Source organism: Malaclemys terrapin, chromosome 1 (genome assembly GCF_027887155.1).
Source record: "Malaclemys terrapin pileata isolate rMalTer1 chromosome 1, rMalTer1.hap1, whole genome shotgun sequence".
Lineage (NCBI taxonomy): Eukaryota > Metazoa > Chordata > Testudines > Emydidae > Malaclemys > Malaclemys terrapin.
The window spans coordinates 287,140,946-287,213,034 of NC_071505.1; positions in this window are offsets into that span (position 1 = coordinate 287,140,946).

Consider the following 72,089-nt stretch of genomic DNA (forward strand, 5'->3'; position numbering starts at 1 on the left):
ACCACAAAGACTTCGGTGCTAGTTTTGCCTAAGGGTTTAACAAGATCTTCAGAATTTGTTCAAGTTCATCAAAGGGATCATGGGCCAAACAGAAAACATTTCAAACAGAAAACCTGGTGTTTGACCATTGTTGAAATTTGTGAATATTTACAAATAATTGCAATGAACAGAGGCAATGCTTATTATGGTGAGGTGATCTGTCCCATCGCTTTCTACATAAAATTCTCTCCCGGTCTTAGTCTATCCCATAGCCATGCACCCTATTTCCCTCTCCACTCCCCGAATTTTGAATCAGGCTGCCTCCTATGCAGAGATCTTCCCCATCCAAAGCATTCCAGGGGCAGCAGCCAGCACAGGTGACCTAGCAGTGCATGTGTTTATGCTTAAATTTGTCTCCCACCGCCGTAAGCACCTCATTATACTGACATAGTAACACCACCTCCCCAACAGCATTGAGCCATGGTCGAGATACTGAGATTGACACAGCATGAGTGTAGACATTTTGTTACTGATGTCAACCATAAGAGTCCTCCATCAGCTGTCCCACAATGCCCGACTATGAGTGTTCTGGTCACAAGTGTGAACTCCGCAGCCCAGGGGTCACATAAATTGGAAGGCCCCCTACGTTTTAAAGCCATGGATATTTTTGAAATGCCTTTATTTGATTGCCCAGCTTGACAAGGACACATAGCAGCTCTCCATGGTTGTGTGCAACTGCCCAGCTGACCATGCCAGCTATACTCTCCAGACGTGCTCCAGCTTGAAGTAGACACAAGCTATTGGATCTCCTAGGCCTGTGAGGAGAAGAGGCTGTGCAAGCACAGGTACAGACCAGCCATAGAAAAATTAACACCTATGAACAGATTTCCTGGGGAATGCAGGAGAAGGGGTATGACCGGGACCAGCACACGTGAAAGTGAAGAAACTGCAGCAGGCATACCAGAAGGCCAGGGATGCCAACAGTCAAGCTGGTGCCAAGGTGCAAACTTACCACTTTTGCAAAAAGCTGCATGCCATACTTAATGGAGATGCCATCACCACTCCACAGACCACTGTTGATACCATTTAGAAGCCCGAGCCACAGGCCCCTGGCTTGAACAGCAAGGACAAGAAGGAGGTGAAGGAGGAAGAGAAGTATGGGGGACATTTGACAAGTCCAGCTATGCTGCGAACTAGGACCTGCTTGAAACTCCACCACAATCTAGTCATTCCCAGCAGACAAGCATGGATGAGCCTGATGCAGGCGAAGGATCCTTAGATAAGTGTGTACATTTATTTCCCATTACAATGATGGCACCCCCATCTTAACAGGACAGAGCTATCAACTTTTCATTAATTTACTTATACTAGAAGAGGTAGTGGTACAACATAGAGAGGTAGAGTTATCTGCTTTTCATTGCTCTGACGAGTTAAGCAGGCAGGGGGAAGGGGGATGCAGAGCACGTGTTTTTTTTTTATCTACACGGGGGTGTCCCTTGAAATCTCCTGAGAGATCTTGATGAAACTTTCCTGAAGATACTTTTGTGATCCTCTCCCACAAGCCTTATTTCTTCCTCTGTGGTAGAACATTTTCCCATGCAACTCACCATAACTCGGCATGCACCATTACAATGCAGAGGCTAGCAGCACATGTGCCTAAGTGGCATCTGGATGCCAGCAGCCACTGGATTCTCTCTACCTTTGTTACCATCAAGAGTGAGATATCAGCTAACATCACCACTGCCTGTGGAAAATGATGCCAATATGCAGTACCAGTGCTCTATACTCATAGTTTCATGCAATTGAGCAATTCCCTCCTCATTTCCCTCACCCCTGTTGTGCCTTATTCACCATGCCTGGTGCTGTGAACAAGGAAGCCCAAGCAGAAGTGTCAATGAGCGTGTATTGTATTGTTTTAAGTTTAGGGGAACATAAGGACATAGGAACGGCCATACTGGGTCAGACCAAAGGTCCATATATCCTTTCTATCCACCTGGCCAATGCCAGAGGGAATGAACAGAACAGATAATCATCAAGTGATCCGTCCGTCACCCATTCCCAGGTTCTGGAAAACAGAGGCTAGGGACACCATCCCTGCCCATCCTAACTAATAGCCATTGATGGACCTACCCTCCATGAATTTCTCTAGTTCTTTTTTGAACCCTGTTATCGTCTTGGACTTTACAACATTGTCTGGCAAAGAGTACTACAGGTTGACTGTGGGTAGTGTGAAAAAATATTTCCTTTTGTTTGTTTTAAACCTTCTGCCTATTAATTTCATTTGGTGGCCTCTAGTTCTTGTGTTATGAGAAGGAGTAAATAACACTTCCTTATTTACTTTCTCCACACCAGTAATGATATTATAGACCTCTATCTTATCCCCCCTTAGTCCTCTCTTTTCCAAGCTGAAAATTCCCAGTCTTATTAATCTCTCCTCATATGGAAGCCATTCCATACCCCTAATCATTTTTTTTGGTCCTTTTCTGTATCTTTTCCAATTCCAATATATCTTTTTTGAGATGGGGCGACCACATCTGCACGCAGAATTCAAAATGTGGGCATATCATGGATTTATATACAGGCAATATGATATTTTCTGTCTTATTATCGATCCCTTTCTTAATGATTTCCAACATTCTGTTAGCTTTTTTGACTTCTGCTGCACATTGAGCAGATGTTTACGGAGAACTATCCACAATGACTCCAAGATCTCTTTCTTGAGTGGTAACAGCTAATTTACACCCCATCAAGAACAAGGGAAGGGAGTTCTGAATCTTAAGTTTTGCTTTATGTTGTGACTGTATTGACAATGGTACTTCTATGTTTTATCTGCAGCTGCTACCATTGTGGCCTTGAGAGGTCCCCCCTCCACATCTTCAGTACACCTGAGCCAGATAAGAAGGAGAAGAAGAGGACTCAGGATGACATGTTCAGTGAGATCCTACAATCCAGTGCTGCATCAGACCATGGGCACAGGGTCTGGAGGGTGAAAACTGCAGACAGCCTGGAAAAGGAAAGGCACAGGACAGGTGACCTGTGAAAGCCACAGTCAGCGTACGTTTAGCTGAAATGGATGTGAATGTTCTTTCCCCTTCATAAGTTCAGTTCTATTAATTTTACATTTTTGACATATTTTCTTTAAAATTGCACGGAATTTTCTTTTCGCTGATTTTTGATATAATAAATCCTATTATTTGGAATACTATTAATCTTTCTTAGTTTCCAACATGTACTGCAGAGTGCCTAGTGGTTCTGAAAGCAACCAATTACTTGTTACTATACAATGTGACACAACTCATAGTATTCATAACACACAGAAATTAATAGGTTCATTGACAGTATTATATTTATACATGTACACCAAGCACCATAATGTGGTTCACTGTTAAAGTGCTTTTACAAAGAATCCCTGAGCCGTATAGCTCTGTGTTGAACTCTTTTAATATGCCTTGTGTTCAGACTGACTACTCATACCCAGCAGACAGCCACTCCACCTTCTCCCTCCACCCCAGCAAAAACTCCCCACTCCTTGTTTCACAGATATGATGCAGGACACAGCAGACAGGTATAACCATTGGGGTATTTGTCTCACTGAGATCCAATCTTGTGAGTAAACAACACCATCATCCCTTCAATCTACCAAAAGCACATTCAATTGTCCTTCTGCACCTACTGAGCCAGTAGTTGAATTTTTCCTTGGGGCTGTCAAGGTGGCCAATGTATGGCTTCATAAGCCAGGGGATTAACGGGAGGTGGGGTTCCCCCGGGATCACTATTGGCATTTCAACAGTCCCAATGTTAAGCTGTCAGTTGGAAAAGAAAGTACCTACTTGTAGCTTTCTGAACACTTCTGTGTTCTTAAAGTTGTGAAAAGTAGCTCTTTCTGTTGATGTACTCCATAGCAAGGTGATCTGGTGCCAAAATAGGGATACGTGTATCATCTATTGCTCCACTGAAATTTGGGAACCTCTTTGCTGCAAATCAATCCATTGTGCCCTGCATGTTGCTGAAAGTAACAGTCCTGTGTAGCAGGAGGCCATTAATGGCCCTGCACATATGCATGACAATAGCCCCTGCAGTGGATTTTCCAACTCCAAAATGATTTCCCACTGGCCAGCAGCAATCTGGCATTGCAGGTTTCCACAGTTTGATCACCACTTGCTTCTGTCAGTGAAGTTCTCATTTTGGAGTCCCTGCACTGGAGGGTGGGGCTGTGCTCAGCACACAGATCCAGGAATGAATGTAGCCTTGAACTTCCAAAAGCTCTGCAGCCACTGCTCATCATTCCAAAACTGCACCCCAATGTGATCCCTCCAGTCGGTGCCCGTTTCTCAGGCCCAGAAGCGGCACTCCACCATCAGCAGTTGCTCCATGAATGCCACTAATAACCTTGGATTGGTTCTCACTATGTCCCACAGTGATCTAGCCTCCAAGAACTCATCATGTTCCCCACTTATTCAGTTCTCCTTGTGGTTCTGCAAATAGCAGAAGATTGTGCATCCTGTGCTTGCAATGCTCATGACAATAGCGCAGAGCAGTGCAGGCTCCATGCTTCTGTCAGAGATGGTAGACAGTGAGGAGGGCCACATGGGTTTGTGGGTTTTGAAAAAAGGGACAAAAATGATGGGTTATAGATGACATTATGGGACGAAAACAGTAGCACACTAGGAAGTTGAGTCCTTGCTCCCAGTCACCCTTTTGCAACTCCTTTCTGTCCCACTATGCATTGCCAAAACTACCAAAAGACAGGCACTGGGGGGTGGTTGGTTGCACAGTGGGATACCTACACCTATAATGCAGCACATTGTCCAAGCATACAAACACTCATGGTGAGTAGACACAGTACTGACACAAGGAGCCAAATATGCACATGCAATATGCTAACTGTGGCAGTTTTTATGCCTATGTAACTTGTGTCAACCGAAATATGTAGTGTAGACATGGCCCTACAAAGCACAGCTCCAAGGAATCAGCTTCTTTTGTTAAAATAATGCCAAAAAACAACCAACCAACGTAACACTCCTGCTTTATAGATGTCATGTTAACAATGTTCAACAGGAAACAGTTTTGTTTGACTTTAAATGAGGGGGGGGAGGGTTCCCCCCCACCTCTGGATGATGTGTATATTTTGTCTCATTCACAACTGAGGGCTGTTGCCTCTTTTGCTTTATGTCAGAGGTCGGCAACCTTTGGCACGCAGCCCATCAGTGAGACATTTTGTTTAAGTTGACCTGTGAATGGTACCCCCATAAGATAGAAAAATGCAAGCATGAAAAATACAAAGTACTTAGCATGCAATGAAAGTTGGAAACAGATAGTCAGACATTCAGTACACAGACAAAACATAAAATATACACAAACATTAATTTAAGGACCCTGGATAACATTTATTCAAGGTGTAAAAATATTTGTCATTCTGAAGCAATACAAAAATACAGAGGGGGGAAAAGGATGTTTAAATATTAATTGCAAGCTGAGTGGAATGTTGAGAGATGATTCAAGGAAGCTGGTTGGTTAACATACAGTACATTAATTCTAAAGAAGTGCCCTGTACATATCAATGAAATTGTATTATGCATTACAGAAATGCATACACTCAAGATTTCTTTCCTGTCTTTCAGCTTACAGTGATAACAACCTTATGTCTATCTATTTTATACATTTCCGGGATGCCTATTACACTGGTCTACACTTTTTGAGAAGTCATCTGCTTCAGAGATAAAATGTGCTATTTATTATGTATTTTGATGTGCTGAATTCAAATATGACAATTAAAACAACTGATTGGCTACTGTTTCTAAGATATTTAAGTATTTACATTTTATGTCTATGTATATTGTGTAGATAGTAGAGTTTTAATCATAAATTGTAAACCTAGGTCTTTTCATGTGTTTATGGTTGCTTTACATGATAATATTTCACCTGTCCTGTTTATGTAACACTTTAAAAATCAGCAAAAGGGTTATATAAATAAAATTTATTATGAAACAAAAGGCAAAAAACTATTATGTACATAGTTTAATCCTATTCAGTGTCTACTCGGCACTTCTTGGCTTGTCTCTTGTATTCATTAAATGGAGCATCTCTTGTCACTGTCCAGCAATAGTCTGCAAGCACTGATGGGCTCCATTTGCCCTGATAGCATTTCTCCATTGTTGCAATGTACTGGTGAAAATCGCTCGCCGTGCTGGTCGCTCACTGCTCCGCAGTTCGGTGGAAAAAAAATCTAGATGAGAGTGCAAAAAATGTATCTTTAGTGACATGTTGCAACCAAGGCTTTTGTATGCCTTGAGGAGGTTTTCCACCAACAACCTGTAGTTGTCTGCCTTGTTGTTTCCGAGAAAATTTATTGCCACTAACTGGAAGGCTTTCCATGCCGTCTTTTCCTTGCCACGCAGCGCATGGTCAAATGCATCATCTCAAAGAAGTTCACGAATCTGAGGACCAACAAAGACACCTTCCTTTATCTTAGCTTCACTTAACCTTGGAAATTTTCCACGGAGGTACTTGAAAGCTGCTTGTGTTTTGTCAGTGGCCTTGACAAAGTTCTTCATCAGACCCAGCTTGATGTGTAAGGGTGGTAACAAAATCTTCCTTGATTCAACAAGTGGTGGATGCTGAACACTTTTCCTCCCAGGCTCCAATGACGGTCGGAGTGGCCAATCTTTCTTGATGTAGTGGGAATCTCTTGCACAACTATCCCATTCGCAGAGAAAACAGCAGTACTTTGTGTATCCAGTCTGCAGACCAAGCAAGAGAGCAACAACCTTCAAATCGCCACAAAGCTGCCACTGATGTTGGTCATAGTTTATGCACCTCAAAAGTTGTTTCATGTTGTCATAGGTTTCCTTCATATGGACTGCATGACCAACTGGAATTGATGGCAAAACATTGCCATTATGCAGTAAAACAGCTTTAAGACTCGTCTTCGATGAATCAATGAACAGTCTCCACTCATCTGGATCGTGAACAATGTTGAGGGCTGCCATCACACCATCGATGTTGTTGCAGGCTACAAGATCACCTTCCATGAAGAAGAATGGGACAAGATCCTTTTGACAGTCACGGAACATGGAAACCCTAACATCACCTGCCAGGAGATTCCACTGCTGTAGTCTGGAGCCCAACAGTTCTGCCTTACTCTTGGGTAGTTCCAAATCTCTGACAAGGTCATTCAGTTCACCTTGTGTTATGAGGTGTGGTTCAGAGGAGGAGGATGGGAGAAAATGTGGGTCCTGTGACATTGATGGTTCTGGACCAGAAGTTTCATCCTCTTCCTCGACTGACTCAAGTGAGAATGATTCTGGTGCATCAGGAACCGGCAGTCCTTCTCCGTGGGGTACTGGGCGTATAGCTGATGGAATATTTGGATAATGCACAGTTCACTTTTTCTTCTTTGACACACCTTTCCCAAATGGAGGCACCATGCAGAAGTAACAATTGCTGGTATGATCTGTTGGCTCTCTCCAAATCATTGGCACTGCAAAAGGCATAATTTCCTTTTCCTGTTCAACCACTGGCGAAGATTTGTTGCACAAGTGTTGCAGCATATGTGTGGGGCCCACCTCTTGTCCTGATCTCCAATTTTGCAGCCAAAATAAAGGTGATAGGCTTTCTTAACCATAGTGGTTATACTGCGCTTTTGTGATGCAAAAGTCACTTCACCACAAACATAGCAGAAGTTATCTGCACTGTTCACAGAAGTACGAGGCATCTCTGCTCACTTTGGCTAAATAGAAATGTGTCCCTTTGCAAAATCAAACACTGACAAATAAGAGAGCACAACACCGTATGATTTCTAGAGCTGATATAGGGCAATTTTGTTCAGCAGAGTGATGTAAGCTTCGTTATGATTGCATCATCCATGACTTCTAGGAATAACATGATGCAATTCATATCATGTATGACACAATACCAGCTTCAGATTGCATCATTCATTGTTTTGCCTAAAAAGCAAGTACTGTCCAAACCCAGTCATAGTTTTATTCATAGATCCAGTCAACGATGTATTTTAGTCATTTCTGGTTTAAATTGAGATCCCTTCCCTTTATAACTCACTTATCCTCCGCCATTCCCTTGTCAAGGGTCATATATACTGACCCAATAGCATATCTTGAAAACTAGAGCCAATCAACAATTTTAAGCATCATTTTCGTTCTCAGTGACCCAGAATTAGTAAAGTTTGACTACATTTATTTCAGAAGCATTTTGGCTGTAGAGCAGTGTTACCTTGGTATGTATGTACTTGGTAACTGACCTTGTTGCAAAGCATTTGGAAATGTTTGTAATAGAATAAAATAATTATAACTGTTTCCTGGCAATAATGACTTGCTGCATTTAATTCCTTCCTTGTGATCAAGGAGCCCCAGGAGATATTTTATAATTCAATTACTATTGTTTAATTTGAAAATGAACTTGCCCCATCCTGCCTCCTCCATCAGGCCCTGATATATTAGAGGGCAGTTGTCTTACCTAGTGTATGACCCGGAAGATAGAAGACAGTGGGTGGAGTCATCCCTGAAGAGCACTGTGATTTATTATTATTTGTATTACAATAGCACCTAAGAGCCCCAGTCATGGGGCTAAGCACTGTATGAACACAGAAGAAAAAGACAGTCCTGCCTACAATCCAAGTATAACAGGGATGGGAGGAGGGTCAGGTGACTTGCTCCCCAGAAGGCCAGAGTGATTTGGGAAATAGGTGTGGGGATTCAGGGGTTAGTCCTGAACATACGGCATCAGCCTAGGACCACACTCTCTGAACCTAGGCTTATGTTCATACCTAGGCTGAGAACCCACATGTACTCTGGTTTGGGGATTCAGGGTTCTAGATTAACATTTCACACAGCCCCAGTTATTCGTCAAGGCAGGAGTCATCCAGAAACATTTAAGTAGATATATGACCCAGAGGCAGGGGGTGCTCCATCCACTGCAGGTATAGAGCCTCCTCCTGGCCATTCTGGGGATTAACACTGCAAGGCTGATGCCCGTTCCTGAAGTTACACACCATCTCCCTGTCAGCCTGTGACCCCGCTCCTGCTCCAGGAACCTCAGCGGATCTCTGGCCAAGGCACTCAGCAGCCCCCTCTTCCAGGGTATAGTATCTGTCTGTCAGTCTCACAGGGACCCAGACAGTCTTCCAGGCCACTGCCCCACTAATGAAACTTCCCCAGTGGCAGGTAGGGATATCCTGGCCTACCCTTTGTTCTGGGTTCCAGACCCTACAACATACAGCCAAGATCTGTTCAGTCTGCAATCTTACTGCTTACTCCCGAACTGCTTCCTAGCCCACATCCCACAGATTTTCTTCTCCACCCTGTTCTCTTCAGGATATGCCCTCCCTCTGGGCCAGGCCAGGCCCCCAGGGTTCAACTCTTTCCCTGGGTTCCCTCCTTCCCTCTCTACTAAGCAGAAGGTGACCAGAAACTTCCTTCTAGCCACCCTTGCTGCTGCCAGCTTCCTAGGCTTATATTAGCCAGCCCACCTCTGCTCAGGCAAGCTACTTCCTAATCAAGGCTCTCTTCCCAGCCGGCATCTCCCTTATTTGCTGCTTATAGGTTAACTGGCCCATCTGGCCTTCATTAACCCCTTCAGTGCACATGTGGGGTGGACACCCCATCACACCCAGACATTCTACAATCGAGTGGATTCAACATGTATATGTTCTCAAATTTTAGGTCAGTAGTGATAGCTTCAGGTTCATTTACTATATGTTTGTTAGCTTCAGCCCTGAAGACAAGTTGAAGTGCAAAATTGAATACTGACATTAAGAGGCATCTTTGGACCTGTGAAAGCAAAACCTAAATGTTGTTTTCACTCCAAATTTCCATTTCTTGTTATTTTTTTAATATTTCAGAGGTGTTGAAATTTTGGCTTTTTCATGCTTTTCCTTTTGCCTTATCATACTCACATGTACCTTGAGAGCTCACACCAGAGGATTGGGACATAATTGTTTATTACTTATTTAATATTATTATTTTATTTTCAGATTATATCACTGTCTAGGGGTCTCAATCAAGGATCAGGACCCCAGTATGCTTGGTATTGTACAAACTCTCCAAAAATGACAGTCTATGACTCAGAAGATCACAGTCTAGGATTATGACAAGATATGTAAAAAAATGGACAAATGGGAAGGCATGGCTGGAGTAAATATTATTTAGGTCTAATAAATGGTATATTTGGGGTGGTATTTTCAAGGGCACTTGATGTTGGCCTAATTGTTCTCCCATTGATGTCAATGCTTTATCATTGACTTCAATAAGAGTAGAGTTAGGCCAGGACTGAGAGTTTTTGAAAATCCCACCACTAGTAGTTTTTTGTTTGTTTGTTTTTGTTTTGGTAGAATATATGGGTGTCTTCTGCTATCCCTGACTCTTTCTTCATTTTGGCTGTGTAAGCCCTTGATTCTGCAAACACTTATACCTGTGTATAACTTAACTCATACGAGTAGCTCCATTGATTTCAATAGTACTGCTGACATAAATTAAATAAAGTGCATGCATAAGTACTCACACAAGTGGGACCTAAAGTTTCATTTACTACTGAGAAGAGTAAAAAAAATCACAACCAAGATGTGCTTATATTGGACTCATTGTGTACACCTTGGAGCACTAGGACCATGATTTAGCAAAACATTTTGCATATGTTTTAGTCCCATTGACTTCACATGCTTAATTGCTTAGTTGAATTGAGGCCTAGTCTGAAGTCATTTTCCAATACCAAAGAGTTTGTATGTGAGCATTTTTGTGCGAAGTTACATTCACATAAAATAATGCTGAATGTCTAAACTTTTATGAGATAACATGAACATCTGCCCGGACTTTCTCAGCTAAAATGAATTTACACATATTGGCAATCCGTTGCCTAACGGGATTATCTGAAACATATAAAGACTTAATTACATAAAGTCTCAAATTCTATCATTAGTAAAAGTGGCTTCCTGCTCTCTTTTGACAAAAATTGATTAGAAGAGTATAGAATATCACAGACTTCAGATGGTAAGGGAAACAAATATGATGAATGATTGGCTGTTACTATATAGCTAATATAAAATGTGACCCTGATCATGAAAACACTTACAGTCATGAGTTGACCCATGGAGTTGAGCTATACATCTGAGTAACTGCATAAATGAGTGGCTCAAGTGCTTTCAAGATCAGGGCCTTAGACTCATAAGCTCTTTAAGGTAGGACCATGTGTTTCTATGTGTTTGTGTAAAACCTAGCAGAATAGGGCCACAAACCAGACTGAGGCCTTTAGGAGTTACAGTAGTATACACAACAACACCATCATAAAGTCTTAGAAGAGCAAGAAACAATGAGCCAAATTCTGTGTGACATCATCCCATTATCTTCAAATAGGATTGTACAGTGTAAATCAGCAAAGTATTTGGCCCTGTGTATTTTGAAATGGCTGAGCATGAGAAATGTGAATATGTTAACTGCTCATATAAAACGCTTTTCTATTACAATCAGGTAAAATAAGTGGACTGCATGTCTGATATCTAAATGAATTCAGTTTGGTCTCATCCAATTGCTTATTTAATTCTTAGACATGGCATGCAGTTTAAAAGCAAATTAACATTGTGTCATTTCTGTTTCACAAAACTTGAGTCAAGCAAATTGCCCTCCAGGTTTGTCCTGAATAGCATGTTAGCTGATCCACTTCCAAGAGAAATTAGTGATCTACATTTGTTTGAGAAAATTATTTCACAGACCATGAAACCTTTTCAGACAGTTGCTGAGTCAAACACTATAATGGACAAGCTCCCTTCACAAGAGCTAATATAAATACTGCAGAATAAAGTGCCAGATCTTCCCATACAAATATATTTTTGGCTCTTTAAGTAACAACTTGAGTCTGAAAATTAATTAATTAATGATGAAAAAATCAGTCATGTAAACACAATTAGAAATGTGTTAGGATCATGAAAATATAGACTGGCAATGGCTTACTATGAAATTTATGGAGTGCTGGAGAAGGAGGGGAGAGCAACTGGTTTCTACTAATAGCCCTGCAGAGCAGGGGGCCAGTGTCCTATTGTCAGAGAGAGACAACCTTGAAAAGAGTCTAAAAATCAATAGCCAGAATGTACATGCTGGGTGGAGTCATCACAGGAAGAATGTACCCCAGATTAACCACTTCAAAATACATAGGTCACTGGCTAGGATATACAAAAGAGAACCTCTTCTTGGCTTCACTTCCCTGTTGTTCACATGAATGGTTATTCTGAATCAATACATTACACATGTATTACTCCTCAGAAGGTGAAGGACTCTGTGTACTACACATACTGGGCGTGATTTTGATCTATATGAACACCACTCATCTATACTAATGCCTGTGCAAAGGGGTTGTTAGTGGGAATAAATTATTTTTACTTTTAAGTTTATTTGCACTCTTTAAAACCCATCTGCATTGCTAGAGTGGCATAAAGGGGCCCTCTTGCAGATGAGTACAGACTACATTTATAAAGTTTGTGGACGATACCACGCTGGGAGGGATTGCAAGTGTTTTGGAGGATAGGATTAAAATTCAAAATGATCTGGACGAACTGGAGAAATGGTCTGAAGTAAATTGGATGAAATTTAATAAGGACAAATGCAAAGTGTTCCACTTTGGGAGGGACAAGCAGTTGCACACATACAAAATGGGGAATGACTGCCCAGGAAGGAGTACTGCAGAAAGGGCTCTGGGGGTCATAGTGGACCACAAGCTAAATGTGAGTCAACAGTGTAACACTGTTGCAAAAAAAGTGAACACCACTCTGGGATGTATTAGCAGGAGTGTTGTAAGCAAGACACAAGAAGTCATTCTTCTGCTCTACTCCACTCTGATTAGGCTTCAGATGGAGTATTGTGTCCAGTTCTGGGTGCCACATTTCAGGAAGGATGTGAACAAATTGAAGAGAGTCCAGAGAAGAGCAACAAAAATTATTAAAGGTCTAGAAAACATGACCTATGAGGGAAGATTGAAAAAATTGGGTTTGTTTAGTCTGGAAAAGAGAAGACTGAGAGGGGACATGATAACAGTTTTCAAATATGTAAAAGGTTGTTACAAGGAGGAGGAAGAAAAATTGTTTTTCTTAAACTCTGAGGATAGGACAAGAAGCAATGGGCTAAAATTGCAGCAAGGGAGGTTTAGGTTGGACATTAGGAAAAACTTCCTAACTGTCAGGGTGGTTATGCACTGGAATAAGTTGCCTAGGGAGGCTGTGGAATCTCCATCGTTGGAGATTTTTAAGAGCAGGTTAGACAAACACCAGTTAGGAATGGTCTAGATAATTAGTTCTGCCACGAGTGCAGGGGACTAAACTAGATGACCTCTCAAGGTCCCTTCCAGTTCTATGATTCTATGAGAATCCGGCTTGCGGTATGAAGATTTATCCTATATTCTGAGGGCCTGATTCTGCAATTATGGATGGGCAAAACTACCATTGTCATCAATAAGAGATTTGCCTGCATTATGATTGAAGGGCTGAATCAAAAAAGAATTCAATGAATATTGGCTAGTCACCTTAAATTGCACTTAGTTTGAGCATTGACTGGTGTAATAGAGGGGCAAACAGGTTATTGACGGTACTTTTTATGGCCAGTCTTGTGGTATTAAGTACTTGATTCTTAGTACTAAGGAGAACGATTGTTGAGTTGTAAAGCCCAACAGAGAAATAAAAAGGGTTTGCAGTAGAGAATCCCATTAGTACAGATTTGCTCCAAATTTAATTGACTCTAGTTATCTAAACAGACTAAGGATGTCTGTATCAGTTTTAGATTGTAGAATGGTAAGAGTATAATTCAGATGAACAGAAAATAACTAAAAAGGAATATTAACACTGAAAAAGGTTAATAGTAGCTTAGCAAAGAGGCAAAAGCCATGACTTACAATCTACGTTGTAACTCTATGGAAGACAGATAACCTTTTGTTTCTTCACATCAAGCTTTAATATAATGAGAATTCCCTACTCAATTCATATGGAGGTCTAAGACAAACTTCTGAGTAATTAAAATGTTTTACAGAATGTCACAAATTTTCAAATCCTTTTTGCAGTGCAAAATTGAGACGTTTTACAAATTGCTCATGATTTTTATGAATCACAGAAATAATTTTGCATATTTAGAGTGTTTGTTTTTCCTACTGTGATGGGATGCTCCACTCACCGCCTCCTCCTGGGCACTTTGGGGATTAGCTCTCAAGGCCCATCTGCAGTTTGCACACCATCATTCTGACTCTGGTCTGCAGCTCCTCTTGCTCCAGGACCAGCAGCATCCTCCTGATGATTTAGCCCTCTGGCTAGGTCACTGAGTGTTCCCCCTTCGGGGTTCAGCCCATCATCAATCCTAGGTAGTCTTCCCATTCACTGCCCTCATACCACTCCCTCAGTGGATGGTGGGGGAACCCAGGGCCTCCCTCTTTTCCAGGTTCTAGTCTAGGAACCCCTCAGTTCAGCAGTTCTGGGCTTTCCTCTCTCTGCCCTCGGCTCCTTCCCTGGACTGCTTCCTATCACTCTGGTTCCCCTTATCTCTCTGGGTTTACTAGCTTCAGGAACCCTCTTCCCAGGAAGGGAGAACTGCTTGCCTTCCTGCAGCCTTGCTCCACAGGTCCAGTGTGTACCCCTCCACCTGGCTTTATAGGTCCCACCTGTTCCTGCACAGAGGGCTGCTTGCAATCACTTCATTCTCTGCTTCCTGGCTCCTCCTCCAGGTGCAGCCTGGGAAGTTAATTGGCCTTGCTGGCCACCTTAACCCTGGTCAGTGCTTTGTGAGGTGGTCACCCCATCACCTACATTTTTAACTAAATGTTCTAGTAACTGTCGCTCCCCAGAACTTAGAATATTAGGGTTGGAAGAAACCTCAGGAGGTCATCTAGTCCAATCCCCTGCTCAAAGCAGGACCAACATCACTAAATCATCCCAGCCAAGGCTCTGTCAATCGAGGCCTTAAAAACCTCTAAGGATGGAGATTCCACAACCTCCCTAGATAACCAATTCCAGTGCTTCACCACCCTCCTAGTGAAATAGTGTTTCCTAATATCCAACCTAGATTTCTCCCACTGCAACCTGAGACCATTGCTCCTTGTTCTGTCATCTGCCACCACTGAGAACAGTTGAGCTCCATCCTCTTTGGAACCATTCAGGTAGTTGAAGGCTGCTCTCAAATCCCACCTCACTCTTCTCTTCTGAAAACTAAATAACCCCAGTTCCCTCAGCTTCTCCTCGTAAGTCATGTGCCCCAGCCCCCTAATCATTTTCATTGACCTCTGCTGGACTCGCTCCAATTTGTCCACATCCCTTCTGTAGTGGGGGGGACCAAAACTGGATACAATACTCCAGGTGTGGCCTCACCAGTGTCAAATAGAGGGGACTAATCACTTCCCTCGATCTGCTGGCAATGCTCCTACTAATACAGCCCATTATGCTGTTGGCCTTCTTGGCAATGAGGGCACACTGTGGACTCATATCCAGCTTCTTGTCCACTGTAATCCCCAGGTCCTTTTCTCCAGAACTGCACCCTTGGATGCATTAGATCTGGACCCATGGACTTGTGCACGTCCAGCTTTTCTAAATAGTCCTTAACCTGTTCTTTCACCACTGAGGGCTGCTCACCTCATCCCCATACTGTGTTGCACAGTGAAACAGTCTGGGAGCTGACCTTGTCTGTGAAGACCGAGGCAAAAAAAGCATTGAGTACTTCAGCTTTTTCCATATCATCTGTCACTATGTTGCCTCCCTCATTCAGTAAGGGTATACATACATTTGGCCAGATTCCTAGCTGGTGTAAATGGACTTCCATTTGAAGTAAGTGGAACTATGCTGAGTTGCACCAGCTCAGGATATGGCCTATAATTCTTTTAAGTAGAAAAGAATAAATTCACCTACATCACATACAGCATAATGATAAGGTTACTTTGGATTTGTCATTGCAAGGGTAGGGAGGTTGACTTACCAGTTTTGAACATGAGCAGCTTCCATTATAATAACAGCAATGTAAAATTATGGTGAAATTAAAGTTTTAATTATATTCTGTCAAGTAAACTTTTGAAACATTTTTTTCTGAAGTGTTTTTTATACTAGAAACTAATCATTATGTTTCACTTCTTATTACATGCTACTTCGGACTCCCAATTATAAGTCACTTTTAATAAACTAAGGTCCATGTTCAAAATATGCAGATCCAGCGTCCCATTCTCCCATACATAACAGCTGTAAAAGAGTGACAACTGCTATTAATGTAATATCACTTGCCACCCATGGGGAAACAGACTGCAAAGATATTATATCTATACAGGTACACAGGGAAGACTCAGTTGGGTAATCTTAACATCCTTGGCTGCTGGCACCTAAAAATTCTGTGGGCCTCTTGTGTTCTTCTGTCACAGGGACTAGTTGCTGCTCTAAGAGGAGAATCCTACATCAGTGGTCGAAGAATGCTTCATTGGGCATTCTGCATGGCTACCTCTGCACAGTGACTTAATATGGCTCCATTGCCATATATGGCAATTAGCCTTTCTCAAAAGCCCATCAGGCACTTTACTTATCACATCAAAGGTGATCCTGCATGTTTGAACATAAGGTCGTTGGATTGATGTTTTCACTGGTAGAATGAATAGTAGCTGGGATTTTTAAAGGGTCGATGGCCCAAAATTCTTCTTTTTCCTGGCTGACTAGTTTCATTTATGACAAGCATCGCCCTCTATCCCCCCCTATTGATGATGTTCCCCTTCCCTACCCTAGGGTTTTGGGGGTGGTTTTCAGATTTTTGAAGTTTTATTTGTTTTGCTGCTGTTTTGAAAAACAAGAAAGTAATCACTGCTGAAGAATGAAAGATAAGCTGCTACCATTTAGGAGAGTCACTCCATTCTAGATCCAGATCATCTTCTGTGTGCCAGATGGATGTGGTTTTGACACAGCAAGAATCATTGTGGAGTTTTAATTTGTTTGTATTACCTTCTTTGGCAGATCAAGCAATTATTTGCTTCCAAATAATTCTTCTATTATTGAAGCCTGAGACCAAATTCTGCTGTCATTTACACTGGAGTAAATTAATAGTAACTTGGTTTAAATTGACTGACTCTATTTTTGCAACAGCATAACTGAGAGCAGAATTTGTCATGGACTCTGTGACCTATCAGGGGCTGTTGGCTCAGAAATTTCTGGATATATCCTGCTGAAAGGATCCTAACTGTCGAAACACTACATTCTGCCTTTAATCTGTAAGGTAGATGGTGTTGATCCTCTGCATACTTTAAAAATATGTGCAGCAAGTCTATAAATTGGCACTCATTTAGTTCTATGGACATTTTATGTAAATCACACACCACTAAGCATTTTAAAATTATAAACGAATATGCATCCATTTTCCCACATGGAACAATCTTCTGATATACCAGAAGGATTTCTGACTGGTTAATGCACTGTCTTCCTATTTGGTGTGGATGTTGGGCTCTATATTTGGCCCTGAATTTCCATATTTAATGGAGGTATCTGACTTTGTAAATGCATCATCAGTCAAGAGCTGAACCCCTCAATATCTGAGAAGTAAAAATTAAGGATACTATAGCATCTTTAATTCTGTTGCTTTCTGTGCACACATTATAACTAATAAATACTGTGGTTTTCTATTACAGGGACTCACAGCATTGGGAAATTTGACAGACCACAGGGAAACTATTTATTTCACAAATATGAGCTAAGTGCAAGGAGGGATATTAATATTTCATACATACATTGTAATGCAATATTAGATTATAGAAGTAAATTCAGATAAATTCTCCATCTGAGGGTCCCAGAACACTAGGCAATGTATCATAATACTGGAAAAACTGATTTCTGGTCTGTTAGCTACGTATTTGGACTGCAATTAAATAAGACAAAGGACCAGCTATAATAAAATATATGTCTATCATAAATATATGTTAATTTTAGATTAATATTCATAAATAATTATGACATGACAAAGTTACATTTAATAGTACAGCAAAGCAGGGTATAGCTATACACTGTTATTAGATGACACTATGCTAAAGAAAATACCAGAATCAATGTTATTTATAGCACTGGGAACAAGATACACACTTTCAAACATCTTTTATCTTTGAGTAGGCTCAAAAATAACTATTGAAAGGGACTGAAAATAGTTCCATTTAGTATCTTAGATATGCATCTGCTTTATTTTTTCTTCTTTGCTAGCAAGCATGAATCTGGGAATTTAATGTGCCTCAGGAAATCATGGCTGGTAGAATATCTCATATATGTACACATATTGAGAGAGAGTGAGAGTGTCTCTGTATTTGTGTATATAGATATACAACCCTCAGGAATTATGGATAGTTAGAATATGTTTTCTATCATGATTCTCAGGCAGTAACACATACATATGGCATAGAATAACTATGAGCCCCTGAAGCAGTCAAGTGAATACATTGCGACTTAGAATCAGAGGTCCCTTCCTAGTTCCCCCTTTACTTTAGGGGACAAGGATTTGGGAAGTGGAGGCAGGGATCCTTGGGGACAGTGTTTGAGACACAGATAACTGGAGGGCAAAGAACATATTTAAATCATACAGACACTTCCACAACCCCTTCCAACCCAGTTGCCCTCCTGGCAGCCTACCAAGCCAAGATGATTTTGATATACCACTTAGGGGCCCTGTGACTATTCTTCCCATTTTTCCTGGCAGGGCTGGAATCCATTTTTAACATGTACAGCCTCCCTAAGTACCAGAAGGGATCCCTTTGGGCTGGCTTGGGGGAGCCACTCTAGTGGCGGTGCAAGCCTGGCCATCTGACCAGAAGAGTACCACTGCAAATATTTTTATTCAACTGGATTGGATTTATGGGTCACTAATCCCCCCCATTCCACACAAACAGATCAAACAGATCGAAAACCTACTGAAACACTCAGGGACTTTGCCAATAGCCTTAAAGTGATCCTTCACTCCATCAGAAAGATGAGAACCTCCCTTGTCTAGGACCTAGAACAGAACCTGGCATGACGATTGTCAGAAAGACCCTGTGTGTGAGGAAGAGGGCAGACTGTGATGCAAGATCCAAGTCCCCAGGATGAATGAAAAAATTATCCAAATGATGCTGCCCCAGATAGCAGTTGTGATGGCGCTAAAAGCCTACCATGATGCGTTGGGCCACGTTGGCCCCCAAATATTGAGATGTATGTCCACAGGAGGTTCTACTTGGTTGGATGGCCCAAACCATGCAAGAGTGGTATGACAACTGCCTAGTCTACATCAGCAGTAGGAACTCTGGGGCAGGGCACAGGCACCCCTCCAGCCAATAGAGACCAATGCACCCTTGGAGTTGGTAGCTTTGGACCACTTGAAGGTGGTGCCAAACCAGAGTGGAGCATTCTACTTGCTGGATCATTACACCACATTCCTGGTCATTATGCCCCCTCAGGGAGATCACAGCCAGGGCAACCACAGAAGTCTTCTGGAGCTACTTTATTTAGACCTACCCCACCAAAGTGCTCAAGGACTATGGCAGAGTCTGCAGGTGGACCAGAGAAGGTGGTCCACCGGAAAACGCTGAGGCCTTGTCTCTTTGATACCAAACCACCAAACAGGGTGAGGGAAGGAGATCCTAGTCCTAGCAGCCGGGAGGCAGGGCCAAAAGGAGTTACTGGGGAAGAAGTGAGGTTCTTACCCACGAAAGCTTATGCTCCCAATACTTCTGTTAGTCTTAAAGGTGCCACAGGACCCTCTGTCACTAATGGGCTGGCTCACATAGTGAGGGATCCCCACTGGAAGCACCCAACCTTGGTCCTGGGCTGGAGGCAGGGGAAGAAGAGAATGAGACAGTCAAGGGGGCCCAGGGAGGAGGCACCTAAATCTGTCCCCACAGTGGGGGAGGAGCACCTGAACCTGATCCTGGGGTGGGGTGGGGGGACAGAGGAACAAGGCAGGAACACCCCATCCTTCTCAAAGGCCAAATGAGGGGTGTGACATTCTATACCTTGGGGGAATGTACTGTAACCCCCATATTCCTCATTTTCATATAATTGTGATCTTACATATAAAGCATGCCTTGTAAGGTATCGGGAAAGGTTATGATCTGCTGAAAGTCATTTATCTATCTATATATGTGTATAATTAATGCATATGAAGTTATGAGAATTATGTTGTATGGACACCACTAAAACATGCTGTAAGTTGGGGAATCAGCCAGATATTAGCTCCCCAGAGGCAACAGCAAGGAAAGTAACCAACACCCGGGTGGTGGGTCAAACAACCCATCAACAGCCATTGTCCAGCAAGGGAGCTACAATGCAATGACTCACCTGCATGAGGCCACACCAGGGAATTGCTCAACCTTGCTTGGAGAGTCTCAACAATGCCCCCCAGACATGCCTGGACTTGTGCTCCCCAAGCACATGGACTGAGGGCATAAAACGAAGTGGACACATACTGAGCTCTTCTCCTGCCCCCACCTTTGCTACAAGCAACTAAGACACTGAGAAGAAGGCAAGACTACAACAGAGGTGATTGGCCAGGTTTAAGGAACAAATCTGTATATTAAGGACTAAAATATACAGCGGGGTGAGAAAAACTGCTTAATCTAGATGTTGCACAGTCTAATAGGATTGAGAGTTTAGACTGTGTGCTTATATTTTATTCTCTTTTGGTAACCACTCTGACTTTTTGCCTATCACTTCAAATCTATCTGTGTAGTTAATAAATGTGTTGTTTATTCTACCTGAAGCAGTGTGTTTGGTTTGAAGTGTGTCAGGGATTCCCCTTGGAATAATAAGCCTGGTACATATCAATTTATTTGTTAAATTGACGAACTCATATAAGCTTGCAGCGTCCAGCGGTCATAACTGGACACTGCAAGATGGAGGCTCCTACGGTTGTGTCTGGGACCGGAGATATTCTCTAGTGTCACTCAGATGCACAATCCAAGGAGCAGCTTACATGCTAGAGGCTGTGCGTGAACAGCATGGAACTGGGGGTTCTCACAGCAGAGCAGGGTAAGGCTGGCTCCCAGAGTCACCTAGCAGATGACCTAGCAGATGACCAGTCGAGATAACACCAGGGGAATGTCACAGGGAGCCCCCCCCCATTAAAGTGATACAGTGATACAGAGGGTGTCCAAGCCATGGATTGTGGCTGTTACATGAGTACACGTGTGTTTACATGGTGATGGTGTGGGACTAGGTAGAACCTCTTCCCCTTCCTTTCTCTACCCTTTCCCCATCCCTAAAACTCTGCACAGAGCTAGTTAGCTGGGGGGAAGTGCCACTCCAAAACAAGGGCACAGCATTCACTACGGACCACCTGGAAGGTTTGAGCCAATGAGCAGATGTGGGGGGCAGACAGGATGGGGATCAAGCCCAAGAAGGTTCAAGGAAAGAACAATCAGAGGAGGATAACAGCACTGAGTTGGGGCAGAGACTGATACACCCCCAGAGCACAGAGTCAGAACTAGGAGCAGCATGTAGGGGAGCCAGCTGCTTGGAAAGGGGGCTCTTATAGATACAGAGATTGGAGCTGACAGGACAGATGGGACCACATTGCAAGACCCACCAGTTTGAGCTCACAACACACATGCCACGAACAGGTTGGTCTGACTGGGGGAGGAAAGGGGGTTGTGCTGACATGGGGCAGAGAGTCTATCCAGTGGTCCAGGAAGGGGCTGTTTTGCTGTGGGCTGTACAGGGCAAGGGAGTCTTGTATAAACCCTGATAGGGATCCTGACCCAGGTCTACTTCTGGCTCTGCCTAGGTTAGATAAAAGTGTTGTTCTGTTGTTAAGTGTGGTGCTTGTTCCAGGGGAGGCGCGAGGTTGGCCTTTGTGCAGAGACCTGTGGTTGGGACCTGGGACTCCCACCCCATCCCCGGAAACTCCCACCTGACAACTGCTGACCAATGTCCATGGCAGGTTACTTCCTTTCATACACCAGCTCAGTTCTGCTGGCTGGTAGGTTGGGAGGGAGGAGCCAAGACTCCGCTCATTTCCTGCCCAATCCCTGCCCATCCAGGCAAGTAAGAGCAGCTCTGTGGTGCTTGCCACTTCACCACGTTCTGCCCAGTGACACAGGGAGGCTGAAGGGTGGAGAAATGGAGCACCTTATTCCCTCTACTCCCCTGCAGGGTCACAGTATGGTTAGTCACAATCTATCTCCAACAGGTTTCACTTTCTTCAACAGGTTCTAAATGATTTTACAAACATTTTTCTTGTAAACAGTCTTTGCCTGGCTGTAAGAACAGGCGGTGTCCATGCTGAGCCACTCTCAGCGTTGGCACACACCAGTCTAGGTTAAAGTTAAAGAAGCACAAATATAAAAGCAACATTAGCTCTTGTTTAGGCTTTCCATAGCAGGGAGCCAATTTTAATCATTTATTCCATCCAGCAGACATCAGAGCCGAGGAAGAATTTATTCTTATGCCTCACAAACAAAAACAACAACCAAATGAGATTTCAGTTAACAACAGGTTTGGAAAGGCAGAATGGGGAAGACTGAACTGGATGACTCTCTGCTGGCCCCAGGTTCACTTTTTCCAATCCAGACAGGTAATTTTTCTTCATTTATTTTCCAATTTGAAGGTTAAAAATAAAGAAACAAAACAAAACAAAAAGAAGATTATCTTCCCTCAGGGGTCTCTTGTACACTCACCTCTCCCATGATGCTTACAAAATAGTCGACAATGTCAAGGCATTGTTTTGCCTTTATAAAGATTATCTGTTTAATTGAAGTGTAAACTTCCTGGCTCAGACTGGAGCTCTGGCTCAAGAGCCGTGTGAGGTGGGAGGGTCCCAGAGCTCTGGCTGCAGCCTCAGTCCAGAAATCCACACTGCAATGAAACAGCCCCATCGCCCAAGCCCCAGGAGCCCAAGTCAGCTGGTCTGGGCCAGCCACGGCTTTTTATTTCCAATTAGATATATCCTTTCTGTTCTTCAACGGGCTTCCTCTTCTTTTCCACATCAATAAACTAATTATCTTTCCTTTCAAGGCTCTTTGCAGCTTAGCCCTATTATACTTGTTATATGCTGTCAGTTCTTCCACCTCATCTGTACTGACCATTCGTAAAGCTGGTTGGAAACTGTAATTCCCACATTCTGTGGGGAAAAACATAAAAACTGTTCTGAAACAGAATGCAAAATGAAATTTTGAAATTTCCCGCAGAACCCAGATTCCAAAATGTTGTTTAGAAAAAGTCACAATAACATTTCAGGTTGGCCTTTTCTAAATATTTCTGAGGATCCCTGAGCTTCTCCGAGCCCTGGCACCCACCAGCTGGGGAATTGTGCAGCTTAGGGACCCTGGGAGTCTGGACTCCAAGGCAGTCTACCTGGTAGGCTGTGATGAAGCTGGGGATTGGTCCTGCTTTGAGCAGGGGTTGGACAAGATGACCTCCTGAGGTCCCTTCCAACCCTGATATTTTATGATTCTATGAACCTGGAAGCTCTGGGAATCTAGACTCCATGGCAGCCTGCCAGGCTAACTGCCCCAGAGCTGGGAGCTTGGCTGGCTGAGGAGCTCAGAGCTTGGGAGCTGGGACTTCCAGGGCTTCCAGGCTCCTGTCTCACTCTCTGCCTGCCAGGTGGTCTGCCAAGGAGCCAGGCCTGTGAGCTGGCAGGAAAACAGGCAGTTTTCTGTCAGAATTTTGTCAAATCATTACATTCCCATGGAACATTTCAATTTCTAAAAATTGTAATTTTCCCCTGGAAAAAAAATGCTTCATCAGAAAGTTTCCAAGTAGTTCCACACATTAGTCCAAATTTTCCCTCTCAGGCACCTTTTTACTAACAATGACATATTTTAATATGTCCCATTCTCCCAGAAAAACTTTGAGATAAAACAGTTGTTCAAGGTATTTACCTGGTAGTGCCAACTCTGCTATGGAGAAATCACTCACATACAGGTAATAAAAGTTAATTCATCGTGTTCATTGAACGTATGGAAAACATGGTATTTGAATGTGTTGTCCTTTTGCTAGCAGATAACTTAAAAGCATACTTTTCACAGAGATAGGCATGTTCACATCACCGTCACTAATGATATTGGTGAATGAACAAAGAAGTAAACAAAATGAAGTCACTTTGAATTTTGATTCCTTAGAGATACAGGAATCAAAAAACCAAGAACTGATGAGTAGGAAAAAAAAGGAAATATTTGTCAGGTTTAGCAGATGATGTTGCAAATAATATACATTGTATAAAACTGAAGATAACACCATTTGTGTGAGTTCAGATAGTATGCACAAGTGATTGTCTACGATATAGGACCAAATTGTGATCTTGTCCCTACATAGTCAACTCATATGGAGAGTAAGACTTCCACACACTATGCCTCTGTTCAGCCTCCCCACAACTCCGCACCAGGCATAGGGTGGGGAGGATGGGAGATCAGAGGCTGCCTACCCTTCCCCAGCTGGTGAGTTGGGAGTGGATGGACAGGTATATGGAATGAGTAGAGTATTAGCTCCAGCTTCCAAGAGTTGGAATGGGAAAAGGGGAGGAAGTAACGTGCTACTGCTAAGGACAAATAGCAGATTATTTTCTTATGGGATCAAGTAGAGAACAAAGGATTGTGACTTTCTGAATCAATGGTCTGCCCTTAAACAGGCACAAACGAGTCCATTGATTTCACTTTAAAAGAAAGGTGAAAGTTTTCCTTGCTAGCAAAACTGCTTTGCTATTATTACAAATTGAAAACAACCGACCATACAAAAAACCCCTTTGCAATACCTAACAATGGCTGTAGGTGCTGAAGTACCACTAAATGGATATATTTTCACATTTTTCAAGAACTGGATATGTCAATATGATCAAGAGTTTTCAGATTCACAGAAGGGAAAAAGTGGATTGGCATCTGGGATATGTATCTCCTGAGAAGAAATATTAGGGACTAAGTGTGAAACAGAAACATTAGTTCAAGCCCTGAAATTATCCATATATCTTTACTGATTTAAACAAAGGAAAAGTTTTCAGTGTAATCAGGGATCTCATGGTTAACATGGTTATCAATTACCTTATGAACAAAGGACACCCAGTACAAATATGACTGCTAGCTGGTTTAGAATAGTATATTGATCATGCAGAGGAATCGTCTCTGCGGCACATGCTTTGTTCTAAAACAATTATTTTATCCAAAACATAAAGGAATATTATATTGAAGAAAACGTAGGTGAAAGTATTGAGGGTACCTTCTCTGTGGGGTTTCTATCACCCTTTCTGTTGTATTATTGTAAGGTTGCAGAGGTACATCACAGTTGTCACTAGGGATCAAATGCAAGACCTTTGGCACTATGAACACAAGCCCCCACCACTTAATCTGAGTAATTCCAGCAGCTGTCACCAGGGCCGGCTCTGGCTTTTTGGCCGCCCCAAGCAAAAAAAAACCTGCGGCGTGGCCGGAGCGCGGGTGCAGGGGGACCGGCTGGGTGGGTGAGAGGGGAAGGGAGTGGGCGGGAGAGAGAGAGAAGGGGGCGGCCAGGGCTACAGCAGGGGTACTGCCACGCAGCCCCTCCCGCTGTGCCGCCTGTCGTGATGGCTCCGCTCCGGTCGGTGGGGAGGGAAGGAAGAGGACTGCCCTGCAGGGCACTCTGGTTCTCCACGCCGCTGCCCCCTACAGGGCGGCCGGAGTGGAACAAGAACAACAACAACAACAAAAGCGGCCGTGCCGCCCTAGGATTGGGCAGAATGCTGCCTCCAACAATCTGCCACCCCAAGCACCAGCTTGCTCAGCTGGTGCCTGGAGCCAACCCTGGCTGTCAGTAAGAATCAAGATTTGTGTCAGCCACTAGATAGTGGCTCACATAGTGTAATCAGGCCTCTTGAAGGTTGCTCAAGTTGGATACACAAAAATGGAGGTTCCCCAAATAACAAGTCACTTACAAAAATCTCAGCCAATGTGAATGGAGGCACACATTGTGCAGGAAACACCTTGCTGTGTGAGGAGTGTCTGCAGAGGATCATACAAGGGTAAGAAGGAAGAAGGAAGCCTGTGGGGCTGCAGAATGCTACTTCAGACCTTGGGCTTGTTCCCTTTTGCACCTCACCCAGCTATTCAGTTTCAGTGAGTATTTGATAAGCATCTAGTGTGTAGTACATTATCACTACAATATCCCACAGTACCAGATAATCGGACCCAGAAATTCCAATAATTAAATAAAAGAAGAACAGGAGTACTTGTGGCATTTACATCAATAGAGTACTCAATTACCTTGTATAAGTTTGCTAGACTTGTTTTTATTCTGGACAGGTCTGTGTGCAAGTAAATGCTAGTTATGTAATGGTGAATTGTTTGGTGTTATACATTTTTGGCAGGAATTTTGCAAACATATTATATTATTCTTATTAATCCCACTATGGATTTATTTGCTCAGGTAATATTTTCTTAGTTGTCTCATACACATTAAAGAAGTTGCTGCATTGTTGTTTTGTTTGGTTTGTTTTGTTTTTCCCTTGTAGAGGAAAACAATTTGAGATAATTGGAAAAGCAATTCTCCTTGTCAGATTACTTTGTGGTGGAAGATGGCCTTGGTCTCAAATAATGCTGAAAAAGTAGCTTTCCCAGAACAACAGATTTTTCCCAGAAAGATCATCAGAAAATATTATATATGTTTTCAGCAATTCTTTAAAAATATCTCTTAAATTGCTATTTCTAGCCATGATTCAAAGCCCTCAAAAGTCAGTGTAAAGACTCCTATTACTTCAATGAGCTTTGACTCAGACCAGTAGTACTACAGGTATAGGAATTAAGAATTTTCAAAATGTTCTTACATATTTCCTGATCAGTTCTCAGAAACCGCTTACAATCCAAGGATGCCACAGAGTTGGTATGTCATATATATTATTATGTGGTATTTTGAATAGGTAAACAAGCAGCCTTGAAATTCTAGATTGTTGAGAGTAGAAGGCTATGGTATGTTCCTTTGTAAATGACATCCTTGAATCTGATTTTGGTCACCAAGGTATTAATGATATCCATACAGGTAATATATAGCCAAATATACACTTGAGTTTTGGGTTGATTTATTAGCTTTTTATTTATTTATGAGGATAAACTCATTTAGCAGAAATAATTACTTTCTAAAATGTAACACACTGTATTTTCACTGAATATTCAATACTTGTTCCTCAGAGGCGTAAATCTACTAATGAGACACATATGCCTACTTTAAACAGCTACCTGCTTCTTGTTTGACTGTGTGTGTGGCATTGATTTATGTTTGTTATCTTAAATTACTTTATTCTTTTCTTAAGTTTTCAGATAATAGCCATTTAAAAAATGCACTTGAAATCAGCATCTATGATTAAGATGCTCATTTTCTTTCTTGGTTTTGGAGTTGGAAGGAAAATTAATGAGTTGCAAATTTGTTTCAAGTTTCATTATATTTTTTTAGAGAAAGAATCAAAGAAGAATGAGGGCCTTCGGCACTATAAGCAGGGCCAGCTCCATGCACCAGGCACCCAAGCACATGCTTGGGGCGGCACCTGGTAAGGGGCGGCGGGGGGAGCACGGCGCGGCATTCTGCGGCGGGGGGGTGCTCCGGCGGCGCGGTGCTCGGCGGGGGGGGCGGGCTCTGGCAGCGCGGTGCTCGGGGGGGGCGTCGCGGGTGCGGCGCTGGGGGGGCGTCTGGCGGCACTCGGCGGGGGGGCGGGGGCGGGCTATGGGGGCTCGGCGGGGGGGTGGCGCGGGGCTCAGCGCTCGGGGGGGGGTTCCGGCGGTGCTCGGCGCGGCGCTCGGGGGGGGGTTCCCGGCGGTGCGGTGCGGCGCTCAGCGGGAGGGCGGCGCTGTGGGGGGGGGTGGCACGGCACGGCGCTCGGCAGGGGCTCGGGGGGGCTGCACTTTTTTTTGCTGCTTGGGGTAGCCAAAAAAGTTAGAGCTGGCCCTGACTATAAGTATGATTCTAACAACAAAATAAACCATCAGACAGAAAAAAAATAGTGGGCAGACACATGTGGAAGAAAATCCTTAGATTTTAGATCCTCCCAGTAATAACAAACTTTGTTAGTCGAGAAAAGGTAAAGCAATGTAGTCTCTGAAGTGCTGCTTGAGTCGTGGTGACAGGAGCAGCAACAGTATAAAAAGGGGCAGCAAACAAAACAACAGCTAAAGTAGGCTTCTGCTGATCTCCATAGCCAACATAGAGTAGCTAATCTTCTAGTCTTGCTTGATCAAGGAGATTCTTCTCATTTCAGTAGCTCACCACTCACATGATAAGTCCCCTCCTTCCTAACTGCATGTCAATGAGCACATGAATCACCCATTTAGCATAGTGATCCTGGTAACTTCTACTCACTTTATATCATCAATCAGCTTTAGTAAGAGTCAGTCAGCCTCAGTGCTTGTGCCACTCCAATCCACAGGATATATTGTTGGTTGTATAGGCTCAGAATAGACTGCATTTGAAAACCACAGGTAAGGCCAAAATCTAACAATGGCCAAGTGATTAGAAAGAATTGAGGGACCTAAGGCAAAAAATTGAGATGCAGGATTAAATGAGACACCAATGCTTTCTTTGTTTAGGGCAACATTGCATATTCCAGTTGCAGAATCAAACTGGTGAGTGAGGCGATTTGGAGCCTGATTTTGCAAATCCTTACTCGTCTGAGTCATCCCATGGAAGTCAACTGAATTACTCAGGTGATTAAGGCTTTTTAAGATAATGTTTAATTGAATATGTTAAAATTGTTGTTTCCATATTTAGTGGTTGCTTTAATTTGTTCTAGGCAGTTCCTATGGTAATACTAATAAGTAATTGAATATACAATTACTGTAATCTTGGTTTTTTTAATAAACATTGACATTTTTAAAAATAGGAAAATGTGGCTATCCATTAGGATTAATTAAGTAATGGACATGCTTCGAAATCCCATTTAATGAAGAAACAGAGTAATCCAGTCACTCACAGGATTATTCTGGTCTTGTTCTGTTTTATACACATAAACTACGTTAAAAGAATATTAAAGTTTCAAATAAATCCTCCTGTATGTTGGCTCCTACAACTGCAACCCTCCAACCCATTTCTCACTCCTCTACATTCAAATTAGGTGCTTCCTCTACCCTGCCTGGGTGCTGACTGAGTGAGCACTGAGAATCTCCATGCCCTCAGGTTCAATGCCTCCTGTTACAGCAGCCTGTAACAGCCCAGAGCAGCAACTTCAGGGAAAGTCCTGTTCAGCCCCTGCAGCCCTATGACCTTTTGGAAAATTTAGCTGCCAGACTCTATGGGTATGCCTACACAGCAGCTGGGATGGTGCTTCCCAGCTTGGGTAAACAGACACACACTAGGCCTGCTCAAGCTAGCATGCTAAAAGTAGCAGTGTAGCCAGGGGAAGCCCAGGTGCCTGCTCAAGCTAGCTGCCCAAGTACATACCCGGGGGGGCTGGGAGAACTTGTGCTCAGGCAGCCAGCCTGAGCTGCCACCCATGCTATCCCCAGCTAAACTGCTATTTTAGCACACTAGCTCAAGAAAGCTAGCACATATCTACCTGAATTGGGAAGCATGCTCCCAGCAGCAGTGTAGACGAACCTTTTGTCTCAGCTGAGCATGTGTAAACTGTAATTTTCCAAAGGCGTATAGTGTGTTAGCCTGCACCAGTGGGGTGTACATTTTAGTTTGCACCAACATTGCATGCACTAACTGGCCTTTGTGGACCCTGCTGGTGCACAGTAAAAGTAGTACTTCGGGACTGTGTCAAGTCCTTGAGCCAAAGCATAGAGGTACTAGAGCTTCTCAACGACATGATTGTATGAATGCTTTCTCCTAACATTACTGTCAGAAATGGCTGAACCTTTTAGCTGACAACTTTATCTTCCAAAACAAACAAACAAGGAAACAGACATAGCCAGACACCTAGTATGGAAAATTTCAGCTCATATACTAAAATTTGCAAAAAAAGTCATAAGCAACAGGAAACGAGGTCTTGCGATTGGAGTTTCAGGCCACCTGAACTAGAGGCAGTATTACCAGCTCCACAGATAATATCAGTAATCTCAGAATAAATACAAATTTTGAGACTCTATAACATAATCTGTTCATGAAAACCATCCGTTACTACTGATAAAGAACTGCTATCCATTTTAATATCATATTCCATTAAGATATTAACAAATTTTATTTAGGATTACCCTTAGCTGTGACTTAGTTTATGTTGATGCCAGTAATGCACATTACATAGGATCAAATTGTCAGTTTGCGTAAATTGACATAGCTCTTATTTGATTTCGCTGATTCACACCAACTAAAGATCTAGACAATAATGAACACAATTTATAAAATCATCTTCCAAACAAATAGAGTAAGAGAATTTTAGCATACTCTAATAAACATTCTGCACCAAATGCCTTCATGGCACTGATTTCAGTCGAATCACATCAGGAAAGACCTATTCTTATAGGTACCTTTGGTAGAAAGATGCTTTACCCATAATTAAGCATAATAATTCTGTACTATCCTTTATTAACTAAGAAGAAGAAATGGTTTATCCAGCACCTGAATTGTTTTCTCTCTTTAAGTACTAAGTACCTTAAATAATATCTGTATCCCTCTGTGCTAGACTGTACATTACTTTATAACTTTGACTGTTTGATAAATTGGTTGGGGTCTCTCCTCTTTTGTAATGCAGCACCTTAATAAAATCACACATTTCCAATCTTCAGACTAATTAGAGTGGGTTGAGTTTGTACTATTCCTCACCAAACTTTTTTGTTTAGAATTTGTGTCATACTGATTTATGTTGTGCCAGTTTCTGTTCTCATTAAGTGTTTTGTCACTAAAATGAGGTATTGGGATTTTAAATGCTTGTTCATTCTGTGAAATGACGTGTATGTTCATATGTTGTGCTGCTTTGACCTATTTTGAATTTTAATTGGTTAACCAATTTTACTTCCCAATGGGTTACCAAGACTATAAACAGAAAGTGTCCAACTAATCAAAATGCAGAAGGCTAACAAAGTCAGTGTATAGTCATGGACCACACACTACTTTAATTACATATTATACAAAAGTGGAAATCATGATATCTGATTCACATGACAAGCTTCTAATGAGAACAGATAGCAGTACAATGTTATTTTCTTCTTAAGCGAAGAACTGAAGTAATGAAAACTAATTAGAATCTAACAATAATGCTGTGGTCTTTTGTTGATATCATCTTAGTGAGTCATCTAAAATACTAAACATAATTCATTGATTATTGAAATGGGTTAGTGGTCATATGATTTGTCACAACGGAGAATGCTAATGATTTTTAATAGTATTCTGTCTTCCTGAAACTTGTATAATGAAATATATTCTGTGCAGGATAAAAACACAGACAATACTGAGAGTTAAGTTACTGTCCATTTCAATGGAGATATAAGATTGAATTTTTAGATGAGACCATAATCTGATATGTTTCCCTGGAGAAATTCTAATAACTACATGACTATCCTATTTGTTATTTATCTACTTTCAATTTGTACATATATTTTGTATTACTTCCAAAATATATTTTACAATAAATTTACCTAGCCTCTTTCATACAAAGCTATCATAAAGCGCATGGCAGTATTCCTTATTGAGCCTGATCCAAAACTCACTGAAGTCGGTGGGAAAACTGCCATTACATCAATAGGCTTTGGATCAGATCCATTATAAGGCCAAATCATCAGGCTTATATGTAATTATAAGGCCAATTACATATAATTATACAGGGTAGTTGGGCACGGTGCAAAAGCTTAGATGGAAGGACTGTAAATCCACAGGAGTTAAGTAAGGAGTCACTTGTCAAGGTAGGACTCATACAAACTGGGCCCACACTTCCTGGAATGACTGTCCACAAATCCGTTCCATCACTTTCTCCTCAGGGGGACCTAGTTCAGTATGAACTCTGACTGAGAAGCTACCGTGGGGCGGGAGCAGGGGCGAGGCGAAATGTGTACGGTGCTTAGAAAAGGAATTAAAAAAATAAAACTGAAAAAAGGTGACCCTAGGTATAGGACATGTGATGGATCTTGGAGGTAATATTTGTCATTCCCTGATTCCTTTAATTCATTGATTTAAGACCACTGCTGAGTAAAGTGATTCTTAATCGCGCTCCACTACTATCATCTTCCTGGCTAACAGAATGGATCTGGAAGCCAGGAGATGTCATAGGTCACTTAGTCCTTTAAATCTCTCCTCAATTATCAGCAAGTCAAGAAGGACCCTGGCCCTCCTATTGAAATGTCATGGAAGCCATGCATTCAGGAACTGGAACCAAGGGCTCCATAACTATGGCAGGTAAAATGTAGGTGGTTGCACAATCTCTTATATTGTTCTCCTCCACTCTACACTATGGATATGTACAGGGACTCCAAACATAGAGCTGCCTGGCTGGTCTATGCAACTTTGGCAATTACCCATGCAAGGTATGCATGAGGGCTAGCATTTGGACCCATAGTATTTTTTATTGTATATCATAGCATCATTGTAGCTATGCAATAGTTATGGTTGAGATAGCTCTTTCATTCAGTATCTCCGTTTTCAGTTACTTTTATCTTACTGGTGAAAAAAGTAGGTCCTTGAGTCTGTAACTCGTTATGTTTGATTTAAGCCCAGAAATCAAATTTTGGAAAGTTTCAGAAAAATGCATTCAGCTGTGTTTTCAATTATCTGAATGTGGAAAATCCTGATCCACTTGAAAGACTAAAGCTTGCCAAACTATCAGCGCAAGGAGAAGTTTCTTCCAGCTCATTGGAACTCTATATTCTACTTGTATGAGAAACCATATACTGGTATATAAACTGTCCAAAGCTGGAGGAATATCTGAAAGGGGAGATCATGGATCCAGTTCTTCCTTGATGTATGAGTGCAGTCCAGCTGCCACTGAAATCACTGGGAACTCACCCATGTATGTCTGATGGAAGATCTGTTTGCCATATGCTTGACCCATGTTTGAAAAATAAAATTGACAAATCCCATTGACAAAGACTGTCAGAAGACTATTCTCATAAGCATATTGCAAGTCTCTTTGCAACCTTAATTCCTTATAAATAGATGTATACAAAACAGGGCTTTTTTTAGTTGTCCTATTATTCCCAGTTATACTATGCAGCCCCCATTGAATTCTATGGAGTCATGTAACTGAGGGCAGTTTGTAGTCCTAATGATACAAGAGACAAGTGGAAAAATAAGAAAACATTGACTGCACCAGGTTCAGTGTAGTAAACTACAATAATACTCTCTTTCCTCTTCCATTAGCACAGAATATGATGCAAGACAGTATTCCCCAAATTGATCTATAACAGCCTGAGTCTGTGGTCTTCAGAGCATGCTGCAAGCCCTGTATTTTCTCTTTTGTCTGCAATGAGATGAGTGACATGTAGTAGTAGTGTAGAATTCTGGTGGGGATTGTGTGGGGAAGTCAATTAATGTTTGTTATACTTGCATTGCTACAGGGTTATTTGATTTGAACGTGTGGTAACTGAGGGGGGGGTCTCTTTATTTACATGTGTATTTGTAAAAGATTTGCCCAGGGCACCCAGAGTATTGGATGGCTACTCTTTTATTGATAAATAGGAAAAGTTTAAATAAATAAACTAAGTGGGCAAATTTAAGTCTAGTGATATGTTCCAAATCCTGACAGCTGCTGAGCACCCGCAAAAACCACTGAAGCCAGCAGAAGTTAAGTAGATGTTAGATTTTGGCCTATTTAATGATACATCAGTACAATTATGTTGAAGGGCCTGTAGGGAAAATTCTTAATTGTATTAAGGAACTTAGAAAGTTGACATTGGGTGCTTCCTACCTTTCATTTCATACAAGTTATTTTCCACCCATTATTTTCACAGAGAACATCTTCAGTGCTTTTTCTGCCACATGTCTAGACAGAGAGACTATACACAGTGTACCAGGCAATGAGGTCCCTACATATCGGTAAATCAATGTTAAGTAATCCCCAAAACCTTGCCACTGCATTACAATATCTGTAGAATATATGTCACTGGTTTGGGGTGTGTCATGGGAGTGGTGGCCATTCAGGGAAAATCAAGGCTTAACTGGCTCTGACAACCCTGTAAACTACACCTGGGAGCAGGTAAGTGCTCCAGGTGGTAACTCATTAGCCAATTGATAATGGAACAGCTGAACACTATAAGGAGCCTGCCTGAACAGTATAAGTAGGAAGCTACCCAAATAAAAAGGGAGAGCCCAGGTGAGAGGAAGGAGCAGCAGCAGCAGCATCATCATCATCATCATCATCCAGTCCCTGAGGAAAACCTGTGACTACAGGCTAGAGGGAATCCACAGGCAGCAGTAAAGCAGGCTGCTGTAAGGGAGAAGCCATGAGGTAGAGCCTGGTGATAACTGGGGGATGCCCTAAGTAAGAATGGGGAAGGGGGACTGTAGGGACTTCTGGTTATTAGTTCTGGGAAGAGAGCTGGAGAATGTCTTTGGAGAAATCTGAAGTTTGAAGTTGGCTACTGGGGAGGGAACAGAAAAGTGTAAAGTCCTTTGGGAAGGAGTGGGTTTCTGGAGAGAGCAGCACTATTTAAAGGATTAGAGATTGTGGAGACATAGTGGGGCAGACAGGAAGAGTGTGTTGGATCCAGTTGAGAAGGGGCCCAGGTAGCTTGAAGGCTAATTCAGCCTCAAGACTACAGAAGTGGCCACAAAGCAGCTCCATGGCTGTTAAGATGCCTGGAAAGAAGGATTGCTTTCTCCCTAGTTCTTCCTTCACCCCTCATAGAGATCACCAGCAGACATATGCATCTGTCTTTAGTGCACTGGCCTCTTGGTATTTGATGCTCATTGTAAGATTAATCTTTGCCTATGAAATAGGGACATATATTTTCTTTCAGAATGTTCTTTCATGTAAAGATGCTCCTGGGTTGTTAGTAAAATATGTGATTCATGTTGCTGTCTGAATTAAAGAAAATATTACAAGGTTCATTTTGATAACAAATACAATGTGTGGAAAATATTAAATATCTTATAGGAATTACCACAGAGATTGTTGTAGCCAAGCTCAGAATAGTGGGTATTTTGATAACCAAGGGTCATCTATTCTGTTACATTAATGAAAACCAGGAATCACTTCGATGTCTCTGACATATTTACTCTAGAATTCTTCTCATCGGAATCAATATCATCTTCATCTCAAATGTCCCTCATTTTATTTGAGGTCTCTTATTACTCATTTGAGTCCCAAAGTTACCCGTGTTCCACTCAAACTTCTTGTCCTCTACTCTTATTGTTGACAGTTATTTACACAAGAAATAAAGAATCATGAAGCTGAGGTTGTAGAAAGAGTTTATTTATTTTTATTCAGTAAAAGAACTGATGACAAAGCACTTCAAGTTTCCTGCAAGAATATATTTGTGTCTCTCACTTGGGAGATATGTCACTTATTATACCCCATATTTGGCCTTTGGTAGGATGAAAGGTGTATAATTACAGTAGTGCCCAAGGCTGGTTTGTAGGATGGGGCAGTGGTAAGTGGAGCCATGAAACAAAGAAACAATAAGAAAGGAAGATAATCTTAGAGACTACACTTTGTATTGACTAGGGCAGGGGTTGGCAACCTCTGGCATGCGGCTCTCCAGGGTAAGCACCCTGGCGGGCCGGGCCAGTTTGTTTACCTGCCACGTCTGCAGGTTTGGCCGATCGCGGCTCCCAGTGGCCACGGTTCGTCGCTCCAGGCCAATGGGGGCAGCGGGAAGCCGCGGCCGGCGCGGGCTGAGGGATATATACCGTGCTGGCCGCAGCTTCCCGCCGCCCCCATTGGCCTGAAGCGGCAAACCGTGGCCAGTGGGAGCCACAATTGGCTGAACCTGCAGACGTGGCAGGTAAACAACTGGCTCGGCCCGCCAGGATGTTTACCTTGGCGAGCCGCATGCCAGAGGTTGCCAACCCTGGACTAGGGCAATGTTTCTCATCCAGCAGCTTGTGACCTCCAGGGGCAATACGCAGGGTTGTAAGGCATTGAACATTTTATTGCAATCTAAAGCAAAGAACACATTGGTTCCTCCACTCTCCTTACACACTTACCATTGAAGGTCAAGTATTCTGTGTCAATCTTTTGAAACACACATACACAAATTATATAGGCTTTATATAGACATTTTTTATTCTTATTTAATAAATATTAGAGTGTTGTGAATGTTTTTGGCTTTGAATACAGAATCATCAACCTGAAAATGGTGAGTAACACTGGACTGGGGTTATGGTGTCTGAGAAGGCAGGGAAGATGAGTTTATAGATATCAGAGTGGGAGATGAAGTCTTGGAATAAGAGTTTTAATAGTCAGATGCAAGATCTGATTTTGGACATGTTGGATGCATACTTTCATCTGCATGTTGTTAAGGAAACCATTGTGCAACTCTTCACCATGAAGCACAGGATGTTTGGGGAAATTTTTCCAGTGCCTGATGGTGTGGAAATGAGTCGTGCTGGGGTGATTGGAAGCATGGGGTCAACTTCCTATAATGTAGTGTTCTCCATCCCATAATCTCATCTTTATCCCATAATATTTTGTGCCTTCTTTTCAAAATCCCCAGAAACCTGTGCATCCCTCCTTGCTGTCTGCCAGTTCTGACAGAAGCATGAAGCCTACACACTTCTGCACTAATGTCATGAGCATTGCATGCAGAGGGCTCATGATACTGCAGTATTTGCAGAGCCACAAGAGAAGCCATGGGGAACATGACAATTCCTTGGAGGCTAGATTGCTGTGGGACATAGAAACAATTCAAGGTTGTTGGTAGCATTCACAGAGCAGCTAGAGATGGTGGAGCACCAGTTCTGGGCCAAAGAAACAAGCACTGACTGGTGGGATCACATTGTCATGCAGATTTGGGATAATAAACAGTGGCTGCAGAACTTTCAGTTGTGCAAAGTCTCATTTCTGGATCTGTGCACTGAACTCACACCAGCCTTTCAGCACAGAGACACTAAAATGAGAGCTGCACTGACAGTTGAGAAGCGAGTAGTGATTGCACTGTGAAAACCTGCAACACTGGATTGCTTCCAGTCAGTCAGGAATCAATTTGGAGTCTGGAAATCCACCACTGGGGCTATGACTGTCACAGGACTGTGACTCTGGATAATATGCATAACCTGCTGGATGGTTTTGCAGCAATGGGGTTCCTGAACTGCGCTGGGGCAATAGATGGCACTCATATCCCTATTTTAACACCAGATCACCTTGCCACAGAGTACATCAACAGAAAGGACTACTTTTTCTATGGTAATGCTAGTACTGGTGGATCACAGGTTGGAACATCAGTGTTGGCTGGTGAAGGAAGGTGTATAATGCACTATGTAACTTTAAGAACACAGGAGTGTTCAGAAAGTTGCAAGCAGGGGCTTTCTTTCCTGACTGGGAGATTACCACTGGGACTGTTGAAATACCATGACTGATCCTGGGAGACCCAGCCTACCCCATCCTTCCATGGCTCATGAAGCAATACACCGGCCACCTTGACAGCACCAACTATAGGCTCAGCAGATGCAGAATCACAACTGAATGTGCCTTTGTTCATTTGACAGGCTGTTGGAGCTCAGTGAGAAAAAATATCCCAATGGTTATAGCTGCCTGCTGTGTACTACATAATATTTGTGAAGCAAAGGAGGAAATTTTTCTACAGGTATGGAGGGTGGAGGTGGAACAGCTGTCTGCTGAATTTGAGCAGCCAGATACACAGGGTATTAGAAGACCTCGATGTGGAGCTATACAGCTGAGGGAGGCTTTGAAAGAACATTTTATTAGTGACCCAGAGTAGTGTGTGTTCCTGTGGTGTGCTATACCTGGGCTTGCTCTTTTGCAGCCCAGTATGAATATAACATTATCAATGCACCTATTAATATTGTCTGTGAATGATGTTATGGGTTCTGTGAAAAAGTGAAGTAAAATGAAATTGGAGGGTGTCAGACTTGCTCAATACCAGACAGCATATATTGTGATCTAATAAAAATGTTGTTCCAAAAATGTTCACTTTATCCTTCTCCATACTGTCTGCAAGGGTGATCCTCCAGGCCCTGTGTTCATACTATGATGCAGCACTGGCTTACAGGATCTCCTGAAACATGTCTTCCTGATTCCTCTTCTTTCTCCTCCTTATCTGGCTAAGATGTTCCATGGGTGTGAAGTGGAGACCCTGAAGGCCACAATGGTGACAGCTGCAGCTACAATACAAAGATAGGGTGACCATATTTTCCAAAGTAAAAACTTGACGTCACCTGGGGCCACCCGCATGAGCCCTGCACCACCGGGGCCACCTGCCCAAGCCCCACGCTACCAGGTACCACCTGCCTGAGCCCTGCACTACCTGGTGCCTCGCGATATCACTCGCTTCCCTGAACATTCCTCCACACGCCCCTAGGGGAGCTCACCCCTCCTTTTTTGACAAAACTGGGCATTTGTTCTGTTTGCTCTTGCCAACTGATGATCAGTTGGCATGAGGAAATGGGACAAATGCCCAGTTTTACCAAAAAAAGAGAGACCTCTGAGACAAGACTTAAAAAAGGGACTGTCCCAGCCAAAACAGGATGCATGGTCACCCTACACAAAGAGATACCATTGTCAGTGTATTCACAACTGAAATCAAAACTTAAGATAATGAGCTCACTCCCTTTGTTTCCCAAACTTTGTAAGCAGTACATTCTCACTTCTGTTTCCGATTGATAGAGCATGGAACCAATCAGAGCACCAGCCATGGTGTGTATGGACCTCAGGGGGTTGGGGAAATGAGGGGGAATAGCTTGCTGACATGATTCTAGTTGTATAGGGCAATGGGACTGAATACTGACACTGTTTTCCACAGGAAGTGGTGATTTTAGCTGACATTTCACTCCCGCGGGTAATAAAGGCAGAGAAAGAACAGCTGCTGGTGATGTCCCGAAGCTGCCCTGGCTCATATTCTGCTAGCTTCTGACTATAATGGTGCCTGCTGAAGTAATCACAGAGCAGCATGAGGAGGTTTCCTACTGTGGTGGAAGAAATAAAGCATCCCTCTCCAGAAACATTTGGCATAGGATTGCAGAGTCCATAAAAGTTTCATTGAGATCTCTATGGAGAATTCATGGGACATCCCGGTGCACATAAACAAACTGATCTGCGTGGCCCCCTCTGCATAACTCTAGAGGAGAAAGAACAGCATATAGCAATTCTAACTATTTTGGTTGTTGCACTACCTCTTCTTGCACAAGTAAATCAACAGATGTGTCCTGTTACTTTAAGGGTTCCATCCTTGTAATTTCAAAGTAACTACATACTTACTAGATGTTCCTTCCCCTGCACTCAATCAGGAAAATGAATTTCAAAAAGTTGCTGGGCTTTAAAGGGGAGGGACGGCTTCCTGTGTTCTTGACCCCTGGATAGCAGAATTCACAATGGTGACCAGAGTGGACAGTGTGAGGCATTGTGGGACAGCTCCTGGAGGCTAGTAACAGTCAGCATAAGTATCACAGTGTCTACACTATCACCCTAACTACATCAACCGTGACTCTACTTCACCCGGGAAGGTGGTGTTATTAAGTCAGCAGAGCGGGGCATTATGTCAGTGGGAGCCAAATTTAACTGATGTCGACATAAGTTGCCTTGCATCAAGCTAACCAAGTAGTGTAGACCAGGGCTAAGAGGAAAAAAAAACAAAACACTACTGCAAATTGTGCCCTGGTTTAAACGTATCTATCCCCCAGTCAGATCAATGGAGTTTCACGGTTGTAGCTGAGGGAAGAATCTGTCCACATGACTCCCGATGTTAGCCATGAAGAACTGACGATGAATCATTCACCATTTTTAGATACTCAAAACAACAACAACAAAACATAGACCACTAATAATCAGATAATCTGATCAAGCTTGCTACCTGCAAAGCTGATCTGGGTATTCAATATCCAAAATTAACCAATTAAAAAAAAATCCCCCAAAGCTGTTCAGCTAAACCAACAACATTATCAACATTCTGCTTCATCATCACTAAAAGAGAATGGAGCAACATTTTAAAAACATAAGGAACCAAATATAGTAAAAGGGTTGCAGGGAGCAAAAAAAAAAAAAAAGGTCAGCTGTGATGTGAACTTTCTGTATCAGATCCTAAACTTTTGTAACTCCACTGACTTCAGTTGAGCTATACTGATTTCCATTAGCTGAAGACCTGGGCTTGATTTAATATATTCTCTTATAAACATAACCCTTATCAATCATTGGGCATATATTATGGCAAAAGTTCAAAGTCAAGTAAGGGTTTTTGGTGTTGCAGAAAACTTCTCAAGAAGAGAGTATATAGCACTCCAAAGAGTTGGATGTTTTTGCTCAAATTGAAGTATTAACAAGTTGTTTTGTTGTTGGAACCAGTTTGCGACTTTGGCCTTCATAAAGGGTAAATGTTTTCACAGATCGTCTGTGCTTTGGTAACATACTGTCCTTGGTGCAGTAATCATGCTCAAAATAAATAATAGCCAGGCTTAAACATGAGCAAAATGTAACATAGTTATATTGTGTATATATAGTTTCATTATTGTCTAATATAATGAACCTCTCAGGTACTTGGAGTTATGCCACACTCCAAATTAATGTAGCACTTGCTACAACCTGCCTCCTCTTCCACTACACCCTGCATCTTGAAAAGACTACTTCAGACATGTCCAGTTTCAACAATCTCAGATTCCATGTAGGTCAAGGTAATCTCAATTTTGAAAATGAACTTTAAAAATTGTTTTTTATAGGTACTGAACTGTAAATATAGAGATCAGTATAATTCTGATACACTTATATCACAGTGATTATTGCCAAATAGGCACAGAGAAAGATTTTGTTAATAGAAGGGAAAAAAACACAACCAATTAATGAACTAGCTAAATTCTCTGTCAATCTCTGGCACTCTGAGTGTTCTCAAATGTATATTACAGGAGGATTCTTTGCTAAAAATCAGTCTAAATTGGTTTAATTTAAATGCTAGTTTCATTATATGAATAAGCATATGGAGTATTCTAAAGAAGCTGTCTTGGGTATTACTCTGTAAATTTAAAACAGTGTTTTATTCAGTCTGAGTGTTAAACTAGTATTCTATTGCTTATACTCTTATTGTTGTGTTTACTCTTTACCAGGGAGTGAGAATTAAATTCAGACTTACTTTGACTGTCAGTAAGAAATAAGAAATGCTGTATTTTGTGTGAACTGTTTATTTTTTTAGGCTAGGATTTTCAAAGATGTTAGGCTCCCTTGAAATCCATGAAATTCCATAGGATTTAGGTACCTAACTCCTCTGAATATCCTAATCTTAATATTCTTTTCAAAGTTCTTCTTGAAAGACAGTGATCAGAACCAGTCTGGGAATTAGGGCATCTTGGTTCCATTACTACCTTTACTGGTGACTCGTATAATCTTGAGCCAGTGACATTATCGCCACACCAGAGTTACCGTTTCAGTAATGGAGAAAACACTAACCCAGGGGTCAGCAATCTTTGGCACCCGGCCTGTCAGGGTAAAGCCGCTGGCGGGCCGGGCCGGTATGTCTATCTGGAGCGTCTGCAGGCACGGAGCTCTGCAGCTCCCACTGGTCATGGTTTGCCGCTCCAGGCCAATGGGGGCTGTGGGAAGGAGTGGCTAGCACATCCTTCGGCGCGCCGCTTCCCACCGCTCCCATTGGCCAGGAACAGTGAACCATGGCCAGTGGGAGCTGCAGGGTTCCGTGCCTGTGGATGCTCCAGATAAACAAACCATCCTCGCCCGCCAGCGGCTTTACCCTGACGGGCCGGATGCCAAAGGTTGCTGACCCCTGCATTAACCCATCTTTGTTAAATGATTTGAGGACAAGAGATGAAACATTCTGCACAGAATATATGCAAAGTATTGTTTTATTTGTATTTTATTAACAATAAACCTGATATTTTAGGGAAAAAACACAAGCGTTTTGTCAGATATTTTGGTGGTTATTAAATAGGAAATAATTGTGGCATCTCACAGCTGGTGAATGTTGACTTTTAATGATGACCAGTTTAGCCACACTCCATAGTCATGTAACAATTTCTTCAGTCAACCTCAACTTATATCCTGGAACTTGGAAGGATAGCTCAAGCTGATTGTCTTGCTAAGTCATATGGAACCAGGTTTCCCATGTGAAAGCTTTTGGAAAGTGATTTAAAAATTCTCTAGCTATGGCTATTCTATGATATTTCCTTAAAATGAATTGTTTCCACAAACTCCTGTCAAAAATTTAATTAATGATGAGTGACTCTTAATAGGTCCAAGTATTCATTTTGGATAAGATTTAAGGGCTCATGTAAATAAAATATTCTCCACTGGTGGGACATTGCAATCACAGGACTACCAAGACCTATCACCCAGTGCTATAAATAACCTGAAGGCTAAGATACATTATAAATCTCTTCAATCTGCAAAATCATCCTGAAAAAATCTTGAGAAAATAACCTTTCATGTGGCATATTTTAAACCTCAGCTTCTGTTCTCATCTAAATTGAAAATGAAATAAAATATATTTTAAAAATTCCAAACTTTCTTCTAACTTCTAAGGGAATTTGGTTCAGGTTCATGCTGAGTTTTGGGCAAAGATATGAGTCTGTTCTTAGTTTGTCTGAACCAATTTGGGGAACTCTGATCATAACATGGTTACTAAGAAGGTTCTAGGCAGACTGTTGAGGGTAAGCTTGTTCTATTGTGGATACTACCCAGCATTGGAATAAAAACAGTGTGTCTCACACTTGACAATTAGATGTTCTAAAACTCTGAAGAAATACTTACAAACGATAAAATTCTCCAACTTCTGGGTTGGTCCTGGCCACCATCATTGAAGGCCTCTCAATCAATTCATTTACAATTTTGAAAGTCTGTTCCACATTCTCCATGTCTAAGTTTTCCTCCTTTTCATGAAACAGCATCATATATAAAGATAAATGCTGTTTGATCCAGTCTTGAGGTGCTGAATATGAACAAGTTTTTGTACTCTTCTGAAGAGTTGGCATGGATAATGTTTACGATTTCCCCTTATAATGTTTTTATAATAATTATCTCTAATTTCCTTGCACTGAATCTCTTATTCACTTTTAACCATCACCTACTGCTAATGGCACTAAGATTTGCTTAAAACAATCCAGGGGTGAAAGTAAGATTAAGCACTTACTGGTATGGGGGCCGGCTCCGGCCCCTGGAAGGGGCGGGGCCGCGGGCGGAAGGGGCAGGGCTGGGGGGGGGTCAGTGTTCCCCAGCCAGCTCATCCATACTGCCTGGCCCGCACACCCTGGGCTCCAGTGGCGATTTAAAGGGCCCAGCCCTTTTAAATCACAGCTTTGGGGCAGCTGCTCCTTTTGCCTCCCCACCCCCGTTGGTGGCCCTAGTGGGGGAAGGGTCAATGTCAGTGCTTTAACATCGCTGCCCCTTTTGCTCCCCCCACCCTGTCAGCGGCCCTGCTGGTAGAGACCCAGCAGGGCCACCGACGGGGGGCACAAAAGGCAGCAGCACTTTAAGCACGGTCTGTAAACTGCTGCTTCAGCAGCACTTTAACTTCAGCTGAGTACAGGCCGGTACCGGCGGCCACTTTTTACTTACTTTCACCCCTGAAACAATCACACATTATATAGCTTGACAACAATAAAAGTAATTTGTAGAGTGCTTTGCATGATGTCCCTCTAAAGAAAGCAAAAATCAAAGGACCTTCTCCTATAATCTAGTCATAAATCTTGCCAGACTAAAGAATCTAATTCAACATGGCCTGAACTGGCTCAGAAAAATGTCTAACTGCAAGCATTTGATTAGTGGTGATCAGACGCTCACAGGTAGGTTGGTTATTTTGACTCTGTCTAAACTAGTGGCCAATACTATCTTTAGTTACATCATTCCAAGAAGTATCACATCCCAAAATGGTACTTCTGGAAATAATATCACTATAGTGAATTTTAGTAGTGGGTGGTTTCTGTTAGGGACAGACAATGATGATTCTCCAATAACACTGGTCTACAATTTTTCAGAATTCGTCTGCTTCAGAGATAAAATGTGCTATTTATTATGTATTTTGATGTGCTGAATTCAAATATGACAATTAAAACAACCGATTGGCTACTGTTTCTAAGATATTTAAGTTTTTACATTTTATGTCTATGTATATTGTGTAGATAGTAGAGTTTTAATCATAAATTGTAAACCTAGGTCTTTTCATGTGTTTATGGTTGCTTTACATGATAATATTTCACCTGTCCTGTTTATGTAACACTTTAAAAATCAGCAAAAGGGTTATATAAATAAAATGTATTATGAAACAAAAGGCAAAAAACTATTATGTACATAGTTTAATCCTATTCAGTGTCTACTTGGCGCTTCTTGGCTTGTCTTTTGTATTCATTAAATGGAGCATCTCTTGTCACTGTCCAGCAACAGTCTGCAAGCATTGATGGGCTCCATTTGCCCTGATAGCGTTTCTCCATTGTTGCAATGTCCTGGTGAAATCGCTCGCCGTGCTCATCACTCACTGCTCCGCAGTTTGGTGGAAAAAAATCTAGATGAGAGTGAAAAAAATGTATCTTTAGTGACATGTTGCAACCAAGGCTTTTGTATGCCTTGAGGAGGTTTTCCACCAACAACCTGTAGTTGTCTGCCTTGTTGTTTCCGAGAAAATTTATTGCCACTAACTGGAAGGCTTTCCATGCCGTCTTTTCCTTGCCACGCAGCGCATGGTCAAATGCATCATCTCGAAGAAGTTCATGAATCTGAGGACCAACAAAGACACCTTCCTTTATCTTAGCTTCATTTAATCTTGTAAATGTGTCCCTTTGCAAAATCAAACACTGACAAATAAGAGAGCATGACACTGACTACATTTATTTCAGAAGCATTTTGGCTGTACAGCAGTGTAATTTGTCAGCCTTTTTGAGGAAATTAGGAGTCTGAATCTCCTCTCCCTATGTACATTCCTTTAAAAATGATTGATTTAGATTGATGTGGGGAGAAAGATTACTCATTTGAAGAGTTCAAGAGTAAGAAGTAGTTCAGGGAGCAGTCTGCAAAGACCTGGTGTGATGCTAACAGACCAGGTGTCAGGTAATTCCAAGGCTGTTGGGCCTCACTGAACACTGACAAATGTATAGCTGGAAACTAGTCTGGCTCACCTGTGTGTTAGTATTGTTAAAACAGGTATTAGATTTATAGAGATGTGTTTAACGTTTGGACTTTATGAAATGCTTGTGAGTTGCTGCATGCATTAATCTCACTTATAATATCAGTATCCTACATTATAAGGTAGCCTTTATGTGTTTGGGTCTAACTATAAAAATGTTTGCTAAAACTGGAAACCCCTGCAGTCATGAGAGAAAAATGACTAAGTGTGAAATACTAGTTATCACAAGAGGTATTATTTCTTCCCCAACAAAAGAAGGCTTATAGACACCAGACAAGCCATTTTGGAACATCAGGGGACAAAAGACTTTGTTGATTGCTTTCCCCATACCTGTGTAGGGAGCACATGTGTAAGCGCTCATCCCATCACAGCTTGAACACTGGGGGAAGGGAATAAAAATCCCTGTTAAGGAGAAATTTTTATCTCTGTGCTGCTTGAACTCTGAGAGATGAAGATTTCTAAGCATAAGAAAGGAGTCCCCATCTGTTTAGCTTGGGTTAGCCCTAAAGGATATATAAAGCGTGTATATTATAGCAGCAACTATCTGGGCCACTGATACTCCACATTGCCATGGGAGGTTTAGGCTGGGCTCCCACAGGAGGACCCTGTGAGATTGGGCTTGGCAGGAAGTGCTGCACAGCAGACCCTGAGTGGCAGACCCTCACAGCCCACTGATTGGCCAGTACCAGTACTTAAATCAGGAAGCAATGAAGGGGAGCTGGCTGAGCAACAATGCTGACTGCCTGTCTGTCACTGCTCCAGACCCTGCTTGTGATAGATCTAGACTCTGGCATCCAACCATGGTTTGTCCTTGACTTCACTATTCAATTGTCATCTGTAACTTGGTGCCCGACCTTATCTCCTGTCACCTGACTCTTTATTTGCCCACTGGCCTGTCTCGCACACTGACCTCCTGGTACTGGACTTGATCTGACACCCAATTCCTGCTCTGACCACTAGGTCTGATCACCCACATCCTGGCTGTGGTATATTGCTAGTTCCAGTGAGACAGAATCAATATTACATAGGTGAGTAGCTGATTTTCTGCTGTTTGAGTTTTGCTGAACTAGGTGTTCTGAAAGCAACACAACGTGACACAGCCCCATGTTCCGAGTGTTCCTAAACCTTTGACTGCTAGAAGCTGAGACAGGATGACAGGGAATGAATCATTCAATAATAACTACATTCTGTTCACTCCCTCTGAAGCAGCTGGCACCAATCATTGTCGGAAGACAGGATACTGGGCTAGATGGAGCATTGATCTGACCCAATATGATCATTCTTATCTTCTTATTTGGGGTGCTTTGATTTTTGAGTGACCAGCTTAAGACACTTTGAAGAGGTCTGTGCTCACCAATTCCTGAAAATCAGGACCCTCAGAAATTGAAGCACCCCAAATATCTAATCACTTTTGAAAATCAGGCGAGTGCTTCTGCAAATGAGCTTCAATAGTGAGCATTCAAACAATTGAGATGCTGATTTTTGGTATTATATTTTTATTCAGAAAGGTCCACTGGTGGTTAATGCAGCTGTTTGAGAAGCTATCATTAGAAAGCAGGTGGAAGACAACAAAGGTCAATAATGACTCCATTCAAATATAGTATATGTCAGGATAAAGGGATCACCCGTTTAAACAGCGCTTATTCTTTAGATAGCCATATGCTACTTCAGAGAGCTAAAAAGAGGGCAGAGAAACTCCTGAAAAGTCATTGCAAAGAGACTGGAAAAGCAGATCTTGCTGTCATGAACACAAGTTCCATTGGCAGCATATGCCAAATATTGCTAAACATTAAAATTCACTTTTAACATTAGATACCTAGCATGACTGTAACTTATGCGCTTTACATATAAATACCTTAAAGGTCAGGAAATCAATCATCCGTGTTTTACTTGTCATGCCTATTGGTTTAAGCCAATATAAAATAATGTACACGTCTTTGTATTATAGTTCTGTTTTGGCTTGATTGAACCTCTATAAACCTATTATGAAAGTCAGAATATGGTAAGTCTAAGACTACTGGGGGATAAAAAGAGGACACAAGGCAAGATGAATATGTAATCAGTTTGGGCATGGATTTTATCCACTGAATATATTTGGAAGTTTGATTTAGTTAAAAATGAACTTCATTATAGAGTTAAAAGTCTTTTCATATTTTCATTGTAAACCCTTATTTTCAGTGATTTATGTATGAGCATTACAAAATGAAGGCTGAGCTGAGTCAGGTACAAGACCAAATACTTTTTTATATGTTAACTTTTGATATTGCAAAATTATATACACAAAATAGATGCTTACTATACACATATTCCCTCACTTTGCGTGCATAGTGTGAATTTAAATGCTCAGTGGGTATTTTTGGAGGAGCAAAGTAGTCACCAAATTAACAGGGTTACTCATGAGGGTAAATGATCATCAGTTGAAGTAAGGGGTTCACATGCTGGTCCTTTGAAAATGTAGGGACAGATCCCCTATATTTTAGTCTCAATGGGACTTGGAAGTCATTAGAGGCATAACAATGTGTACCGGTTTAGAATCTGCCACTTGGTCCACAAGGTCTTCATCTAAATGTTAACTTTTTGCTAAGTGTTTAGCTGGTAATCAATAATGAGTGTAAAGAAGTGAGGTTTTAAGATGAAGTTTTTTGCCATTTGTAAATAGCAATAAGTTATGTGTTTGCTTTTTATTACATATACTTTATGAATTAGTTTACTAACCTATTCATAAGGACATTTCAGTTGTTACAAATGATTAGTGATTATGGATCAGATTCTGTTGACCTTACAGGAGTAATCCATTTTGACTTTAATGGTGCTATAATGTGATTTAGGTGAGCAGACTTGGATTCAATATTAACTGTTTACAAACACTAATTAAATTTATCTTAATAGTAAATCAGATAAGTGACAGACAACTGTCAATTATAGGGTTATATAAGTTATATAGGGTCAGGTTTCTGGGAAGTCATACATTCTGAGAGAAAAGCTGCTCTGTGGTGGTTTGTGTAGTCACTAAAAGCTTAGGCTGGAGTTATAACCTTGTAATGCAAAATGTGCTTTTCAAAATTATATTATACTTTATAATTTGTGGATCTGACAATAAAATCCAGTCTAAAAATCACAAAAGAAAACATAGCAAATAGCTTCACATTTTTTCACCTGATTTTTTTTTTCCTTTCGGTGCAGACACCAAATGACAAACACTCATTTTCACACTCTAGTTGGTGTGTAATCATCCTACGTGCCCACTACCATGAAATACAGATACAAAACATGCCATATAAAGAAAAATAATTGCTGTCCTTAAATGGATGCTCTTTTTCTGCTCCTCCCTCAGGTAATTCAAATTTCTATTGGTTGTTCCAGAAGAACATGTCCTGAGTAAAAGAACATCTTTTTGGCCTGTCCTTTATTGCGTAAAGACCTTTGCAAAGAAGGGTGATGCAAACATCTTCGGCTTCCATCTGCGGGGATTCATTCCTCCTGTCTCTCTTGAGCTTTGCTTTGAATGTTGTGTTTAGAGAAATCCCAGTTCTCTCTCTCTCTCTCTCAAAAAAGGGAACTGTTATGGGAATGGGGTAGAGGGTATATGGCTATGTACATTTGATGTCTGAGTGGCAAAATAGTGTACAAAGAGCATAACAATTGAGCTAGAGAGAATATACATGAGATATTAAAGAACTGTTTAGGGGCCTAATCTTTGTGGATCTGAGACTATGTGCCCATCTACAAGACAAGGGGGAAAAAAAGAAGAACAGTAAATTCAATAGTTCTTCCACTGATTTGCCATTGTGACCTATAGGAGATTCCAAAATATAAACTAGTCCTGGAGATATTTCTTTGTGTTAGTTCTATGGTAATCACGCTGATATATAGCTTTCCCTCTGATTTGTAGAAAATGATGGAAATAATTAAACAGGTTTAATCTGTGCTTGAGCTAACAATGCTTGAAACATTGGCTTGTTTATGATTTTGTTTCTCGTGTATAATGTTCTTCCTATGAATTATTGGTGGACTTGTTTATATAATCGCAGTCTACAGAGACAACAGTCTCAGGAAGCCACATTTACTGAACATAATGTAACTATTTTGGAAAAATAATAAAAAAATGATTAAGATAGGACTCTTAATATTTCCGTTACATTGTTTTATGTACCGTTATTGTCATTTAGTTCAGCATGAACAGATAAATGGAAAGGAATAAAATAGTGAGAGCTAAGCTACCTCATGAAGAAAATTAAAATAGATGCATTCTTATTTCATAAGGGATTCCTCACTATCTTCCCAGCCAGATCTTCTTAATATGCATTTGAAAAATTACTTCTTGCTATCAAATGTGAAAAACTTCAGGTGAAAAGTGGAACCCAGTTTTGATTGTATCAATATTATTACTAGGTACTAATATTGGGTAGCTAGAGAACTGGCTTACATATAGTCACAGACATAAGAATCCTGGTGTGCAGAAATACACCAACCACACAAAGATTCGTTATATAATTAGTCTCTGTAGGTAACAATTAGAGGATGGTATATTTCAATAAAAGGAGTGGGAGTAGACTCCTCTTCAGCATATGTGTAGAATGGACAGTAGACAGTGCTAACAGGCAAGGGTACTGTGGGATCATATTACTATAGGTTCCTTATTGGGAACTTGACAAATACAGTCGAGGAAATATATTAAAACAATCTATGGGGAAATTGAGATTACAATATGGATTTTCCATGCTCCCTAGGATATATATGCTTTAGGCCCCCTCAATACTAATATTATAAAGATGTAACTATGTTTCCCGACAACAATTCAAATCAGACTAAGGCTTTAGTCTGGTATGGAAATATGGTTAAGGAGAAATGATGTTATTCACATGCTTAAATGCTTTTCTGGTCCAGCAAACCAAAAATTGGAAATTTGGAATTATAGATTCAAGTATGGAAATCTGGAAATATTATGTTTATAATTTGGACAGGGCCTTAATCCTTCCTTTGTTGGGTGGATGTATGTCAGATGTCCACAAAGATATTCTTGTGATGGTGCTACCTGCAGAGGGCACATATTCTAAAACAACATATTTTTAAAAACAAAATCAATCAAAACAGCATCTGTTTTCCTGTGTTCAGCTCTTATTGAAAGAGTTCCCACTAATGGGATAATAGGAAAAGAAATCTATGTAGAGGTAATAGCACCATCATTTAATGTATACATACAGTAAGAGTATAGAATAGGCCAGGATTATAGGCCCTGCAAGACCATAAACTTCATGATACATTTCCTACCACAACCTGTGGTTATTAAATGGGTTTAATAGACACATCAGCACAGATGGGTGAAGCTCAGTATATATTTTGGGTCACAGACTCAACATTCACACTGTTCCTTCCACCACACTAACTGCTTTACACATTTCTTGTGCTCTCTTCAAAGGACTATCTTCCTCAAAATTAACAACCCATTGAAGTTATATATTGGTAGTCACTCTGAAAGAAGACTCTTTAGTTTACTAAGGTCACTTTATATCCGATCAGGGAATTTAAGAGGAGGTAGAGAAATGAGCTGTACACCCAATCCACTGCTGGCATAACTGAAGATAGAGTAAGCCTTTTGCTGCTCTAATATCCACCTGGGGCCCAAGGCCATGTGTCCATGAATTAGGAAGTCACAGCTGTCTCCATATGGATGCCACTGTGGATGTAGTGGAGAATTCAAGTGCACTTTATTTTAATCCAGTGGTCCCAAACTTTCAGGGGTGTGCCCTCTCTTCCCGCAGTCTGCACCCCCTCCCCCCGAGCTGGGGCCAAGAGCAGACATCCCTGCCTCCCATGGGGGTTGTCCTCGGCCCCAGCTGCACCACCCAAGAATGGTCCTTTGCGTCCCCTAGGGGGATGCGCCCCACTATTTAGGGACCTCTGTTTTAATCACTGTTCTGTAGCCTTTAACTTTATTGACTGTAGCTTATACTGAAAATGGCAGTAACTACCCATTATGGGGCAAATTCTCTGGTGGTGCAAATGGCCAAGACATCACTAGAATTAAGCTTACAAACTTGGCACTGGAATTTTTAGTAAATGTCATGGTAGAAATGTGGGGCGGGGGAAAGATAAATCACGGGAAGGTCACCAAATAGTGTAGTTTTCACTAAATCAACATTCAAAAGGGGTGGGGCTGATCTTGGAGGAAGCTCATGCCACAACAGCAATTCCTGTCCAGAAGGGCTTGGCCCAGGTCCCGGCTCTGGGCATTGGGACCTGGCACACCGGGTCACAGTGCCACTCAGATCTGGGAGCCTGAGTTTTTACAGACGTTTCCAAGATTTCATGGACTTTATTCAAATTAATTATTTCCATGACTTCCATGATAAAATCATAGTCCTAACTATAGCTGACAAGGCTATACCTATTTACATCAACAGAGAATTTGACCCTTCATTGGGATGGAAAGTGAACGGTTCAACTGAATGCACTCATTACTCTTATTGAGGAATATTACTGTGTCAGGGAAGTGTTTTTATCCATTCAGTACCGTAATTAATCCTTAGTCACATTATTAAGTTAAGTCCCACCAAATCCAAGGCATCAATCACTAAAATGATTGCATTGTAGTTAAGGACAAAAAGGAGAAAAGAGAAAGATGATAAATGCCTTTTAATTAGAAGCATTTAAACTCTCTTTTCACAAAGAGATAGGTGATTGGAGTTTCACTTCTTTGCAGAGTTATAATCTAGGACTCCATCCAGTAATGTTGCTAGTGGGGCTGGATCACAATTAATCACAGTTTTAATCACACTGTTAAACAATAGAATACCATTTATTTAAATATTTTTGAATATTTTCTAAATTTTCAATTATTGATTTTAATTAGAACACAGAATACAAAGTTTACATTGCTCACTTTATATTCTTATTTTTATTACAAATATTTGCACTGTAAAAAAGGAACAAAAGATATAGTATTTTTCAATTCACCTCATACAAGTATTGTAGTGAAATCTCTTTATCATAAACGTGCAACTTACAAATGTAGATTTTTTTGTTCTATAACTGCACTCAAAAATAAAACAATTTAAAACTTTAGCGCCTACAAGTCCACTCAGTCCTACTTCTTGTTCAGCCAGTTGCTAAGACAGACAAGGTTGTTTACATTTATGGGAGATAATGCTTCTGATTTACAATGTCACATGAAAGTGAGAACAGGCATTTGCATGGCACTGTTTGTAGTTGGTGTTACAAGATATTTATGAGCCAGATATACTAAACATTTGTATGCCCCTTCATGCTTTGACCACCATTCCTGGTAAGCATTTAAACCCAAGTAAGCAGTTGGAAACTAAATATGTAGTGTTTTGAGCATGTAAAGTGTTGTTAACATTTAACACTAAATGTTATTATTCATAGTCCCCTCTCTATCCTATGTGGATACTATAATGCCTATATAATTTTGTTATATAATACTTGGAATGATTAGAATACATAGTACATGGCCCTAAATTGCCCCTACTTCAAAACTAATGTGCAGACAGCTAGTTAATAAAGAAGTATGTGTAATGAAAACTTTGGGGACATTTTTTTTTTTTAATTTTTCATTTTGTTTTGGTTGGAAAAATCTCACTCCTTTTAATCTCTCCCTTTTTTTCTTTCCCTCCAATGGAAAAAAAAAAGCCGGATTCTCATTACTCTAATGCCCCTTTACACTGCTCGAGGACCACGTAGAGGAAATAATGGATATAGACATACTATACTATTATTTTAAGGTCACTTTGCACTACTAGAGAACTGTAGAGTGGGCATAGTGTAAATAAATGAGAAACAAGCCCAAATTGAGATGAAACTCTTTCACTTTCACTTAAAGAAAATCTCTGGGTCTTTTGTTAAAAAAAGTTTTAAATGAGAAAAAATGGTATTTTCCTCACCACTTAGTAACAAAAACTTTCCAAGATTAAAAAAAAAAAAAAAACTCTGATATTTTGTTAATTTTTAATTTCAAAATGTTGGTGATCAATGAAAATGTGATTAAAATGAATTTTTTCTGCAAAATGTAATGGCCAATTAAAACTTCATTTTCAAATGAATTATGTTATTTGAAAAAACTGAACCCCTTGTAATTCCTTCTCCGAATATTATTTTTGCCCTCTTTCACCCAAGTGTATGTGCTCACAGAAATGCTTCTTTCAAGACTGCTGGTTTGCTGCCAAAAGCCTTCTGCTGTGCTATGGTGCTCTGAGACTGCTAGATGTGCATTTCCCTTTAGATTTATTAACATAATTGGAACCAGAACTAATATAATGTAGCAAATTATTTTTACAGGAGCAAATTTGATAATGTTCTCTTTGGACCTCTGTTGCTGGGATAACTCATGCGACTAGGGTACAGTTTATTCAGGAAGGATGGACATGGAAAAAAGGGAAGCGGTGTTGTCTTGTATATCAAATATGTGTACACTTGCATTGAGGTTGAGATAGTGGGGCACAGACCTGTTAAAAGTCGGTGGGTAAAGATAAAAAGAGTAAAGAATCAGGGTGATGTTATGATAGGGGCCTACTATAGACCACCTAACCAGGAAAAAAAAATCATCCAAAACACAGTACTTGGTGGTGATGGGGGACTTCAACTGCCCAGACTCCTGCTGGGAAAATACAGCAGGGTAAAGATTATCCAACAAGTTTTTGGAATGTAGTGGAGAAAACGTTTTATTACAGGAGTGACTAAGGGAGAGTATTCTGGATATGATTCTGACAAACAGGGAGGAACTAATTGAGAATCTGAACGTGGAAGGCCGCTTGGGTGAAAGTGATCATGAAATGATAGCATTCATCATGCTAAGGAATGGTAGGAGGGAAAACAGCAGAATAAAGACAATGGATTTCAAGAAGGCAGACTTTAGCAAACACGGAACTGCTAGGTAAGGATCCCGTGGGAAGGAATTCTAAGGGAAAAAAAGAGCTGAGGAGAGTTGTCAGTTTATTAAAGAAACATTAAGGCCACAAGAGCAAATTATCCTACTGCATAGGAAAGATAGGAAGTATGTTAAGTCCACCTTGGCTTAACCAGGAGTTCTTCAATGACCTAAAATTAAAAAAAGAATCATGCAAAAAGTGGAAACTAGGTCAAATTACAAAGGATGAATATATATAAACATGCATGTAGGGACAAAATTAGAAAGGCCAAGGCACAAAACGAGATTAAGCTATTAGGCACATAAAGGATAATTACAATTACATGAGAAGCAAAAGGAAGACCAAGGACAAGCTAGGCACATTACTCAGTGAAATGTTAAATGCCTTTTTTGTTTCAATTTTCACCACAGAACTAATGGATGGGTAACTTAGTGAACATCAGTATAAGGGGGTAGGATCTGGGGCTAGAATCGGAAAAGAACAAGTTAAAAGTTATTTAGACAAGATAGATTTCTTCAAATTGATAGGGCCTGATGAAACACATCTTAGAATACTTAAATAACTGGCTAAAAAGTTCTTTGAGCCATTAGCTATTATCTTTGAGAACTTGTGGAATATGGGAGAGATATCCAAGAACTGGAAAAAGGCAAATACAGTACCTATTTATGGAAAAGGGAATAAGGACAACCAAGGGAATTATAGACCACTCAACTTAACTTTGATTATTTGATCCATTATCTTTCTGAGTACCAATCTATAAGCACCGAAAAGAAAATAAGCTAATAACTAACAGCCAATATGGATTTCTCAAAAACAAATCATGTCAAACCAACCCAATATCCTTTGCTGACATGGTAACGAGCCTTATGGATGGAGGGAAGCAGCAGATGTGATATATCTCAACTTTAGTAAGACTTTTGACACTGTCTCATATGATCTTCTAATAATCATACTAGAGAAACATAGCCTAGACAAAGTTACTATAAAGTGGGGGCAAAACTGGCTGGAAAACGATATTCAAAGAGTAGATATCAATGGTTCACAATTGAGCTAGGAGGGCATATCAAGTAGGGTCAAGCAGGGATCTCTCCTGGATCCGGTTCTGTTCAATATCTTCATCAGTGATTTGGATAATGGCATAGAGAGTGCACTTATAAAGTCTGTGGACAATAGCAAGCTGGGAGGGGTTGCAGGTGCTTTGGTGGATAGGATTTGAATTCAAAGTTTTCTTGACAAACTGGAGAAATGGTCTGAAGTAAATACGATGAAATTCGATAAGGAGAAATGCAAAGTACTCCACTTAAGAAGGAATAATCTATTGCACAAATACAAAATGGGAAATGACTGTCTACGAGGGAGTATTGCAGAAAAAGGACCTAGGGGTTATGGTGGATCACAAAGTAAATACGAATCAAAAATTTAATACCTTTGCAAAAAAAAAAAGCAAATATAATTCTGGGAGGTATTAGCAGAAGTGTTGTAAGCAAGACACAAAAAGTAATTTTTTCCTCTCTACTCAGCACTGAAAGCCTGAACTGCAGTATTGTGTCAGTTCTGTGGGCCACATTTCAGGAAAGATGTGGACAAAGAGGTCCACAGAAGAGCAACAAAATGATTCAAGGTTTAGAAAACACGATTTACGAGGAAAGATGTGGGGAAGGGTTTGTTTAGTCTGGAGAAGAGAAGACTGATGGGGGGACATAACAGTTTTCAAGTACATAAGAGGTTGTTATAAAAAGGAGAGTGATAAATTGTTCTCCTTATCCACTGAGGAAAGGATAAGTAGTAATGGGTTTAAATTTCAGCAAAAAAGATTTAAGTTAGACATTAGGAAAAAACTTCCTAACTGTAAGGGTTGTTAAGCACCTAAACAAATTACTTAGGGAGGTTATGGAATCTTGTTAATTGGAGGTTTTTAACAACAGGTTAAACTAGCCTGCCAGAGATGGTCTAGTTAATATCAGTGGAGGGGACTGGGTTTTTTTGCGGTCTCTTCCAGTCCTACATTTATATGTTTCTGTGATTTCAGACAGAGACTTTAAATAGCACTGCAGTTATATTACTCATGGGTCTCCTCTTTCCTGGACTTCCAGTCCCTCAATATCTTTTCAAAAACCATTAAGTCAAAAACCTGGAAAGCCTTAGTCATGGAATGATTAATCTTAAAGGCAACTCATACAACATATATCTGAACACAGGACTACCTTTCACCATTTATGCTGAAGCTAATCGCTAAGTTAAAAAATGCCATATTCTCCACAAGCTTTTCTGCTTTATAGGATTTTTAGAACTCTACTTTGTTTTGCATGATGTATACCTTGTATCTTCTGTCCAGCACTGACCCATCTGAACACTTCATTTTTTATTTTTTGATACCTCAATATTTTCTCTTGAGTTCATATAATTTTGGTTTTATTGGTTATTTGTGACTATAATAAAATATTATTTTAAAACGAAACTGTGATTTTTTAAAGAAACTATGTATAGGTCGAAGGACAATTGTACAAAACAGTTTTATATATGTATATAGCTATATGTTACCCCAGTGTGACTTTATTAATTTCTATATACATTCTTACATTCACCTATAGCATAAAGTCACTTTTAAAGCTAATGGTACCACTATTTGTCCTTTCAACTGAACTGGAGCTAATTCACACAATTTATATTCCATTCAAAAACCTGAAAATTTAGGAAATGCATTATATTTTAGCTTGGTGTTAGAGGTTATATTTTTCTAAGATGATACTCATTTTTTGCCTTAGTGGAAGCCTCCCAACCTGAACTTGCATTCTGTCACCTTTTCCTAACTCTCAGCATTGATCAATATTAACTGTGTTCAGTATACAGTACCAGCCATGGCAGAGTCATAATGAAGATTTGGGGGGGGGGGGGAGAAAAAAGGTTTAGTGGAATAGATTTGCTCTGGAAGTTAAAAAACAAATCTCTAGTTCATATTGATGTTCTATAGAAGAGTTTTACTTGAGTAGCCTGAGGAATGTGGTCTGCAGTTTGTTTTGTTTTGTTTACATGGAATAAATTAATTACATTTTCTATGTAAGAAAGGCTCGGGAAAACAGTTCTTTACATTATGGCTGCACAAATGTGATTCTGTTGCAATTACAGGGTAAGCTGTACCTCTGACCTCCTTCTCATTCTCTCTATGGGCACCTTTTCTAAGTGACAGGTCCACAACAGGCTTCTCTCAAGTTGGAATTCCACTCAGACTGAGTCCCCAGGTCACAGCTTGCCTGTTCATCAACTGTCCTCAGCAAGCCCAACTGGGTTTTGGCTCCAACTTAGATGTTCCTCTACGAGTCTCTGACCAGTCTGAAAGTGCAGTGCCAGAGACCAGCCTATTCAAAACAAAGATTTATTTATCCATTGGAATACAGCAAACAGAAGAAAAAGGTTGCAGCAAACTCCTACTGCAAATTGGGGACCAACTAGACTCCTGATTCCAAATTAATGGAATTAACTTTAAAGGAATTGACACTTACTTTGTCAGTCTGCATACTACTAGCAATTGGGACCGCAGCTGAGCAAACAGTGGATTTTTCAGTGTATGTGTATATACGGACATAAAAACTTCATAGAATTAATATAGTTAACTTCCAAATTCTTGACAGAAACTATACACTGAAATCTTATTATCTATCCTTTTCTTAATGATTCCCAACATTCCGTTCACATTTTTGACTGCACATTGAGTGGATATTTTCAGAGAACTATCTACAATAATTCCAAGATCTCTTTCTTGAGTGGTAACAGCTAATTTAGACTCCATCATTTTATATGTATAGTTGGATTATGTTTTCCAATGTGCATTACTTTGCATTTATCACCATTGAATTTCATCTGCCATTTTGTTGCCCAGTCACCCAGTTTTGTGAAATCCTTTTGTAGTTCTTGGCAGTCTACTTGGGACTTAACTATCTTGAGTAATTTTACCACCTCACTGTTTACCCCTTTTTCCAGATCATTTATCAATATGCTGAATAGGATTGGTCCCAGTACAGACCCCTGGGGAACACCACTATTTACCTCTCTCCATTCTGAAAACTGATCATTTATTCCTACCCTTTGTTTCCTATCTTTAAACCAGTTACCAATCCATAATAGGACCTTCCCTCTTTTCCCGTGACAGCTTACTTTGCGTAAGAGCCTTTGGTGAGAGACCTTGTCAAAGGCTTTCTGAAAATCTAAGTGCATTATATTCACTGTATCCCCCTTGTCCACATGCTTGTTGACCCCTTCAAAGAATTCTGGTAGATTGGTAATGCATGATTTCCCTTTACAAAAACCATATTGACTCTTCCTCAACAAATTATGTTCATTTATGTGTCTGACAATTGTGTTCTTTACTATAATTTCAGCCAATTTGCCTGGTACTGAAGTCAGGCTTACTGGCCTGCAATTGCTGGGATCACCGCTGGAACCTTTTTAAAATTTGGTGTCACATTAGCTATCCTCCAGTCATTTGGTACAGTCTTTTTTTCACAAAAGAGTCAAAATTTTCCACAGGGGGGGATTTTTTTTTTTTTACCAGCAATATCAACTATCAAATTAAAAAATGAAATATACCCCTCCTTTAGCTATCCTTCATGATAACCCATTCCCCCTTGTTTGGCTTTAGTTTTCCCAATGATCATTTAGAGGACTCTGAACTTCAGATTTTAAAATGGTAGTTTGTAGGTAAAATTGTGCAATTGTAACATTGAAATCTATTATTTTATCAAAGAAAACACAATTTGGTCATGGTCTTTAAGGAAGAGGACATCTAATATTAGAAGGATCTTTAATCTAGCAGAGAAAGATGTAACAAGATCTAATGCCTGGAAGTTGTAGTCAGAAAAAAATATGTTGGAGATAGGTACAGAGTTTTTACATATTTCTCATTAAACAAGAGACTATCATTTATTTGATGGCTTCTGGAAAGCAAGCAGGGGAACAAATGATGAGTTCCAGCCTTCTTTTTGATGGCTTGAAATTCTGCATACGGAGGAACTTGACTCCACACCTCAGAAAAATCTGAGCTTGCCTGCTGAGTAAATCACAGACATTACATCAGTATCAGGCTGACCCAGCTTTGAGATGCTGGGAAAACTGCTCCTAGGAACACCCCTTGTACTAAAAATATCTCATTAATAAATCATAAAATAAGTCTGTAGCATTATACTTTCTTAGCAACAAGGTGATTTGGTTTAATGAAAATGAGCAACCACATTTTGGTTATTGCTAAGGTTCATGTAAAATGAATACATGTATTATTATGTAAATAAGATACATAGAAACCTCACACATGCCTGTTGCAGTAACATGAAAGACACATTAGGTGTTATTAAGACTTTGTGGATTGAAACAACATATACACAATTAGGCACTGAATGCTAAAATAAAGGGAATGCATTGAAGCATATCTTTAATAATTTTGCTCTCCATCGTTCCTAATATTTGCAGCCACTATGCCTGTGAAATAAATCTTTTGTTGAATACATCAAAACACCTGCAGGCCTTTGATAAAAAGCTAATGGAATTCAGAAAATGTTAGCTTTATGGAGAACTTGCATGTATAAGAAAAGAACTGACCTTTTAGACTTTGGCATATCAGAGGATGAAGCAACTCGTTTTTTACCACACAGCAACCAACCAAGCTCTGCAAAATATCTTTTTTTTAACCATTGTGCAAGAACTTTTCACCAGCACTTGTCAGACAAATCTTAAAGATGGACATTTTTGTCTGTACCAAAACCAGAATAAAATAAACATTTCTGCAGACTGTTTAACTGGTGTTGCTACAAATGAAATGGAATTTTCCAAAATAAATTTCTGAAGCACACCTGCATTGTTGCAGCGTCCAAACTAAGGTCTGACTACAGAAAAAAATGGGAAAGTATATTCATTTTGTCAAACACCATATTAGTCAATATCTGTGTACTTAGTTGAAACTTTTCTGTACATGTGTAACTTTACTATGGAAATATATGTAGAGTGGGTCTCATTAAAATCTACAGACACAATTCCAGCTCAATTGAAGTCAATGATAGTTTTGCCATTGACTTCACTGGGGACAATATCACCCTAAACATTTTGGGTCAGATTCCCCCACCCTTACTCACCTACTCTGTGAGTAGCCCCATTGATTTGATTTAAACAGGGATATTCACAGAGGTTTAGATTGTCCTTATTTGACAATACAGAGGAGTGAGGGGGAGTAAGACACCTTATTTCAAACCCCTTTTGTGAGGAAGGAGAAGCAGGATCTTCTTACCTGATTCTCACTGTTGTAAGCAGGAGGGGCAGCAAGTGGGAAAAGCCCAAGCTCTGCCATGTCCAATAGCCAGAGTAGCTGATTGGGTACACAGGGTAGAATAAGCTACTCCACAAAATATTTACTTCTTCCCCAGAAGAAAGAGGACTGGGAAAAGGATTGTGACTTCAGTATGTCTACACTGCACAAAAGGTGTATTTTTATATCAGGTTAGCTAACTTGGGTTAAAACAGCAGTGAAGACATGGCAACTTTGTGTTTAACTCAGAGTAACAGCCTGAGTTGAACTTTCTAGAGTAGCCTGGTGTTGAACTCAAGTTGCTAACCCAAGTTAAGAGCTAAGGTGCTGTGTCTTCACTGCTATTTTAACCCAGCTTAGCTAACGTGAGTCAAGAATACACTTTCTATTTGCAGTGTAGACGTAACTTGAGTCACAGTTCATTCCCTAGTCTGCTCTTGGGACAGTGCAGCCATATGTTGGCTCTTACTCAAGGCAGGGAAGACTTATGATCAGATTAAGGTACCACGACTAAAGGTGGCAAAATCTGGTACTTAGTGTAGTGTAAAAATACCTTACTGCATTACACATTCTAAACATAAGAAATGTCACAGTGAAGTCAATAGTGCAGTGTAATATTTGTTTAATGGTGTCTATTATAGGTACACTTGCTTGCAGCACTATCTTTACTGAAACTACTTAATACCTATATGGACACTGGTCATCTCTGTGCAATGCAGTGCAGTCCCACAGCATAGTGGTTTTAAAATCAGATTAATTAAAAAACTAAGTGTAAGGTCAAAATGCATTTATCTCCCCAGGCTGAATCAGGGTTGCCATGTGTGATCCAATCTTTCTCTATAGTGAAGTGTTTTCCATCAGTGAGCCACAAATTAATAGTTTGTATGATAAATAGCACTATTTTGTCATATTTAATTCAGACATGGATTTGTCTAAATATCAATATCCAAATCCAAATTAAATCCAATCCCTACCTTCTGGCATGATCGAGAGACTAATTGCAGTTGATTTGAAAGCTTCTCTAAAAATTTGCAGACACCTCTGTATTATGGAATAAATAGTCAGTTTTCATTTGATGCCGGGTTCTCCTGCCTGTTGTTTAAATTCAATTGTTTAAAATTGATACAGATTGTACTCAGAACTAAATTAAAAAAGGATCTTTCTCTTCATCTCTTTTCTCAGCTTCCTTTCCCTATTGCAATAATAAGGAACCGACATCCTTTTTGCCTCGGGCATGATAACTTGTTGCTTTATTTAGAACCATTCCACACAGCGGTACTTCAGCTAAATACATGTTTGAATTTATAAGTAAACTTGGGTTATTATTGTCAATGCATCTGCATTTCCACTTTTTCAGAGATTCCCTCTCCCCATCCTCTCCCCTCCCCAAACCTTTCACTGAAGTCTGTCGAAATGCATAACATACCAGAACAGGGAGCCAGCCCAACTTTCCACAAATATTTTCTGCCATCACAATAAAATGAAAGCAGCTCAAAGGTAAAAATAAAATTGAGATTCTAGGCACTGGACTGGAGGCAACTAGCTGCATTCCTAAGGTGACACTAAAGGTCCCCGTGGGAAGGTGCTCACTGAACATCAATAAAGCAGCCTTTGTTGGCTAATTCCCAGAGCAGCAATAGCTTGACACTAGCCAACAGCAAAGGCAAAGAAGGGGATAAAAATGGGTGGAGGAGACCTGGAATATAATTACAATACTTCTGTATAGGAAAGGGGCATTAGAAAGAGAGCTGTCAATAGCCCCAGACAATTAGAATAGTCTTTTATGTAACCCTATTATCAGAGAGGAATTTGAACAGGTTTGAAATATACCTGTACACTTGATGCTAACAGGAGCAATGCTACTTGCCAACACTGTAGCATTTGAAACAGTTTATGTCTGTTTTTGCTATGTCATTCCTGCAGTACTGCCATTTTGTACAGGGAGGTAGGATCTTCAACAGAGAGGATTTACTTCATGTGGGTGGTTACATCCAATTTTCTGTCTTGGCCCATTTCATCTCTGTGTGCAGAATGTTTTGATCTACATTCGCCTAGTGTGCTCTTTCAGTCAATTACAATTAAATGTTTCTCGCTAGTTTTTTTCTCAATAAGACTTAATCATTTTCAAGCAAGGTTTAATTATCCCTCTTCCTTGAAAGAGGATAAATCTATTTTCTCAAAGTTTAGCTAAATTAAAGAATTGTAATTGAAAAGAAAAGCATAGAAAGGTACCAGACACTTTGGGTGCTTGAATTGAGGGGGAATTCTGTGGGGGCACACAGTACTCCATTTAAAAATAGATAAGAGCCAGTGTAATGGGGTGGCATTCACCTCTCGTAAGCAGCCTCCTTGGCAGAGTGCATGTGTCACGGAGTATTGGGGAACTCAGGGCCCTGCACCCCCGGCTTCCTGCGATTCATCATGACTCTCAGCCAGCCAGTAAAGCAGAAGGTTTATTTGGATGACAGGAATACAGTCCAAGACAGGTCTTGCAGGCACAGACAACAGGGCCCCCCTCAGTTAGGTCCAGCTTGGGGTCCCAGGGCATCCCAGCCCACCCCCCTTTGGGGGGTCAGAGCCATCTCTGCCTCCCAGCCATCTCTCCAGCCCGCTTCCAGCACTCTGCCTTCAGCGACCCCTCCCACCGCCTTTGTTCAGTTTCCCGGGCCAAGGTGTCACCTGGCCTCCAACCCCTTCCTGGGTTCTCATGTTACACGCTCAGGTATTTGCCTTCGGGCAGACTCCCATCCCCCAATGCAGACTATCCTAGCCACACTCCCCTGTCAGCATTCACAGACCACAGTAAGAACAGGCCCAGTTCGTCACATCTCCCCCCTTCGAGACCGAACTGAGCAGGGTCACTTTAGCCAGTGACCCGGGGAAGTTCGAACCTACCCCCGTTCCCATGGATGCCCCCGCATCCCTCCCATTCCTTGGTGAGAATTACACCAGGCCTCTCCAGTTTCACCCCCCCCCTTAGGTCGGGGGGGGCTTGATGGCCGTCGCAGTTCGCATGTGGGAAGGTTTATGCGGCCTGTGCCCTTTTCCCACCCCCATACCTCTGGGGTTCCAACTGGGCTGTGGTCTTCTCCCAGCGCTCCAGTCTGGAGGTCTGTGCTTTGGGCTCTCTTGGTTTAGAGCCGCCCTTTTAACCTTGGCCACCCTCCGGAAAGGATCCTTTATGCTGGGCAAGGGTCCTAAAGCTGTTTTCCCCTTGTCCCAGGCCTTCCTCCCCCTCTGACAGGGGTCACAGGATCCGCAGTCCTGTCGGACAGTAACAAAGACCCCAGGCCAGTAAAAGCTCCGTAGCAGCCTCTGCTGGGTACGCCAGGTTCCCTGGTGCCCTGAGAGAGGAATGTCATGGGCCCGGCACAGCAGCTGGCGGCGATACTTCTGGGGTACCACCAGCTGCCTCCTGATCCCCCCTGACTCCATTTTCCCTGGGGGAGCCCATTCTCGGTACAGGAACCCCTTCTCCCACAGGAACCTTTTCCGGCCACCTCGTCCCATGGTCTGTACCGCATTGAGGTCGGCCAGGTCCCTTATCTTCCGCAAGGAGGGATCTCTCTGTAACTCGGCCTGGAACTCAGCAGCTGGGACAGGGATGGCCACCTGCTCTTTCTCACCCGCTGGGTCTGAAGCTGCAGCCTCCCTGAGCCGTGTCCCTGGGCGTTCCCTCCCCACCAGGTTAGGGTCCTGCGCCTCAGGCAAGGCACCCCCCCCCAAGGCCAGGGCGCAGTGCCCCTCGCCGGCTCTGACTGCGGGTCACAACCAGTGCCCTTTGGGGGTTGCTTGGCCAGTTCTCCAGGTCCCCCCCCATCAATACCTCAGTGGGCAAATACGGGTGTACCCCCACATCCTTGGGGCCCTCCTTGGCCCCCCACTTCAGGTGTACCTTGCCACGGGCACTTTGACTGGTGTTCCGCCCACCCCCGTCAGGGTCAGGTAGGTGTTGGGCACCACCTGATCTGGGGCCACCACCTCGGGCCGGGCCAGCGTCACCTCTGCGCCCATATCCCAGTATCCATTGACCTTCCTCCCATCCACCTCCAGGGGAACAAGGTACTCTCTCTGGAGGGACAGCCCCGCGCCCACCGTATAAACCAAAAACCCTGAGTCTGGAGCATCCAGCCCCCTAGAGGAGCTGGCCTGGAGCTCTCCTCCCTCCTTAGCAGGTGGTACTCTGCCAGCCCCCCTTCCCTGGGAATGCTGCCTCTCGCCGGGCTGGGTCTCTACCCAGTCAACCCTCTGTGGGTTCGGTCTGCTCAGTCTGTCCCTGAGCCTGGGGCACTGGGCCCGTATGTGGCCTTTTTGGCCACAGTGGTAGCAGCCCCTGTCCCATGGGTCCCCCCCGAGTGGGTCGGATGGTCCTGACGCCGGATGTTACCCTTTGATGGGTTTTTTCTGTATTTTCCCATGGGGAGGTCCCATGGTGACTCTCTCTCTGCGTTGTGGTGGGACTGTTCCTTTGGGACTCCTCCCTGTTATCTCCTGACCGGCTCTTTACAAACTCATCGGCCAGCCGGCCTGCATGTCGCGGGTTCTCTGGCTTTCTGTCCACCAACCACAGCCTCAGGTCGGATGGGCACCGCTCATACAGTTGCTCCAGTACCAGCAGTTTGACCAGGTCCTCCTTCGTCTGGGCCCCATCAGCCCACTTGCTGGCGTATCCTTCCATGCGGACGGCTAGTTGCAGATATGAGATCTCAGGGGTTTTATCCTGACTCCGGAACCTTTCCTGGTACATCTCAGGAGTCAGCCCAAACTCACGTAGCAGGGCCTTTTTGAATAGTTCGTAGTCCCCTTTCTCTGCCTCTTCCAGTTGGCGGTACAATGCCACGGCTTTGGGGTCCAGTAAGGGGGTAAGGACCCGGAGTCTGTCCGCGGGATCAACCCGGTGCAGCTCGCAGGCCGTGTCAAAGGCCTCCAGGAAGTCATCCATGTCCTCCCCCTCCTTGTGTGGGGCCATGATGCACTTATCAAAGCTCCGTGCAGTCCTGGGTCCCCCCTCACTCACCGCAGCCAGGGGTTCGCTGCCCTTCAATCTCGCCAGTTCCAGTTCATGCTGACGCTGTCTCTCTTCATGCTGTCTCTGTCTCTCTTTCTCCTCCCGTTCATGCTGTCTCTGTCTCTCTTTCTCCTCCCGTTCATGCTGACGCTGTCTCTCTTCATGCTGATGCTGTCTCTCTTCACGCTGTCTCTCTTGTTCACGATCCTCCAGCTCTCTAAGTTTTAGCTCTTTCTCCCATTCCAGCCAATTCCGCTCCACGGATGCCGAACGTCGCCGGGAGGATCCTCTGCTGGCCGGCGAGCTTCGCCGGGAGGATCCCCTGCTGGCCGGGGGGGTCACGGCGCCCTCGGTATTTGCTGGGCTCCTCCCCACCCTTCCCCTAGGCATAGGAAGGAGGGGTCTCGGGAAGCCCTCAGCAGCCGGCTGACCACTCCCAGCTGGGACAGACACTGGTGCCTGCGCTGCATTTGCCAGGCTGCTTCCCTGAGACACAGGGATCAGTTCATTCGCGCGATCTTCCGCCTCCAGCCGGGCAATGAGCTGTTCTTCGGTGAGCCTCCCACTGCGCAGCCCCCTCTGCTTGCACAGCTCCACCAGGTCGCTCTTAAGCCGCTTGGCATACATCTTCCTGCTGGCCACTCACCGGCCTGTGTGCTCACAGCTCCCCACAGTTCCCAGGGGGACCCCTAGTGTGCCAGCCCTTCTCGAGGTCACCACCTCTCTGGGTAATAACCGTCTCTCTCTCACTCTTCAGCACGCCTGGTCCCCGTCAATCCCCCTTCGTTTTACTGCTCCCCAGTCACTTACTGCAGGAAGCGCTGTCCACGGGGTGCAGTAGATCCCGCCGCTGCCACCAGTTGTCACGGAGTATTGGGGAACTCAGGGCCCTGCACCCCCGGCTTCCTGCGATTCATCATGACTCTCAGCCAGCCAGTAAAGCAGAAGGTTTATTTGGATGACAGGAATACAGTCCAAGACAGGTCTTGCAGGCACAGACAACAGGGCCCCCCTCAGTTAGGTCCAGCTTGGGGTCCCAGGGCATCCCAGCCCACCCCCCTTTGGGGGGTCAGAGCCATCTCTGCCTCCCAGCCATCTCTCCAGCCCGCTTCCAGCACTCTGCCTTCAGCGACCCCTCCCACCGCCTTTGTTCAGTTTCCCGGGCCAAGGTGTCACCTGGCCTCCAACCCCTTCCTGGGTTCTCATGTTACACGCTCAGGTATTTGCCTTCGGGCAGACTCCCATCCCCCAATGCAGACTATCCTAGCCACACTCCCCTGTCAGCATTCACAGACCACAGTAAGAACAGGCCCAGTTCGTCACAGCATGTGCCTGCACTTTCTCTCTGCCTTGCGGTGAGTCTTCAGCAACTCAGCCCTCTTGCTGAGTCACATGCAGTCTGTATGTGAAATAAAAAGCAAACCCTTTCTGGGATACAAGTCCAACAGAAGCCTCTCTTAGTGCCCTCTGTATCATCTCTATTTCTGCAGACCTACCCCTGGGCTCGCTCCTCAATCAATCCATCAGGACCTATTGCAATACCCTGGTTCGACCTGTCTCCCAGCCCCTTCTGGGATCTCTCAAATTGTACATGCTGTGATAGAGAGCGGGGCCCCAGGGTCCCTCCATAGAGGCAATGTCTTCACACTCTCAGGGCCTTTCTGGCCACAGCTCTCCTGCTGGACCACTAATAGAGTTCAGTTCCCCCTTCTAGGGTGCATCAATAGTCCAGGCCAATTCCCAAGTGGGTATGGGGGACGGGTAAGGGGAGGATCCAGGCCCACCCACTACTCTAGATCCCAGCCCAGCAGCCATCTGCCACATCTCCTTAAATAAATTGTGTCACTTCTACAGTTTCCTGGACAACTTCCCATGGCCCCAGCACATTCTTCACCCTTACCTCAGGGCATTGTCCTGGTTCAGTGCCAGCAGCCAGTCCAGAGCTCCTTCATGCTCCCCACCAATCTCTGCCAGTCTGAGGTCCTATAGCTCCCTCTGCCATCCAGGCACACTATCCGCATTCCCCCAGCTCCAACAAGGACCTGAACTCACTCTGGACCTGTATAGAGCCCTGCATGGATACAAAATTGTGGGTTTCTATGGATATAAAGCAGATATCCATGGAGCTGCAGGGCTCTACCAGGAACCACAGTGACGAAAGCAGCAGCAAGTCAGGCCACCGCTCGCAGGAGCCAATACCTAGCCTGGAAAAAAGCAACAGAGGGTCCTGTGGCACCTTTAAGACTAACAGATGTATTGGAGCATAAGCTTTCATGGCTGAATGCCCACTTCGTCAGATCCAGACTAACACGGCTACTCCTCTGATACTAGACACCTAGCCTGGGCAGCTCCTCCTGCGTGGCTGTGCTGCCCCCAGTCTCCTGTCTGGGAGCGTGCGAGCTACTTGCACTAGTGCAACCAGGGACAGCTGCTGGTGTGCCTGGTGCCTGCCCCAGTGGGCAGGAGTGGGATATAAATTTTGTATCTACGCAGGGCTCTTTTTATAATAGCCAATCAGAAGGGTTGCAAATCAGGGCCCAGCAGGCTGAGTCCCACACAGCCACTCTAGGCAGCTTGGCTGACTCTCCCCACTGCCCTTTTCTAGGGCAGGATGTGGCAGGGCCACGAAGCCTCCAGCAGGGGGCCTCTGGGCCTAGTCCACCCCATCACAGCCAGATTTATGGACCTTTTATAGGGAGGAGCAGTTATTCACAGGAGTAGTTAAATAGACTACTTATCTGAATAACTTCACATCATTGCAATTAACAGGTTCACAATGGAGCCCTGAAAGATTATAATACATACAGAAAGAGTTAAAAAGAAAGGGAAGGAAATTCCTGTTGTTAATGTTTGCTATTTGAGTCTTGTTGGTGAATATCAGTTTACATTTGTTCTACAATTTATAGGAGATCATTTTTTGGGATAGATCCTTTTAATAATGTATAATGTAGGAAGAGTGCTGTAGGGGCACTGGTAATTATTGTAGCATGGATTTTGTAGGTGTTTATATTGTATGCTTGGGAATATATGAGGTTTAAACCAGGTGTGATTCGTTTTATTACTGCAGATTTTAAATCAATAAAATAATCCCAGCCTTTTAAGTTTGAGAGCACGCAGATGCATAGATAACAGTGAGTAGACTTAAAACATTCATTCTGGTTCTAGAAATATTACCCATTCTATTAGTGTTCCCCATTTTAAGTATGGGGGGTATCCAGTGAACCAATAACAGCTCTAAAACTAAAATGAACTTTTAAGTGTGCCTAATTGTACATCTCTCTATGTTTCTTTATGTATTTATAGTTACTGTACACACATGCATTTTCACAGATTTTTTTTAAATCTCAATTTAGAGTTAAATTTGCTGCAGTGTCATAAGTTTTTAAAAAAAGAAATATCAAAAATGTTAACATTAACTAAATCTTAATATAGAAATATATAGAAATAATGAGGGATGGGAGATAGATAGATATTCTAATACCCTTAGACAAATATTTAGAAGTGAAAAATTAACATTAAAGCTTCCATTAATAATCTTATTTCTGACCCCAAGATGTAGACCCCAATAAACATGACATTTGCATTTCTGAATTACAACGAATTTATTTTAAAAGGTTTCAAATATTTGTTTCAAAAAGTTAATCACTTATATAAGTGCAGTAACTATAATTGATTTTTACCAAGGTACTGATACATGAACACATTTTTAAAGATTAGAATTGCCAAATACTAACACTTTAATTATAGAGTTAGGTGGGCTGTACACAGAAAACAAAGGGTTTGCTCACTTCTTCCTACAGGAAAACCCACGGGAGGAGTTAATAGAATAGAAAGAAAACCTCTTTGAGATTCCCTTCCACCCCCTGCACGGTAAGCTGTAGATTTGGTCCACAAATCTTGCAGCTCTTTGTGATCCCACTCCGTCTTTCTATCTTTGGTATCACCCCTCCTCTGTTGCCTGGCATCACTGCTACATGGTGCATGGTTGCAACCCTAACCATACAGTTCTTACCAATGTCTCCATAACAAGGTTATATTTCCAAGGTTAGGCATGTAAAATTGCATATATACATTTGCAGGTGCCTAATTTCTTATGTGCACACAAATCATTCATTTATATGTGCACAGGGCCAGTTAAGCAGATACTTGGCTACAGGTGTGCAGAAATCTGTACATGCACTATGGGGGTTGCATACAGTATGCCATTACACAGCTCTAACTTTGAAAATATGAGCCAACATATGTAAGCCCCTGAGTAAAACAGTTTAGAGCAGGGATTGGCAACCTTTGGCATACGGCCTGTCAGGGAATCTGCTGGCGGACCGGGACAGTTTGTTTACATGCAGCATCTGCAGGTTCGGCCGATCATAGCTCCCATTGGCCACAGTTCACCGTTCCAGGCCAATGGGGGCTGTGGGAAGCGGTGCAGGCCAAGGGATGTGCTGGCCGCCGCTTCCCACAGCCTCCATTGGCCTGGAACAGCGAACCGCAGCCAGTGGGAGCCGCGATCATCCGAACCTGTGGATGCTGCAGGTAAACAAACTGTCCCAGCCCTCCAGCAGATTTCCCTGATGGGCCGCGTGCCAAAGGTTGCCGATCCCTAGTTTAGAGGATGGAACTCTGCCACCCCCTGTGGAAGAAAAGGAAGAAGCCTACTTGCTGATAGGCTTTATTTATTATTTAAAGTATCACTTTTGGTTACCCAAAGTTTCCTATAATGTGTCTTATTACCTAATTTTATAGTTTGTGTTCTGATTTTATGAATTATTATAATTTATTAATGTAACTGCATTTATGAAAGGGCATATGAATTATACAAGATTTAACCTGGAGAAAATGAGTCACTCTGCCCTGAAAGGTGGTGGATTCTGGGTTCATAGCCCAACATTCAAGAAGGAAACTTAGAACAGATGGGGTTTGTCTAGGCACCAGAAGCAAGGAGTCTTCAGGAGTCTGTCTTGGATTTATGCTTTTTAACAAGAGATGCTGAATTCTGTATAGAATTAATTGAACTGGACAAGATTGAAGTAAGTGTAGGGATTCTGCAGGATGTGGAGTGGAGTGGATTGGACACTGTGGGACTGGACCAGGTAGTTGCATTTTGGAGCAACCACAGATCCCAAGGCCCTGGACTGAAGCAGACAAGTTGAGAAAGCTTCCATCTTAGCACCCACATAACCACCACTGAGCTAGTGGGATTTTGGAAATAAGATCACAGGTGTGTTGCAACTGTGTGTTTTATCTATAGAATGGGCCCACAAGAACCTGGACAGATTAAAAGGCTGGGAAGAAATTGGTTTGCTGTGTCCCCTTCATTTTCGGGCTGCGATCATTTTGTTTGATTTTGTCTCCCCCTATGAACGTTGTCGTTTTCCATATTTCCAAAGACACTGGGAGTTTAATGAGATTTAGATTTAAAATTCTTAACCAGGGGGTGAATTAAGTGTTAGGTGAAGGATTGAGCCGCATATGATATTTAGTTTAGAAGTGGTCACGAGACATATTATTCAACTTGGTCCTTGCAGCTGCCATTGACACCTTTACAATAGCTAAATAGTAAGGTATCCTGTCTACATTTTTTATTATATGCTTGAAAAATTTCATTTGTCTCTAAATGCTAACAGCTTCGGTTACTCTATTGTGAGGCATCTATATTTTAAGCTCACATGTTTATATGACCCTGGGCACTGCAAGAGCTCCAGCAGCATCTCCAGAAGCCATCTTGTATGCATTATTCAAGTTTTAGATTTTGTCCTTCATATCCACTTAAAATAATAATTTTTGCTTAGAATGTTGCTGGGTACACCTGCTGGTGTCACCCAGCGTTTCCGAAAATGTTTTTATTTCCATGTGAAATTACTGCATTTTTTTCCAGGATTTTTGGTTCTCGCATGTCGGACCAGGCTAAAATGCAGTGGAAGAGGCAAGAAGTATGCTCCAACCTTGTATTAAATAAACCATGATGATTACTTATTTTCAAGCCTCATTCTGCATCCCTTGCTTATGCTTAATTGTATTTACTCACATGAACAATCCCTTTCAAGTCAATGGAACTGTTTGCATAAGTACTATTTAGTTTAAATAAAGGTTGAAGAATTGTGCCTTAAGGGCCTGATCCAAAACCCATTAGCCCTTATTAAGGCCTCTGGTAGGTATTGCCTGTGTCTTTGATACTTTAGATACAAGCTCTAAACCTGATTCTTCTCTGTATTATTACAGCTGTATACTTCTGGAACTCCATTGACTTCACATCACACAAAAATACATCTGAAGCTCTAGATGGTAGAAAAATCTTGGAAAATATAACAAAATGATACTCAAAGTGTGCTGTATGATCAGAATTATGCTGAGGTTTTTTATACTTTGTCATGTGACTTTATATTAACCTACTGTGATGGCTGCTATCTTGGCTTGCACTCTGGGCCTTAAATCAGGGATCTCCAGCTAAAAGCATGAGCTGCTACAGCTTGAGCTAAAGAACCAAAGCTTTATATTTGAGGGTTGTAACCATTCATCTACTCTGCGAATCAGCATGGAGGGTTAACAAACACTGACTAGTGTGGGTTACACTATTACAATTTTACAATTCCTGAATTCCTACCTGGCCGATAATTATTTGATTCTCTGTGCACTATACTGTAAGCCCTCGAACCTGAAGCTGTAGAGAGCAGAGAGCTTGCTATTGACACATGTTGGTGAACAGCTAGTAAAACTGCTCAGAGCTGTTGGAGAACTCCATGGACAGAAGCTCCATTGGGAAAGGAGCTCTCTGCCAGCATCAGTTCATCACCAAGGGGAAATGACTGAATGGGCCAGGCCTCGTTTGCATTTCTGTTATGTGACAACCTTGGGCATTTTAGTTAACATTCAGTTA